The sequence below is a fragment of the Triticum dicoccoides genome, chromosome 4B (genome assembly GCF_002162155.2).
Source record: "Triticum dicoccoides isolate Atlit2015 ecotype Zavitan chromosome 4B, WEW_v2.0, whole genome shotgun sequence".
NCBI classification, from domain to species: Eukaryota; Viridiplantae; Streptophyta; class Magnoliopsida; order Poales; family Poaceae; genus Triticum; species Triticum dicoccoides.
In genome coordinates, this window is record NC_041387.1 from 456,882,649 (window position 1) to 456,951,930 (window position 69,282).

The 69,282-nt window shown below is 49.2% G+C and overlaps 3 protein-coding genes and 1 pseudogene across 3 annotated transcripts; 1 reads left to right on the forward strand and 3 right to left on the reverse strand.

Annotated features, from left to right (window-relative positions):
- Positions 1-27,362: 27,362 nt before the first annotated feature.
- LOC119290842 (E3 ubiquitin-protein ligase RDUF2-like) lies at positions 27,363-28,799 on the reverse strand. The gene has a single exon (XM_037569494.1). The coding sequence runs from the start codon at positions 28,579-28,581 to the stop codon at positions 27,739-27,741; it is 843 nt and encodes a 280-aa protein (XP_037425391.1). The 5' UTR covers positions 28,582-28,799; the 3' UTR covers positions 27,363-27,738.
- A 2,405-nt stretch (positions 28,800-31,204) lies between these two features.
- LOC119290845 lies at positions 31,205-36,248 on the reverse strand. The gene is made up of 3 exons (XM_037569496.1): positions 35,897-36,248; positions 35,564-35,757; positions 31,205-31,585 (listed from the first exon to the last, which is right to left on the reverse strand). The coding sequence occupies exons 1-2, from the start codon at positions 36,185-36,187 to the stop codon at positions 35,623-35,625; spliced, it is 426 nt and encodes a 141-aa protein (XP_037425393.1). The 5' UTR covers positions 36,188-36,248; the 3' UTR covers positions 31,205-31,585; positions 35,564-35,622.
- Positions 36,249-36,416: 168 nt separating this feature from the next.
- On the forward strand, positions 36,417-40,196 carry LOC119290844 (hsp70 nucleotide exchange factor FES1-like). Its single transcript, XM_037569495.1, has 6 exons — positions 36,417-36,704; positions 36,792-36,937; positions 37,579-37,629; positions 38,876-39,097; positions 39,187-39,289; positions 39,372-40,196. The coding sequence occupies exons 1-6, from the start codon at positions 36,619-36,621 to the stop codon at positions 39,907-39,909; spliced, it is 1,146 nt and encodes a 381-aa protein (XP_037425392.1). The 5' UTR covers positions 36,417-36,618; the 3' UTR covers positions 39,910-40,196.
- A 4-nt stretch (positions 40,197-40,200) lies between these two features.
- LOC119290843 lies at positions 40,201-41,789 on the reverse strand (annotated as a pseudogene).
- Positions 41,790-69,282: the final 27,493 nt, after the last annotated feature.

Sequence of the window (69,282 nt, forward strand, 5' to 3'; positions counted from 1 at the left end):
ATCTTCATAGTCCAATAGTCCGGCGTAAACATATAGTCCGGCTTTCCGAGGACCCCCTAATCCAGGACTCCCTCAGTAGCCCCTGAACCAGGCTTCAATGACGATAAGTCCGGCGTGCAGATTGTCTTCGCCATTGCAAGGTGGGTTCCTTCTCTGAATACTCCATAGAAGATCTTGAACACAAGGATCGTGTCCGGCTCTGCAAACAAATTCCACATACCACCGTAGAGAGCACAATATTCCACAAGTCTAATCCGCTGACAACTTTTCATAGCATGACATCATGCTACGGCCCAGTCATTATTCGAACCGTTTTTCCCAACCTGCTACTGCACATCTCACAAGGCGGTTTTACCGGCACGTCTTATCAAAGCAGAGATCATGTCCCCTTATCACGGGACTCTCATTAATATGGGTGTGGGTAACCCAACCGCACCATGAACACGGTGCTTGGGGAATAAGCGAGTTTACAGGGCAAGTGGGGAGACGCATGGTTTCTACCGTCTTTATAAAGAGATAAGGATTCCCTTGTTTCACCCACGCCTTCTTCTTTCTCTACTCATCCATTCTCCCTCGCTCGAGCTCCAGCGCCCAAGTTCTCATCTTCTCCGTAAAACCATTCCAAGCATGTCCGGAGCGGGAGGCAAGTGGATGGCCTCCTCCGTTACGGAGGAGGACATCATGAAGCTTCGGGAGGCCGGATACCTGTCCGCGAACATCGCGCACCGGCTTCCAGCTGAAGGGAAAATCGTCCCTACCCCGAAACCTGAGGAGAGGGTAGTGTTCCTCTCTCACTTCGTCCGCGGACTGGGATTCCCCCTGCACCCATTCGTCCGTGGACTTATGTTTTACTATGGGCTGGACTTCCATGATCTGGCCCCTAACTTCATCCTCAACATCTTGGTGTTCATCGTCGTGTGCGAGGCCTTCCTCCGCATCATGCCCCACTTCGGCCTATGGCCGAAGAACTTCAACGTGAAGCCAAAGGTGGTGGGTGGCCAGCAAGCAGAGTGCGGGGGCGCCATGGTGGGCAAGATGCCCAATGTTACCTGGCCCAAAGGCTCCTATGTGGAGACCGTGAAGGGGTGGCAATCGGGGTGGTTCTACATCACTGAGCCGTGTGACGCCAACTGGGCGACGACCCCCGAATTTCGATCTGGCGTCCCCATGCGGCTCACCTCCTAGAAAGAGAAGGGGTTAGCCTGGGGCTCCTCGGTAGAGATAAGCGGACTTCAGACCTGCGCCAAAAATATGATAGGCAAGAAAATCAAGCTTGTCAACGTGGTCCAGGTCATGCTCATCCGCCGGATCCTTCCGTGTCAGAGACGGGCTTACAATATGTAGGAGTTCGACCTGGCCGAACACCAGCTTCAGACCTGCGCCAAAAATATGATAGGCAAGAAAATCAAGCTTGTCAACGTGGTCCAGGTCATGCTCATCCGCCGGATCCTTCCGTGTCGGAGACGGGCTTACAATATGTAGGAGTTCGACCCGGCCGAACACCATACGCTGCGAGAGCTCTTCGACATGACGCACGAAGACGTCTGGAAGGTGCTATTCAAGGCCACCAAGGTACCACCGCCCATAGCCGAAGATCGCAGACTCAGCATAAAGCGCCCCGCCAATTCAGTAAGTTTTTTATATTTTGCAAGATGTGCCTTTCCCCAGCATATTCTCGGGAGGAATCTAAGCCTCCATGCCAATTTAACAGGACTGGGTAGCGATAGCGGAGCAGATTGATTGTCAGGATCCACTACCTGAAGATCCAGCATCGCCTCTCTTAACAAAGATGTTGTTTCCGGCACCCTATAAGGTGCTGGAGAAGAAGGCCAAGAAGAAGGCCGCGGGGACCAGGAAAGGTCTCCGGCGCAAGGTTGTATTGGACTCATCGTCTGAAGACACCAAGGCGCGCTCCTCCAACAAAGACGAGCAGGAGGAAGAGGAAATCCCTCCCCCCCCCCAACCGGGGGGAGGGGGGAAGAAGAGGAAGGCCATCCCGTTTGGGGAGGCCGAGGCGTCCAAGAAGGGGAAGACCCTCCTTCCTGACCATTCCACCACAGCCACCTGCAGCGGCGAGGAGTGGTTGCCCTAGGACAAGCCCCTGGCTAAGCCGTAAGTATCCGGACACTATAATACTTCTGGTATGTTTTGCTTTATTGCTTCTTATCATGCCGAACATGCATATGCAGTCCGGCCAAGTCCCACATCCATGTATCTTCTTCGGATGGGTCTTTGGGCCTATCAGCGATGAACAACGATTCACTCTCGACAGCCTCCACCCCCAGGCCCGTGGACGACACTGAGGTGTTGTCTCAGAGGATACCGGGCCAGGGGGAGACAGTTCTGGAGACGCTCCCAGGCAAAATCCCAGTCGTCGGGCGCATGGGGGGAAGACCCCTGGGGGCCACAGCAAGTCTGGCCCCCAGCCGAATACTGCTTCAGACCCCCCAGTGGTTCCGAATTTAGGCAGGCAGCCCCTCTCTAAGGGGGGCTAGCCGCCTGTGCCGATGACCTCTTTCCATCCAGAGGCATCCGACAACTTGCTGGAAGCGCTTCGCGACGCTTCTATTGATGAAGAGCACCGTACCATCATGAGTACGGTGATTGAGAGGGTCCGGTCCACCAAAAGCGGATTGACCGAAGCCTGCGCCAGCCTCCTAACAGGCTTTGAGGTAAGTAATAAAATTGTAAGAAAATATCACAGTATAGACAGTAGCCCCTGATGCTCTGTTTGGTGTTCGGAAAGAAAGGCCGAACTGAGGATCAAATAACATCCGTAGGAGTCTAACATAATATGTCTATGTGAATAAGCAGGCGTCGCTGCTGGACGCTGTCGCTCGTACTGTGGAGGTCTCCGGACTGAAGCAGGACCTGGAGCAGACCGAGGGAGAGCTCGGCCTCGTGAAGAGGCAGCTCGAGGAAAACAAAGGTACACAATACCCCGTTTTTATATATATAAAGGAAAAATTGTTGCTGCTAATAGAAGCGTCATGAACTTTAATAGGGGCCACGACTGAAGTGGCGGCCCTTAAGAAGGCGCTGACCGAGGCCGAAGACAAAGCGGCCAAGGAGCGCACCGAGCGCGAGAAGCAAGAGGCTCGGGTCGACGAGGTCCAGCAAGAGCTCCAGGATTTCGTCCAAAAATACGAGTCCTTGGAGCGTGACTCTAAGACGCAAGAGTTCGAGCTTTCTAAGGCCCTCTAGAGCACACGAGATGCCAAGGCCGAAGCCCAAATGGCCCTCCAGGAGATTCAAGCGGCCAAGAAGATTGCGGCGGGTAAGGAATTCATTATGCAAAGCAAGCATGTGAAGGAGACTTTCTTTTTACTTACCCGAATTTGGAGCTCTCCAGGAGCGTTCGCAGATCTACCGCGCAGCATATCTGATGCCGCAGAGTTCTACCGAACTGAGGAAGGGAGCTCCACAGAGAAGTTGTTCTAGTCTCAGTATGTTGGGACCGAACATCCGATGCCCTTGAGCGACCAGCTGAAGCAACTGGTCGAACTGCACAAGGCGGCCGAACTGGCCATGAAGGACCTCATAGTCCGACTATGGCCTGCTGGGCCCATGCCCAGTAGCTACTTTGTCCTAGTAAAGCGGCTTGTAAATGCCTGCCTACGGCTTGAAGTCATAAAGCGGTCAGTTTGCATTGAAGGTGTGTGCATGGCCTTCGTCCGCGCGAAAGTGCACTGGGCGAAGATGGATGCCGAGAAGCTGATGACGGAGGGGCCACCGAAGGGCAAGGAGCACCGCCACCCTGAAAAGTATTATGATAGTGTCCTGAAGGGCTCCCGCCTTATGGCGGAGCAATGTGCTAAGGATGTAATATTTGAGTGAATGTACTCATTTGATGTTGTAATATGAAAACAAGTTCGTCTGTGCAATATAACGCTTGTTGATTTAAAATTTTACCTTCTGTGCGGCCGTTTATAAAATCTGAGAGTTGGCCAGTCGTCGGCTTCTGCCCCCATGTAACTAGTACCGGGGTGTTCGGGATAAATCTAAACATTCTTTATCCAAATGTTTGGTCCTTTAAGGAGGTGTTTAGCGCAACGAACAAGGCAATCGAACTATACAACTTTATCACTCTCACTTAGCCATAGAAGTTCTATAATTTTAAATTCTGGCGTAGCCCCTGGTATTCAGAAGGCCGAACTTGGGGCACTACACACGCCTAACTCGGACAAGGCCGATTCCTCGCCCAAAGCGGAAAAATCTTTAAGGATTTGAGACCTCTCGAACAGCGACCACCTCTCGCCGCATCATGACAGTCAGTTTTCGGCTTTCTCTACTGAGGTGCTTGTCCGGAAGAACCGGGACACAATCGCAGTAGTTCTCCCTATGCCACCTTAGCCGATATAGCGGAACGTAAGGTAGTAAAACACGGGAGCCGGGCAAACCCAACTATTGACCCAAGACATGATTCGGAGCTGACGCATATAATGATATAAGTTTAGGGTGCCACACTGTCGAAAGTTTTCGGACTTTTCTTGCTGTGTTATGGGGTACACTGAAGCCCCTAGCGAATTGAGTGTACCAAAATGTACGGATGCAATTTGTAATAAGTAAACAGTCAAGGAAAAAAGAAAAAGAAATGTAATAATAAGCTAAAGTTGTACATTATTTTCCATTTTTATTTGAATAATACGTCAAGGCGTATGTATACAAGTAGTGCGATAAGAAAAATAGGACTATTTGACATGTCCTAACCAAGAGCGAGCTGCGTGTGGGTATGTAAAACAGGTATAGCGATCATTATCAGAGACCACCTGGGGATTCCCTTGTACGTCAAAGCTTCTTGCCTTCTTGGTGTTTTCGTCCCGTGATGGGTCCAATAATCAGGCTATCGGAAGAGCCTCGAGAAAATAGGGACCTGGAAGAAAGAAAAGGGGTGAAGGTATACGGGTCCTGGGGCGGTTGAGCCGCATTGTGGACCGCATTGTAGCTGTGCCTCCGCCTATGCCCATGGTATTTTAAGTGCGTAATTATGTACGCGTAGTATGAATTTCACGCTTGACTGGGACTAGGATGGAGGCCGAATTTCTAGGCGAGCTTTGGACGTGCTGGACGATCCTGTTGCAGAGTACTTCGGACCCTCTTAACAGTGTCCGGAGGCTTTATAGCCGAATTGGAGGTCTGCCTAAGAAGCCTGCTCTGTACTTCTGCTACGAGGGCTGCAGTGTGCTCCTCCGTACGGAGGGAGCGCTCTGTGTTTCCATTGACTGTTATAACCCCGCGAGGTCCGGGCATCTTGAGCTTGAGGTAAGCATAGTGCGGCACCGCATTAAATCTGGCAAATGCGGTTCGTCCAAGCAGTGCATGGTAGCCACTGCGGAAGGGGACGATATCAAAGATTAATTCCTCGCTTCAGAAGTTGTCCGGAGATCCGAAGACTACTTATAGTGTGATTGAGCCCGTGCAACAGGCCTCTACGCCTGGTATAACACCTTTGAAGGTGGTTTTGCTGGGTTTGATCCTTGAGGGATCGATGCCCATTTTGCACATTGTATCCTGATAGAGCAAGTTCAGGCTGCTGCCACCATCCATGAAGACTCGTGTAAGGTGGAATCCGTCAATGATAGGGTCAAGGACCAATGCGTCAGAACCGCCATGACAGATGCTGGTCGGATGGTCCCTGCGATCAAAGGTGATCGGACAAGAAGACCATGGGTTGAACTTTGGGGCGACTGGCTCTATCGCGTAGATGTCCCTTAGTGAGTGCTTCCCTTCCCGCTTGGGGATATGGGTGGCGTATATCATCTTTACCGTTTTCACGTGGGGAGGAAATTTCTTCTATCCTCCTGTGTTCGGCGGCCGGGGCTCCTCGTCGTCATTGCTATGCAACCCCTTTTCCTTGTTTTCGGCATTCAACTTGCCGGCCTATTGAAATACCCAACATTCTCTGTTGGTGTGGTTGGCTGGTTTATCTGGGGTGCCGTGGATTTGACATGAGTGATCGAGTATGCGGTCCAAACTGGACGGGCCCAGGTTGTTTCTTTTAAATGGCTTTTTCCGTTGACCGGGCTTAGAGCCACCGAATTCGGCATTGACGGTCGTGTCTTCGGCGTTATCGCCATTATGCGACGCTTGTGTCTGTTGCGTCGGGGCTTGCCGTTGCTGTCTCTAGCATCTGAGGTGCCAGGATTTCTTGATGTGCTGTTGCTACAAGCCAGCCAGCTATCCTCACCCGCACAAAAGCGGGTCATGAGTGTCGTGAGGGCTGCCATGGACTTCGGCTTTTCTTGGCCGAGGTGTCGGGTAAGCCACTCATCATGGATGTTATGCTTAAAGGCCGCTAGGGCTTCGGCATCCGGACAGTCGACAATTTGGTTCTTTTTAGTTAGGAACCGAGTCCAGAATTTCCTGGCTGACTCTCCGGGTTGTTGGGTTATGTGACTTAAGTCATCAGCATCCGATGGTCACACATAAGTGCCCTGGAAATTGTCAAGGAATGCGTCTTCCAGGTTCTCCCAATTGCCAATGGAGTTTGCCGGCAGGCTATTCAGCCAATGCCGAGCCGGTCCCTTGAGCTTTAGTGGGAGGTACTTGATGGCATGTAGATCATCGTCGCGGGCCATGTGAATGTGGAGAAGGAAATCTTCAATCCATACCGCAGGGTATGTTGTCCCATCATATGATTCGATGTTCACGGGTTTAAACCCTTCTGGGAACTCATGCTCCATTACTTCGTCGGTGAAGCATAGGGGGTGTGCGGCGCCTCTATGCCGGGCTACATCATGACGCAGTTCGAATGAGTCTGGTCGGTTGTATTCGGCCAAGCCGGATTTGTATTTAGTATATCCAGCATGGCGGTCATCATCGTGCGTTGGGGCGCGCCCCTGTGATCCGTAGATCGATCTTGACTGTCCTGCTTTGTTTTCCAATTCGTCTCGCATGTCATGCATGTAGCCCCGGGCCTTCGTGTTTTTGTTTGATTCGCGACGGGGTGCGGGCTGATACGCTGCTTTGTCTCGGCCACGAGGTGGCCGGTCAGCCGCATCATGCGCTGGTAGTGTGGGCTCTAGTGCCTCCTCCTCAAATTGAGGTAACAACCTGCGCTTCGGGTAACTTTTGCTTGGGCGCTCGAGTCCGTATTCCTTAGCTGCCAGGAGTTCAGTCCATCTATCAGTTAGCAGATCTTGATCAGCTTGAAGCTGCTGCTATTTTTTCTTCAGGCTTTTTGTAGTGGCTATAAGCTGGCGCTTGAAGCGCTCCTGCTTGGCGGGATCCTCAGGCACGATAAATTCTTCGTCGCCGAGGCTCAGTTTGTCTTCAGAGAGGGGCATGTAATTGTCATCCTCCGAGTCTCCATCCATTGCCTGCTCATCAGGGCTAGCTTGCCCATCCTCCCGTCTGGCTTGCTCGAAGCTTGGCTGGGCGGGATTGTTTTCGTCTTCGGCATCATCCGGAGTGCTATTGTCTCTGGTGTCGGTATCGCTATTTTTGCTATGGCGGGGCTTAGAGCGGCGCCGCTGACGCCGGTGCTTAGATTGCTTCTCAAGGGGGTTATCCTCCGTTGCCTCATTGCCATTTGTTTCTTTGGGTGTGTCCACCATATATATATCATATGATGAGGTGGCTGTTCAGCGCCCTGTGGGCAGTGGTTCCTGTTCTTCTCCGGCATCGTCGTCCATACCGTCGATGTCTTCGGAGTCGAAATCAAGCATGTCGGTTAAGTTGTCGACAGTGGCTATGAAGTGGGTGGTGGGTGGGAAATGAGTTTCTTCGTCGTCCGCTTCCCACTCAAGCCGGACATAGTTCAGCCAAGAGTCTCCTGACAGGGATAGGGATTTCAAGGAATTTAGCATGTCACCCAAGGGCGAGTGTTGGAAGATATCCGCAGAGGTAAACTCCATGATCGGTGCCCAATCATGTTTGTTAGGCATGGATTCGCGCGGTTCGGAGCCTATGGCTAGAGACGAGTCCGATGGCCCAATGATGCAGACCTGATTGGAGGCAAAGTCTGTGTTCAGCTCTATCGCCGATGAGTGTGCGGCCTCCATGGCGGGGTCTATCCACCCGTCCTCGGATGGCACGATCTGCTCTGGATCTAAGGCCGAGGCCGCTGCAGGTGTGATCTCTCGAACACCGTCCGATGGCAGATCTAAGTCATGCTCATCGTGACTGTTTGGCGCACCTGTCATGGGCTTGAATCCGTCGAAGATCAAGTCTCCGCGGATGTCAGCGGTGTAGTTCAGGCTTCCAAACCTGACCTGATGGCCAGGGGCGTAGCTATCGATCTGCTCCAGATGGCCAAGCGAGTTGGCCCGCGGTGCGAAGCCGCCGAATACAAAGATCTATCCGGGGAGGAAAACCTCACCCTGGATCGCATCGTTGTAGATGATTGAAGGAGCCATCAAGACTTATGGCGACGACACAATGGAACTCTCAATGAAAGCACCAATGTCGGTGTCAAAACCGACGGATCTCGGGTAGGGGGTCCCGAACTATGCGTCTAAGGCTAATGGTAACAGGAGACGGGGGACACAATGTTTACCCAGGTTCGGGCCCTCTCTATGGAGGTAATACCCTACTTCCTGCTTGATTGATCTTGATGATATGATTATTACAAGAGCTGATCTACCACGAGATCATAGAGGCTAAACCCTAGAAGCTAGCCTATGTTTATGATTGTTCATGTCCTACGGACTAAACCCTCCGGTTTATATAGACACCGGAGGGGGCTAGGGTTACACACAGAGTCGGTTACAGAGAAGGAAATCTACATATCCGAATTGCCAAGCTTGCCTTCCACGCAAAGGAGAGTCCCACCCGGACACGGGACGAAGTCTTCAATCTTGATCTTCATAGTCCAACAGTCCGGCGTAAACATATAGTCCGGCTGTCCGAGGACCCCCTAATCCAGGACTCCCTCAATGACCATAGTGCCATTTTATTTGTAGGAGTGGCGACCAAGGTGGAGTCTCTCAAGAAGGCGCTGGCCGAGGCGGAGGAGAGAGCAGCCAAGGAACAAGCCGCCCGTGAAAAGTACGAGGCCAGGGTCAGTGAAGTCCAGCAGGAGCTCTAGGACGCCGTCAAGAAATGCGAGTCCTTGGAGCACAACATTACGGATCAAGAGTCTGAACTTGCCAAGGCCCTCCAAAGCACACACGATGCCCAGGTTGAAGCCCAGGGCGCCCTCCAGGAAATCCAGGAGGCCAGAAAAATCGCGGCGGGTAAGGCCTTTATTATGCAGAGCAAATATGTGAAGAAAATGTTCCTCTTACTAACCCGGATTTGGAGTTCTCCAGGGGTGTTTGAGGATCTGCCGCGCAGCGTTTTAGACGCTGTGAAGTTCTTCCAAGCCGAAGAGGGGAGCTCTACGGAGAAGTTGTTTTGGTCGCAATACCTTGCGCCAGAACATCTGGTGCTCTTTAGCGATCAGCTAAAACAGTTGGTCGAACTGCATAGGGCGGCCGAACTAGCCATGAAGGATTTAATAATCCGGCTATGGCCTGTCGAAGCCATACACAGTAGCTACTTCGGGCTCGTGAAGCGGCTGGTCAATGCCTGCCCTCGGCTTGATGCCATCAAGCGGTCGGTCTGCATCGAAGGCGCGCGAATGGCCTATGCCCGAGTCAAGATGCACTGGGTGAAGATGGACGCCGTGTTGCGACTGAGGGACCGCCCGCGGGCAAGGAGCACCTCACGCCCGAGTGGTATTTTGACAATGTCTTGGAGGGATCCCACGTTGTGGCGGGGTAGTGTTCAAAAGACGTTATCTTTGAATGAGTACATTCATGTTATCCCTTCCTGTACTATGAAACAAGATCGTGAGGTAATATAATGCTTGTTATTCAAAATTTTACCTCCTGTGCGGCCGTTTTATTAAATCTAAGAGTTGGTCAGTCACCGGCTTCGCCCCCACGTAGATAGTACGGGGGTGTTTGGGATAAATCTAAACACTCTTTATTCCAAAGTTTGGTCCTTAAAGGAGGTGTTTAGCACAAAGAACTAGGCAATCGGACTATGTGGCTTTATCAACCTCACTTAGCCATAGGAGTTTGACAATAGAAATTTAGTCGCAGCCCCTAGTGTTCGAACATTAAAACTTGGGATGCTGTAAACACCTGATCGGATAAAACCGATTAATCGCATAATGCGGAAAAAATTGCAAAAGATTTGTAACCTCTCGAACAGCTGACCGGCTCATGCCGCATCATGACAGTCAGTTTTTGGCTTTCTCTACTGAGGTGCTCATCCAGATGAACCAGGACACAATCGTAGTAGTTCTCCCTTTACTACCCTAGCCGATATAGCGGAACGTAAGGTAGTAAGCACAGGAGCCGGGCAACCCAACTATTGACCAAAGACATGATTCGGAGCCAATGCATATAATGCTACAATTCGGGTTGCCGAACTATACTGTAAAAAAGTGTTCGGACTTTGTTGTCGTATTATGGGGCGTAATGAAGCCCCTGGTGAATTAAGGCGTACCAGATTGTATGGGTGCAATTGATAAGAATATCGGAAAAAATGAAGTAATATGCTAATGCTGCAGAAATTTGGCCGTAAACTATTTTCCATTGTAGTTTGATTAATACGTCAAAGCGTATTTGTACAAGTAGTACAATAAGCAACAGGGCTATTTAACATGCCACGACCAAGGGAGAGCTGTGTGCGGGTCCTTAAAACGGGCATAGCGATCATTTAAAGAGACCACCTGGAAATTCCCTTATACATCAATGCTTCTTGCCGTCTTGGTGTATCCGTCCCTTGATGGGTGCGGCAGTCAGGCCACCAGGAAAGGCCTGGAAAAAAGAAAGAAACCTAAAAAAAGTGAAAGTATGTGGGTCCTGGACAGGTTGAGCCATACTATGGACCCCGATCTAGCTGTGCCTCCGTCTACGCCCATGGTATTTTGAATGTGTAGTTATGTACGCGCGTACGAATGCCGCAGTTTGGTCGGGACTGGGACGGAGGCTGAATTGCTAGTCAAGCTCTTGACAAGATGGACTGTCCTGCTGCAGAGTAGTTCGGACTCGTTTGACAGTGTCCGAGAGCTTGGCCGCCGAATTAAGGTTATTCCTGAAAAGGCCGCTCTGTGCTTCTGCTACGAGGGCCGTGGTGTGCTCCTCGGTACGGAGGGAGTGTTCTGTATTTCCATTGACTGTTATGACACCGTGTGGCACCGCATTGAATTGAGTGAATGCGGTTCATCCAAGCAAGGCGTGATAGCCACTACAGAAGGGGACGATATCGAAGATCAATTCTTTGCTTCGGAAGTTGTCCGGGGATCCGAAGACCACCTCCAGTGTGATTGAGCCCATACAGCGGGCCTCTACTCCTGGTATGACACCTTTAAAGGTGGTTTTTGTGGGCTTGATCCTCGAGGGATCAATACCCATTTTGCGCACTGTATCCTGGTAGAGCAGGTTTAGGCTGCTGCCACCGTCCATGAGGACTGCGTAAGATGGAATCCCTCAATGATTGGATCAAGGACCAGTGCGGCTGAACTGCCATGACGGATACTGGTCGAATGGTCCCTACGATCGAAGGTGATCGGGCAGGACGACCATGGGTTGAACTTTTGGGCGACTGGCTCCATCGCGTAGACATCCCTAAGCGCGCACTTGCGCTCCCTCTTGGGGATATGGGTAGCGTATATCATGTTCACCGTTTTAACCTGGGGGGGGGGGGACTTCTTCTATCCCTTGTGTTCGGTGGCCAGGGCTCCTCGTCATCGTCCTCACTTTGCGACCCCTTCTCCTTGTTCTCGGCATTTAACTTGTCGGCCTGTTTAAAAACCCAACACTCTCTGTTGGTATGATTGGCTGGTTTATCAGGAGTGTCATGGATTTGACATGGTCGATCGAGTATGCGGTCCAAACTGGACAGGCCCAGATTGTTTCTTTTATATGGCTTCTTCTGCTGACCGGACTTAGAGCCACTGAATCCGGCGTTAACCGTCGTGTCTTTGGTGTTGTCACCGTTGCTTCGACGCTTGTGTCTGTTGCGTTGGGGCTTGCCGTTGCTATTTTTGGCTTCAGAAGTGCTAGGTTTGCTTACATTGTTATTGCTACGGGCTAGCCAGCTATCCTCGCTCGCGCAGAAGCGGGTCATAAGCGTCGTGAGGGCTGTCATAGACTTCAGCTTTTCTTGGACGAGGCGTCGGGCGAGCCATTCGTCATGGATGTTGTGTTTAAAGGCCGCTAGGGCTTCAGCATCCGGACAGTCGATGATCTGGTTCCTTTTAGTTAAGAACCTAGTCCAGAATTTCCTGGCTGGCTCTCCGGGCTGTTGAACTATGTGACTTAAGTCGTCGGCATCCAGAGGTTGGACATATGTGCCCTGGAAGTTGTTGAGGAGGGCGTCTTCCAGGTCTTCCCAGCTGCCAATTGGGTTTTCGGGCAAACTTTTCAACCAGTGCCGAGCAGGTCCCTTAAATTCTAGCGGGAGGTATTTGATGGTGTGAAGATCATCACCGCGGGCCATGAAAATATGGAGAAGGAAATCTTTGATCCATACCACGGGGTCTGTTGTCCCATCATATGATTTGATGTTCATGGGTTTAAATCCTTCCGGGAATTCATGTTCCATTACTTCATCAGTGAAGCAAAGGGGGTGTGCGGCGCCTCTATATCGGGCCAAGTCGCGATGCAGCTCAGATGGAGTTCATCTGTGGTCTTCGGCCCGGGTGTGGTTGTACTTGTCACGTCCGGCCGGATGGCCATCGTCGCGCATCGGGGCACACCCCCACAATCCGTAGATCGATCTGGTCTGACCTGCTTTGTTTTCAAGGTCATGCCGCAAGTCATATGTGTATCCCCGAGTTGTTGTGTCTCTGTTTTTATGGCGAGGTAGTGCGGGCTGGTGTTCGGCTTGAGTTACCGCTTTGTCCCAGCCACGTGGTGGTCGGTCAGCCGCATTACACGCTAGTAGGACGGGCTCTAGCGCCTCGTCATCAAATTGGGGTAACAATTTGCGCTTCGGGTAACTTTTGCTTGGGCGCTCGAGGCCGCATTCTTCGGCTGCTAGGACATTAGTCCACCTATCGTTGAGCAGATCTTGATTAGCTTGAAGCTGTTGCTGCTTATTTTTTAGGTTCCTTGCAGTGGCTATTAGCCGGCGCTTAAAGCGCTCCTGATCGATGGGCTCCTCAGGCACGATAAATTCTTCGTCACTAAGGCTCACCTCGTCCTCGAAGAGTGGAAGGTAGTTACTGTCCTCCAAGTCTTCATTCATGGCCTGTTCATCAGGGCTAACTCGCCCATCTTCCCGTTCGTCCTGTTCGGAGGTTGGCTCAACGGGGTCTTCATTGTCTTCAACATCGTCCGGAGTATTATTTTCTCCTGTGCCGGTATTGCTGTTTTTTCCATGGCGTGGTTTAGAGCGGCGCCGCTAACGTCGGCACTTTGGCTGTATCTCAGGAGGTTTATCCTTGACTGTATCCTTTTCATTGTCGTCGTTGTTCTCTTTGGGTGAATCCACCATGTATACGTCATACGAGGAGGTGACTGTCCAGTGCCCTGTAAGCGGTGGTTTTTGTGCCTGCTCCTCTCCGGCATCGTCGTCCATACCATCGATGTCTTCGGAGTCGTAATCGAGCATGTCGGTTAAGTCTTCGACAGTGGCTATGCAGTGGGTGGTGGGTGGGAAACGGAATTCTCCGTCATCAGCCTCCAATCCGAACCGGATATAGTTCGGCTGAGAGTCTCCTGACAAGGAGAGGGCTTTGGCGGTGAGTGCCGGAAGATATCCACGGAGCTGAACTCAACAATCGGCGCGTGATCAGGTTCGATGTGCGCGGATGCACGCGGTTCAAAACCTATGGCCGGAGACGAAACCGAGGTTCCGGTGACACAGGCCCCGCTCGATGTTGGATCTTTGTGCGGCTCTAATGTCGATGAGTCTGCGGCCTCCATGGCGGGGTTGAGCTTCCCATCCTCGGATGGCGCAATCTGCTCCGGATCCAAGGCCAGAGTAGTTACAGGCGCTATCTCCTGGGCACGGTCTGATGAAAGATTTAGGTCATGTTCATCATGGTGGCGAGGAGTAGCTGCCATGGGCTCAAGTCCGTTGAAGATCAAGTCTCCACGGATATCGGCAACATAATTCAAGCTTCCAAACCTGACCTGATGGCCAGGGGCATAGCTGTCGATCTGCTCTAGATGGCCAAACGAGTTCGCACGATGTGCGAAGCCGCCGAATACGAAGATCTGTCTGGGGAGGAAAACCTCCCACTGGACTGCATTGTTGTAGATGATTGACGGAGCCATCAAACCTTTTGGTGACGACGCAGCGGAACTCTCAATGAAAGCACCAATGTCAGTGTCAAAACCGCGTATCTCGGGTAGGGGGTCCCGAAGTGTGTGTCTAAGGTCGATGGTAACAGGAGGCTGGGGACACGATGTTTACCCAGGTTCGGGCCCTCTCTATGGAGGTAATACCCTACTTCCTGCTTGATTGATCTTGATGAATATGAGTATTACAAGAGTTGATCTACCACGAGATCGTAATGGCTAAACCCTAGAAGTCTAGCCTATATGATTATGATTCTGGCCTATGGACTAAATCCTCCGGTTTATAGACACAGGAGGGGACTAGGGTTATACAAAGTCGGTTACAGAGAAAGGAATCTACATATCTGAACGCCAGGCTTGCCATCCACGCAAAGGAGAGTCCCATCCGGACACGGGAAGAAGTCTTCTGTCTTGTATCTTCATAGCTCATCAGTCCGGCCCATGTCACATAGTCCGGCCGTCCGAGGACCCCTTAATCCAGGACTCCCTCAGTGGTCTCTGGAAGCATCGATTAGTCCATTATAAAAGATATCAAGTATTCCATTTTTCTTTAGAGGATGATCAGGCAAAGCATTAAGTAATCGGAGAAGCCTCCCCCAAGCTTGTGGGAGACTCTCTTCTTCAATTTGCGCAAAATTAAATATTTCCCTTAAGGCAGCTTGTTTCTTATGAGCGGGGAAATATTTTGCAGAGAAGTACTAAATCATATCCTGGGGACTACGCACACAACCAGGAGCAAGAGAATTAAACTATGTCTTAGCATCACCCTTTAATGAGAAAGGAAACAATTTAAGGATATAATAATAGCGAATTTTTCCCTCATGAGTAAATAGGGTGGCTATATCATTCAATTTAGTAAGATGTGCCACAACAGTTTCAGATTCATAGCCATAAAAAGGATCAGATTCAACCAGAGTAATTAACTCAAGATCGATGGAGAATTCATAATCCTTATCAGTAACGCAGATAGGTGAAGTAGCAAAAGCAGGGTCATATTTCATTCTAGCATTCAGGGACTTTTCTTTCAGTTTAGCTAATAGTTTCTTAAGATCATATCTATCATTGCAAGCAAAAAGGTCTCTAACAGTTTCTTCATCCATAACATAACCCTCAGGCACAACAGGCACTTCATATCTAGGGGGAGAATCTTCATCATCACTTTCATTAATATCATCAGTTTCAATAACTTCATTCCCTCTAACCCTAGCAAGTTGTTCATCAAGAAATTTACCTAATGGCACATTATTATCAAGCAGAGAAGTAGTATCATCATAAGCATCATCCATAGCAGAAGTGACATCATCAATAACATGCGACATATCAGAATTAGTAGCAGGTGCATATGTAGGTGTCGCAAATTTACTCATAACAGAAGGTGAATCAAGTGCAGAGCTAGATGGCAGTTCCTTACCTCCCCTTGTAGTTGAGGGGAAAATATTGGTTCTTTCATCTTTCAAGTTCCTCATAGTGATCAACGGATATAAATCCCAAGTGACTCAAAGAATAGAGCTATGCTCCCCAGCAACGGCGCCAGAAAAAGATCTTGATAACCCACAAGTATAGGGGATCGCAACAGTTTTTGAGGGTAGAGTATTCAACCCAAATTTATTGATTCGACAGAATGGGAGCCAAAGAATTCTCAAGTATTAGCAGCTGAGTTGTCAATTCAGTCACAGCTGAAAGACTTAATATCTGCAGCAAAGTATTTAGTAGCAAAGTAGTATGGAAGTAACGGTAACGATAGCAAGAGTAACTGTAGCAGTTTTGTAGCAACCGTAACAGTGGAAACGGAGAAGTAACTTAGCAAATATCAATATGTGAAAAGCTCATAGGCAATGGATCAATGATGGATAATTATGTCGGATGCAATTCATCATGCAACAGTTATAACATAGAGTGACACATAACTAGCTCCAGTTCATCAATGTAATGTAGGCATGTCTTCCGAATATAGTCATACATGCTTATGGAAAAGAACTTGCATGACATCTTTTGTCCTACCCTCCCGTGGCAGCGGGGTCCTATTGGAAACTAAGGGATATTAAGGCCTCCTTTTAATAGAGTATCGGACCAAAGCATTAGCACTTAGTGAATACATGAACTCCTCAAACTACGATCATCACCGGGAAGTGTCCCGACTATTGTCACTCCGGGGTTTGCCAGATCATAACATGTAGTAGGTGACTATTGACTTGCAAGATAGGATCAAGAACTCACATATATTCATGAAAACATAATAGGTTCAGATATGAAATCATGGCACTCAGGCCTTAGTGACAAGCATTAAGTATGGCTAAGTCATAGCAACATTAATCTTAGAACATAATGGATACTAGGGATCAAACCTTAACAGAACTAACTCGATTACATGGTAAATCTCATCCAACCCATCACCATCAAGCAAGCCTATGATGGGATTACTCATGCACGGCGGTGAGCATCATGAAATTGATGATGGGGGATGGTTGATGATGACGATGGTGACGGATTCCCCTCTCCGGAGCCCCGAACGGACTCCAGATCAGCCCTCCCGAGGAAGATTAGGGCTTGGCGGCGGCTCCATATCGTAAAACACGATGAATCCTTCTCTTTCATTTTTTTCTCCCCGAACATGAATATATGGAGTTGGAGTTGAGGTCGGTGGAGGTCCAGGGGGGCACGGGGCACGAGGGCACGCCCTGCACCCTCCTGGACAGGGTGCGGGCCCCCTTACATTGATTCTTTCACCAATATTTTTTATTAATTCCAAAACGTGACTCCTTGGAGTTTCAGGTCATTCCGAGAACTTTCATTTCTACACAAAAATGACACCACAGCAGTCCTGCTGAAAATAGCGTCAGCCCGGGTTAGTTCCATTCAAATCATGCAAGTTAGAGTCCAAAACAAGGGCAAAAGTGTTTGGAAAAGTAGATACATTGGAGACGTATCAGTGATACACATGTTCATAACATTGATGCCAAAAGATGTAGAGTTGATAATGATAGTACCACTTTCTTGTGGCACTGCCACTTAGGTCATATTGGTGTAAAGCGCATGAAGAACCTCCATGCCGATGAACTTTTAAAGTCACTTGATTTTGAATCACTTGACACATGTGAACCATGCCTCGTTGGCACGATGACTAAAACCCCGTTCTTGGAACAATAGAACGAGCAAGTGACTTGTTGGAAATCATACATGCTGATGTGTGCGGTCCGATGAGTGTTGACGCGTGCGGTGGATATCGTTATTTTCTCACCTTCACCGATGAATTGAGTAGACATGGGCATGTTTACTTAATGAAGCATAAGTCTGAAACGTTTGAAAAGTTCAAGCGATTTCAGAGTGAAGTTGAAAATCATCATAACAAGAAGATCAAGTTCCTACGATATGATCAAGGGGAGAGTATCTGAGTTATGAGTTTGGCAATCACTTAAGACAAGGTGGAATCGTTTCACAGTTGACGCCACCTGGAACACCATAGCATAATGGTGTGTACGAACGTCGTAATCGCACTCTATTGGATATGGTGCGATCTATGATGTCTCTTATCGATCTACCGCTATTGTTTTGAGGTTATGCATTAGAGACAATTACATTCACTTTAAATAGGGCACCATCTAAGTCCATGGAGACGACACCGTATGAACTATGGTTTGGCAAGAAACCTAAGTTGTCGTTTCTTAAGGTTTGGGGCTGCGATGCTTATGGTGATAGGCTTCAGCCAGAAAAGCTCGAACCCAAAGCGGACAATTGTGTATTCATAGAATACCCAAAGAAGACGATTGGGTATACCTTCTATCTCAGATCTGAGGGCAAAGTGTTTGTCGCTAAGAACATGTCCTTTCTTGAGAAATAGTTTCTCTCGAAATAATTGAGTGGGAGGAAGATAGAACTTGATCAGGGTGTTGAACCTTTACTTCAACCAGAGAGTATCGCAGCACAGAAAGATGTTTTTGTGGCACCTATGTCAGTTGAAGAGAAAGCTAATGATGATGATCATGAAGCTTCAGATCAAGTTACTATTGAACCTCATAGGTCGACAAGGGTGCGTACTACTTCTGAGTGGTAACCCTATCTTAAAAGTCATGTTGTTGGACAACTATGAACCTACGAGCTATGGAGAAGCGATGGTGGACCCGGATTCCAACAAATGGCTAGGAGCCATGAAATCCGAGATAGGATCCATGTATGAGAACAAAGTATGGACTTTGGTGGAATTGCCCGATGATCGGCAAGCCATTGAGAATAAATGGATCTTTAAGAAGAAGACAGACGCTGATGGTAATGTCACAATTTATGAAGCTCGATTTGTCTCAAAGAAGTTTCTAACAAGTTCAAGGAGTTGACTGTGATTAGACTCTCTCAATCATAGTGAAGCTGAAGTCTGTTAGAATTATGTTAGCAGTTGCTGCATTTTCATTTACGAAATATGGCAGATGGATGTCAAAACAAAGTTTCCTTGACGGTTTCCGTGAGGAAAGGCTGTATGTGATACAACCAAAAGGTTTTGTCGATCCTAAGGATGCTAAAAGATATGCAAGCTCCAGCGATCCTTCTATGGACCGGAGCAAGCATCTCGGAGTTGGAACATACGCTTTGATGAGGTGACCAAAGATTTTGGGTTTATACAAAGTTTGCAAGAAACTTGTATTTACAAGAAAGTGAGTGGGAGCACTACAACATTTCTGATAAGTATACGTGGATGACATATTGTTGATCGAAAATGATGTAGAATTTCTAGAAAGCACAAAGGGTTGTTTGAATGGAGTTTTTCAAAGCAAGACCTGGGTAAAACTTCTTACATATTGGGTATCAAGATCTATAGATCAAGACGCCTGATAAGACTTTCACAGAGCACATACCTTGACATGATTTTGAAGGAGCTCAAAATGGATCAGTCAAAGAAGCAGTTCTTGCTTGAGTTGTGAGGTGTGAAGTTAAGACTTAAAGCTCGACCATGGCATAAGAAATAGAAAGGACGAAGGTCATCCCCTATGCCCTAGCCATAGGCTCTATACGATATGACATGTTGTGTACCGCACCTGATATGTGCCTTGCCACGTGTCTGGAAAGGGGGTACAAGAGTGATCCAGGAGTGGATAATTGGACATCAGTCAAAATTGTCCTTAGAGGAATAAGGAAATGTTTCACGGTTATGGAGGTGATAAAAAGTTCGGCGTAAAGGGTTACGTCGATGCAAGCTTTAACACCTATCCGGATGACTCTGAGTAGCAAACCAGATACGTATAGTGAAGCAACCATTTGGGACAGCTCCAAGTGGAGCGTGGAAGTAGCATCTACAATATGACCTAGAGATTTGCAAAGTACATACGGATCTGAATATTGCAGACCCATTGACTAAACCTCTTCCACGAGCAAAACATGATCAGCACCAGAACACTATGGGTGTTTGATTCATCACAATGTAACTAGATTATTGACTCTAGTGCAAGTGGGAGACTGCTGGAAATATGCCCTAGAGGCAATAATAAAATGTTTATTATTATATTTCCTTGTTCATGATAATTGTCAATTGTTCATGTTATAATTGTATTAACCGGAAACCCTAATACATGTGTGAATACATAGACCACAATATGTCCCTAGTGAGCCTCTAGTTGACTAGCTCGTTGATCAATAGATGGTTGTGGTTTCCTGACCATGGACATTGTATGTCGTTGATAACGGAATCACATCATTAGGAGAATGATGTGATGGACAAGACCCAATCCTAAGCATAACACAAGATCGTGTAGTTCGTTTGCTAGAGCTTTTCTAATGTCAAGTATCTTTCCTTAGACCTTGAGATTGTGCAACTCCCGGATACCGTAGTAATGCTTTGGGTGTATCAAACATCACAACATAACTGGGTGGCTATAAAGGTGCACTACAGGTATCTCCGAAAGTGTCTGTTGGGTTGGCACGAATCGAGACTGGGATTTGTCACTCCGTATGATGGAGAGGTATCTCTGGGCCCACTCGGTAATGCATCATCACAATGAGCTCAATGTGACTAATGAGTTAGCCACGGGATCATGCGTTACGTAACGAGTAAAGAGACTTGTCGGTAACGAGATTGAACAAGGTATAGGGATCCCGATGATCGAATCTCGGGCAAGTAACATACCGATGGACAAAGGGAATTGTATATGGGATTGATTGAATCATCAACATCGTGGTTCATCCGATGAGATCATCGTGGAACATGTGGGAGCCAATATGGGTATCCAGATCCCGCTATTGGTTATTGGTCGGAGAGGCATCTCGGTCATGTCTGCATGGTTCTCGAACTCGTAGGGTCTACACACTTAAGGTTCGGTGACGCTAGAGTTGTAATGGGAATTGTATGTGGTTACCGAAAGTCGTTCGGAGTATTGATGAGATCCCGGACGTCACGAGGAGTTCCGGAATGGTCCGGAGATAAAGATTTATATATGGGAAGTCCTATTTTAGCCACAGGAAAATGTTCAGGGTTTTTCGGTATTGTACCGGGAAGGTTCTAGAAGGTTCCGGAGTGGCACATGAACGTGGGTAGTGGGGGAAAGTCCCCACACCCCTGGTCAAGGCGCACCAAGATCCCCCCCTTAGAAGGAATAAGATCATATCCCGAAAGGATAAGATCAAGATCCCTAGAAAGGGGGATAACAATCGGTGGGGAAGGGAAAGGATGGGATTTCTTTCCTCTCACCTTTGCCAATGCCCCAATGGACTTGGAGGGCAAGAAACCAGCCCCCTCCACCCCTATATATAGTGGGGAGGCGCATGGGAGCTAGACCCTAGCCCCTGGCGCGACCCTCCCCCCTGCTACACCTCTTCCTTCTTCCGTAGTGCTTGGCGAAGCCCTGCCGGAGAACCACGAGCTCCATCGCCACCATGCCGTCATGTTGTCGGAGTTCTCCCTCAACTTCTCCTTCCCCTTGCTGGATCAAGAAGGAGCAGACATCATCGGGTTGTACGTGTGTTGAACGCGGAGGCGCCGTCCGTTCGGCGCTTGGATCGGATATTTCGCGATTTGAATCCCCGCGAGTATGACTCCATCAATCGCGTTCTTGTAACGCTTCCGCTTAGCGATCTTCAAGGGTATGAAGATGCACTCCCCCTCTCTCGTTGCTAGCATCTCCTAGATTGATCTTGGTGACACGTAGGAATTTTTTTGAATAATTACTACGTTCCCCAACATATCTAACCATCTTGTGGCATTTTCTAATATACATGTATAACTCAAGCACACGATTATACCGCAAATTGCGTTGTCATCTAGACCAAAATCACTTAGGGAGGAAATGCCCTTTCAGGGTGGTTTTCCTCACTTAGGATTTCTTGACTGGAATGACGCGAGGGGGATGCTCAAGACAACACTTGTCTGAAATTCAACTCGAGCAGCCAACCACAAATGGTTAGAGGTAGGGCCTATTTTTTCTGGCAAAAAAAGAGGTAGGGGCTATTTATAGTTGGTGCACAGACCCACACGGGGCGAAATGACCATTGGAAGGGGCGCATGTTGGAAATGTAGATAACAAAAAAAATCATGCCTACAAATAAAAACCAGGATCACTATGAAGATGAAAATATGTTTGATCAGATCTTTACCAACGACCGCAACAAAGAGAAGACGTTGGTCAAGATTGTTGCACATTCCCGCGGCTAGATTATACCTCCCAGTCGTGGGAATTTTTTTCGATTGTGGATCAAAGCTACGATCCCCTACGGGTATCCATGCGTACGGAGTCACCGATCCATCAGAGCTTCATTGTCCAGAACCGAGAACTACCGGAGACTAGAGGTGGGGTGTAGCAGCCTTGTGACGGAGATAAATTTTTCGTGAGAGAGAGTGAGAGGGGCGCAACCTTCAAGCACGGAGTTGTGTTTGTTTCCGTTGCGCTTGGACGCAGCCAACTCCCTGTGGGCCTTCTCATTGTGTTTCTCTTCATCACCCATAGTCCATGTTAGGGGCACCTGCGTGACAGGATCTCTCCGAGTGGTCACCGCACTTGTTTGCTATACACCGCTTATAATGGACCATAACAATAAATCGCCCATGCCGTGCAGTTAGTGGGTCGGGTAGTACGGAAGTGGCAACACAATAATTTTCTCCACGTTCCTTTCCTACCTTTCGCTTTTTTCGGGTTTTGCTTAGATCTTTTATCTTTTATAGTGCATGTGGTTTTATGTGGCTTCCGGTTCCACTCTCTTGTTTTACAACAAAATTTCATTTTTCTTTCCTTTTATTTTTTCTATTCATATTTTATTTATTGTTGGTTTAATTTCGGGCTTATTAATCTTAATTTGATATTTTCAATAAAAAATATATCAAACACTTTTAAAATTACATGAAAATTAAGTTTGAATCTGTGGACCCTTTTCAAAATTAGATGAGCATCTTCATTAAATATCCTAACACTTCTTAAAAATGGTGTACAGTTACAAAAAATAGATGAATATTTCTAAAATTGCACGAACATCTTTTAAATGTGAGAATACTTACACAAGCAATTTTTATGCCAGAACACATTTTGAAGTTACATGAAGATTGTTTGAAAATGCATGAATACTTCTTTGAAATTACATAAGCATTAGGCGTGAATAATTTCTAAAACTACACAAATATTTTTTAAATGAGTGAATTGTTTTTGAAATTATAACATTTTTTATAAAATGTGCTCACTTTCTCCAAGTACACCAACATTAACCGAAGTCATCTTGCCGAACTCATTCATTCCCCAAAAGCGTTATAAAAATCCTAGACTCGATGAGGCGTGCTTTCTTCTGGGCCGCAGAGGAAACGTGCACCGGTGCTCAATGCTTAGTTGCTTGGAAAGATGTGTGCAAACCAAAAAACTGTGGTGGTCTAGGCCTCAAAAACTTATATAAGCAGAACAACTGTCTGTTAATGAAATTCGCGGTCAAAGCGCTACTCCCGAATACAACACCATGGCTAGATTGGATTGCCTTGCAACACCCCAATGCTCTTATCGCCCCACAAAACAGCCACTCCTTCATTGGACGCACTATAAACCAGCAACTCCCAGCGCTACATGCCATCTCCTTTGTACTAACACACTTCGGCACAAACACTTATTTCTGTCTAGACACATGGATTGATCAGAAACCTCTCGCTACGTTATTCCCCTGCCTTTACTCTCACACCACCCTACCCCTAGCTCGTGTGGCTACTATTTTTAACTACGGTTTAGATTCAATCCTACAGAACCGCCTAACCTCTAATGCTGCTGCCGAGTTGTGTTCTGTGTTGTCCCTCCTGCAGGATTTCCAGGTGTCGCCCGGGCCAGACGAGCGCTACCTAAATGGTTGCCTAGGCTTCTCCACCAGGGCAGCCTATTCACTCACCATGGCCGACGACTCGGCCCATGAAATGCATGCCATCCCAATATGGTCTTCATGCGTTCCCAACCGGGTGAAGATTTTTGCATGGCTGCTGTTCCGAGATCGACTCAACTCCAAAAGCAACCTTCTCCACAAATTCGTGGTCACTGACTCGCTATGTCCACGTTATGGGTTCGATGGTGAGACTCACTCGCACATATTCATCACCTGCCCACTCGCACAGCGGATATGGCAAAGGATTGGCATTTGCCCCTCGGCCACCATTGACGGCCTATGGGACTGCCGTCTCCCCTCTCAGCTAGATGCGGCTATATGGCACTCCATCCTCCTCATTATTCTATGGAAGATCTGGGATTCCAGAAATGCTATGACCTTCAAGCAACAAAACCATTGCAGTACCCTCACCCTTAAGAGAATCATTGATGATCTCATGCTCTGGACGCACAGGATGAAGAAAACAGAGCACAAGCAGGCCGCCTCCTCATGGCGTTCCCACCTCTTATCACGATTACACGTGCCTATGTAATTTCACCTTGTAACCACTCCAACGATGGGTCACAAGCATTGAGAAATATATTCAGGTGGGGAGCTCCCCCTTCGGTGATTTTTCAAAAAAAAATATACTAACACTCTGAGAAACATAAAAAGAAATCCTATCGTTAACCAAATTATATAAACAAATGAAATAAATGTTAGTATTCCGGGACTTAGAGAAAAAGGAAAACGGAAAATGCCTCATATATTATGGGACGGAGGAAGTACCTGCATATCTTCTTTTTAAGGGGAAAGTACCTGCGTAGCTGTGCGTGTTGCCGAGAAAAACAAAAGTTGTGCACATCGCAAGGCAATAGTTGGGCCGCGCCGTGCTGTTGGCGGCAACAGTGATCGGAGGTGAACAAGGATGAACGAAGACGGGGATGCTGCTGCAAAGATGATGGTCGGCACATCGGGAAGCGAGAGAACCAAGCGAACAAAGTGAGGTGGGACTTTCAGAAAACATGGAGCCTCACCAAAGCAGCAGTACAAAGACACCACTACACACGGACAACCCCGCTCCTGAGTCCTGAAGCAGAAAAACCATTAGAATATCGAAAAGTCCGTACTACTCTTTATTACCATCCGCCGATTCCCGCACGACAGCACAAATCGCACTGCACAACAGTACGCGTTGCAAGCCCAGCACCAGCAATGATGTTCCCAGCACCAACAATGATGTTCCTAGAATAGCTGGGGCTTCTGCAGGTCCAGCAACGCATTACGAAACCTGGAGCCATCGTGCCAAACATTTCCCCGATTAGCATCAAGGCCAGACTCGACCTCCACATCTGCCACCTAACGGAAGATGCCCACCTCAATCGAAGAGGATCATTCACGAGTCACAAGGCCAAGAGAGAGCGAGAGAGCGAAAGCGATTTGCTCGCTACAAATGGCCTAGAATGGGTCCAGTCCCGCTTGACCTGACAACTGTTTCCCAGTGTTGGCCAGAGGCTCTCATGTTGCGATCCTCAGGCGGACCCCCAGTTTTTGTCATCCACAGGGAAAATGCAGCACATAGCGGCATGGATGCTCCAAGAAGCTGTCCAGCCAACCGACATTGGTTGATGCTGAGAGTCCAGCCAACCATAGAGCGCGTTTCGTCTCGATGCAGTGCAGGCAATAGGACGGCTGCAGCTGTAACTGAATCTGGCAATAAAAATCCAAGATCCGTCCCATAATGTAAGACGTTTTTTTATGTCAAAAAACGTCTTACATTTTGAGACGGAGTAGTATGTTTTAATATGACCATATCCCTTCCGAGGATGTACTGTCAGAACCTTATGAAACAAATGGACACCACCTTGAACATGTTCCCCACTCCTTCAGAGAGCCTTGTCAAAATCAAACATGGCATCATACTACCAACGGAACATCATACAAACAAGTCTTCCCGGAAGGAGGCGAATGAGGACTCTCATCAAAATGGTATCAGTTTCATCTGGGAGCCATTCTAAAAAAAGGAGACAGTATTATTAGTAACAGAACATAGACGTGCATGTCCGGAATAATTTAACAAGAAGAAAACACCAAGACAAAAGAGGTATGGTGTAAAGGGTAAAGAAAACAACTGAAGAGGAAGAACATGTCGGTCACTAAATGACAACTCAGAGGCAGCAATTGAAAGAGGAGACGTAAACGTGGTAGATAAACTCATTTCAGCAACAGATAATTCCGGACGGAGGAAGTAACTATAGTTAGCACATGTCCTCGGTTACTAGCCAACTGGATAGAGATTAGGAGCAAACAGTTGATGACCATGAGAAGCTATGAAGCACAGGTATATCATGATGGAGCACAAGTAGCAGATAGCAAAACTAGAAAGATTTTTTACTAACTGTGGACTACCATCCAAGTTTTAGCTTCTAAGAATTGAACCCTTCTTTCTTATCATCGGTATGAAGCATGAAAGACATGCAATTGATATTTAGCTCTAGGCTGCAGGCAACACAAATGAGCATAGGATATTTCACTATTCATAAGACAATTAGAAACAAGTCCAAGAACAGACATGTCAAGGAAATGCAAGAAAAATAAGTTAGTGAGCAAAGCAGAGACCATATGTGGTTTGCCAGACAGCCTTCTGCTCTAAGCAGCCGAGAAATTACCAGTAAGTCCAAACAATAACAACTTGAATACATGGTCGGTTTAGAAGCAATGCAATTTACAAACAAATGATGATACAATATAAGGCAAATAAGAGAATGGTCACAAGCAAATCCAAACCATGGGCAAAAATGGATTACAGCTATGTAAAACAGAATGGACAAGGCCCTTTTTCTTGAATAGCATTAAAACATGGACTATTGAACATACAGAGTTGATAGCTTTAGCAAATTATTCATGTGCAATGCCACAACTAACCAGAGAATTACTGTAGATATATTCCTACATGAGCAACAGAACTCACTATGGGTGAGTTTCAAAAGAGAAATAGATAGCAATTCCATTGGTTCTGCTGAAGATCATCCTGCCACTATTTTATACAGAATAAATCTACAGAAGAAATGAGAAGTAGAACATCCAAATTAGGCCAACCACTATGCACTAACTTGTATGACCATCAAACAAGAGAAATGAACTACAATGATGAAAATAGACAAAGAGTGTCATGCCTACTGCAAGATAACTAACATTGTTCAGAATTCAGCCCAACATGAACTTGGAAAAGAATAACATGGCATTCCCAGCAACTTTATACATATATGAAGGAAGGAACAGAGAACTCCATTTGGATTTGCGGTCCAAAAAACTCCACTTCAACATCTCTTATACATGCCACAAACTGCTAATTGCTGTGATAGAAATATAATGACAGAATATCATCTTACAAATATGGTAGACATTTCTTCAGTAATCACTTCACTCATATGGACCCTCACACTAGTTCAATTCACGGAAGAAATCAATCTAGATCGGTATCCCAATGTTACAGACATAACACTTGAATCGGTTGAGCATCAAAACCCTGTAATGGACTTCTTTAGTTTCTCTATTTAGCAGTGCAAATGAAAACATTAAGAGTCCAGCATGTAGAAGGCACATCCAAAAAAAATAAGAAATTCAAAACATCACTTATATTGTGTGCAAGCTATCCCTATTTAGCAGCCCTAGATTTAACCAACTACGAGTAAATCAACGGCCGTTGTTACAACTTATAACAGAACTAAGGATATCTTATGTTGAAACAAAAAAGAGGTTTAGCCAGAGGAATAATACAACAAAAACATAAGTACTCAAGTATATTGAAATTTCATGTATGGGACCAACATAATGCAAAATCGAAATTTATCTTAACGAATCCAGTATATGCACAAACAATACAGAAGTGAGAACACCAATTGTTCTTTTTGCCTAGAATATTGCCAGTGACTGATTTCCCCCATAATTCACTGCTATCCCATTCTTGAAGGCTTGGGCTTGTTCTTCCTGATTTGCTATCAAATTTCATTTCTGAATAGTTTGCTCATGGCCAACTCTAAATTCTTAAAACGAGACAAAAGGGGGGAAATGCAAGCCCTTCATTTACATCAAACTAACCAATAACTCATCACCTGGGGTTTCCTCCTTATACTAACTCCTACTTATTCACCACTATCATCAATTGAAAGTGAGTTACCAGGAAGAACATTGCTCAGCCACTACGGGACTGCGAGGAACTCTCAGGCCGGCCGCCCCGGCCAAAGCACCCAAACAGGTTCCTAAATACACGGCGAATCCGACCTTCACCGCCGTCCACCTGTCCTTCTCCTTCTGGCCATGTCACCCGCCTCGGCCCGACGCCGTTGCTGAAACCACCATCCAGCTCCGTGTAGACAACCGGCAGTTGCTCTCTGGGCCCGCCGGCGAACCTTCCAACCGCAAATCCGCCGCGGGGGAGTCGCCAGATGGTGAGCCCGGCATCCGCCTCCGCCTCAGGCACGGCTGCCGCCGGAAGCTCGCTGCGGCAGATGGGGCAGGAGTTGCGGAGGGAGAGCCATGGGAGGATGCAGTCCTGGTGGTAGACGTGCTTGCACGGCATCTCCCGAGCAGCGGCGCCGGGCTCGAAGGCCTCCTGGCACACCGCGCAGTGGGCCCCACCTCCCCCGGCGACCGTGACGGACGGCATCGACTCGACCGCGGCCTTGGAGGCCGGCGGGCGCGGCGCGGCCGCCTCCAGCCGCGAGAACTGGTCGAGCAGGCGGTGGAAGCCCGACCCCATGAGGAGGTGCGAGACGTCGCCGGGCAGCGGCCGCAGCCCGTCGCCGGAGCCGTCCTCGTAGTAGAGCTCGAAGCCGGAGAGCGAGCCGCCCCGCAGCACGATCACCGGGTTCATCGCCCCGCGCCGGCCGCTGCCGCCGCCGCCGCGCGGCGGCGGAGGCTGCGGGAACTGCTCGAGGAAGCCGCCGTCGCAGTCGGGGCAGACGACGGTGGCCGGGGAGACCCGCACGAAGCGGCTGCAGTGGTAGCACCAGTAGGAGACCGGGGACGACGCCATCGGGAGCGAGCGAGAGCCCCTCGACAAATCCCCCGGACGAATCGAGCCGCGGGCCGGTCAGCTCCGACGGCGGCCGCAGACGCAGATCGGACGGGCGGCGGAGCGAACCAGCCGGAGGCGCGGATCTGGGGGGAGCTCGGGACGCCGAAATCCCCAATCGATTTTCGAATTGGGGGTTTCGGGCAGGCAGTGGGGAGGAGACCTGGAGAGGGGAGGGGAGGGGAATTGCGTGGTGGGTGAGTGGGTGGTTTCGTTTTTATGTGGGACGGCGCAGCGCACTCGCTCGCGGCGGTGACGTCGCTGGTGACGGCGACGCCACGCGGGCTGCCGCGACACGCCAGTGCGTGGTGTCACGGCGTTAGTTAAGCGGCTGCGTTACGTTGACCGGTCAGCTTGGCAGGGAGTCAAAGCCTCAGCCAAGGCAGAGGGGCGGGATGGATGGTTCGGCGCTGCCCGCCGCCCGGATCGGCTCCGCCGCTGGAGAGGCGATTCTATTATGTACTTTCGTTTCTTTTCTTTTCTGCGGGATTCCTTCTGATTATTTTGAAGTGAAAAGCAGCAAGGTCCTCGAATATCCATTTCCAGACCCAAACTCAGAAACACTAAAAAAAGTCAAAATTATGCTTGAATGGAAGATGTTTAGGTGCGTGAGGTCCATACCCATTTTTAGTGTGCTCGGACATCTGAGTAGCTCTCAGAAAAAATAAATTCAATCCATGCAGGAACTAGTAAACTTTTTTTCTTGCGGGAACTAGTAAACTTTTTCACAAACCCTATTACTTTCTGAGAGCTACTCTGATGTACAATCACGCTAAAAATTGACATAGTCATCACACACTCAAACATCTCTTATGTAAAAAAATCAGATTTTATTATTGTTTACTGTTCACAGACAAGGAAGCCATTTAGCTGCTCTCCGAGGTCCTTTCATTTTTCTTTTATTATTTATTGTTCACAGACAAGGAAGCCATTTAGCTGCTCTCCAAGGTCCTTTCCTTTTTCTTTTATTATTTACTATTCACAGACAAGGAAGCCATTTAGCTGCTCTCCAAGGTCCTTTTCTTTTTCTTTTATAAATACTACTCTATCGTTTTTTCCTTTGAATTGCTTGACGGGCTTGCCGCCTGGTGTATACTACTCTCGTTTTTTCTTTTTGCGGTGCCTACTCTATCGTTGACGTGCCCACACGTTATTTCTGTCCGATCATCGAGCAATCCAGCCACATCTTCGTAGGTTTGGCAGCACAAAAGTACGTACGCACGCACTAGTGGCGCCATTCAAAGAATCAAACTAAATTCAGTTTTAAGACGTAGAGAAATAAGACTTTGTCCTGTATGTAAAATTCAAGGAAGGAACGAGCACAACACAGGCTCCCTTTATCGATTCCCCTTTCCGATGCGCTCTTCCTGTCTTTTCTTTTGGTAAACTACAATGCCCACCGTTGCTCGTCTCGTCGTATGGCCCGTGTTACTTGTGTCTCCCGGGCCAGAGACGATTCACGGCCCGGAGCTTTTTCTGCGAGTGGTCACCATTACAGCAACAACTCCCCACTTCCACTCACTTTTGAATCTCATCACAGGAGAAAAAAGATGACACGGCTCATCGGTTGCAGTAGATGCTCCAGGCTCAGTGCTAAGGTCAAAGGTCTCCTGCTGCTGTAGTAACCGCCTCAGTTTCTCAACCACTCACTGAAAAAAGGTACTCCCTCCGTTCAATAATATAAGAACATTTTTTACACTAGTGTAGTGTAAAAAACGTTCTTATATTATGAAACGGGGGAGTACTAGTAGTAACCATACTTAACCGCAGCTGCTTCTAGGGGCTGTAATCAGCATGGCACAACCAGTCCAGGTGTCAAGAAAAGAGGGAGGTTTGACATGCGCTCAAGCCCATGTCAGTAAAGGCGGTAAGATCCGTAGAACCAACAAAGAAACTTCAGATGATGTACGTCATGATCAACACAAGATACGCTACACTACTCCATGTCTGCTACTGCTGGAGAGGAGACTCAGGAGAGGGCTGACAAGAAGCTTCATCCCCATACCTTACGGTCAAGCATATTCATGATCGCTGTTGATGTACTACTACTATATCACAGACAAAAAAGGGATTCCAATTTTCAACTCCCACTACCAGTATATGTATATATACACATGGGTTCGGTTCATGTGCCTATCCTATCCGAGGATGATGTGTTGGCTTAGAAGAGTGGTCGGGATTCACCATCATATTACATCAAATTTACCTATCAAGATGCCTTGTCCAGAAAGAAAAAAATATATTGGTTCAACCCAGCATCCAACATGCACGCATATGATATACTCCATGATGCATCCATCATTGTACAGCTGCTTTCTTTTCCAAGGTTCCGCTGAGGCTACACGAACATCCAGCGGACCACCAGTATCCAGCTGCGGGAGCTTCATCGGGACCTTTTGGCACATGGGCCCTCGGCATCGTACGGCGCATCTCGAAATGGACGGACCAAGTTTCTCTCCGCTGGTCCGCGCTTCCAGAAGGGAAAGCAACTCCCAACGAACATGGATGGATGCGCTGGCTGTCGTTTTCAGGGTTCGCGCGCGCGAGAGAAAGGGCGCTGCCAAACCAGCCCGAATCCAGAAAATATCTGAACAATCATCATGCGGCATGTAGAAATTCAACCAGCAGAAAGGCTGCTTTGATGCGTAGTGCTTCGGCCTTTGTTTTCAATGCAAGTATTTTGGGGTTGTCCAAACTTTTCAGCAAACTGTTGGTTGGCCTCGACAGCAGAAGGGTGCCTCATTTCAGGACCGAAGACCGCATGCATCAGGTTTATTCGGTCGGCGTCGGTTTTGAGATATAATTTACCATGTATTTTGCAGTACATAACACTTTTACTCACGATTCACAGCCTGAATAACTGACAGGAAATGGAACTCATCTGAACTGAACTACGATGAGAAAGGGGCGCCAGAACGTCAGAATGACACGAAACCAGCACAAAAATCATACCCCGGAGAATGATCTGCATTGATACCAAATGGAACACCATAAGTGAATGCATAACTCAAAGTACAGCAGAATGGAATTTAGAACATCAAGAATTACTACAAGGACAAAGTGGATTCTAGCCACAGATACAACACTGACGATTAAACACATGGTCCAAGTTCAACAGGCAAGCAAGACAACCATTGTGAAAGGTCAAAGTAACGCTATTTTCTGTTTATATAGAAAACATATCCATTGCTACCACATTACGGTGCTACCAGCCTACCATGCAGTCCCTCTGAAAAGCGATGTGAATGTTCATTGAAAAAATTCAAGAAAAATCTTTAGATAAATCATTTATATAATCAAGCCTCCTACATAAAGTATAAAGAGAAAAATATATAAATATTAGCTTTATGTTTATCCTTTTGCCCTCATAACAAATTTTCTATTTTGGATCACCGATTCTAGACCAGATTTTTATAAGATAGTATGATATGTTAGATTGATTTTATATCCATGTTATCGGAACTCTCAAAGAACAACTGTATCATTTTCCCAGGGGTGGCAGGCCCTAACATGATCTGATATTTCTACCTTCCTGTTACCAACCAGTCCCAAAGAAAATACAGAGGCCCACATGTGTTTGATGCAAATTTAGCTGCTCTATTAACATCTGCCAGCTGGTATGACCTCGATCCTTCCATTTCTGAAGGATGCTAAGGCCTCCTTTGGTTTAGAGGAATCTTGTAGGAATTTCATAGGATAGGATTTCTATAGGAGTCTTGTAGAAATCCTATCCTATGAAATTCCTACTCCCTCCGTCCGGAAATACTTGTCATCAAAATGGATAAAAAGGGATGTATCTGGATGTATTTTAGTTCTAGATACATCTCTTTTTATCCATTTTGATGACAAGTATTTTCGGACGGAGGGAGTACAAGATTCCTCTAAACCAAAGGAGGCCTAAGAATGTAAGCAGACTGTGGTGAATTTGTCTTTTGTCCGGAAATCTCTATCAGATAAATCTAACAAATTTGACATGATAGATCCATTCCATGTCAATATTGTCTGGAATTTCCAACAAAGAATTGTATAACTTTTTCGAGGGGTGACAGGACCTGATATGTTCTCATGTTTCTACCTTCCTGTTATGTACCAAATAGTCACAAAGAAAAAGGCAGAGGCCCACATGCGTTCGATGCAAATTCAGCTGCTCTGTTAACATCTGCCAGCTGGCATCACCTCCATCCTTCCATTTCTGATTAAGTACGTAAGAAGATTGGGTGGATGAATTTGTCTTTTTTGTTTGGAAATCTATGTCAGATTCAAATAACAAATTATATGACATGATAGATTGATTTCATGTCAATGTTGTTGGAATTTTCAACAAAGAATTGTATCATTTTTCGTGGGGTGGCAGGACCTGAAATGCTCTCTCTACCTTCCTGTTCTATTCCAAAATGTCACAAAGAAAAGATAACAGGCCCACATGTATTCTGTGCATTTTTTCGAGAAACATGTTCTATGCAAAATTAGCTGATGTGTTAACATCAGCCAACTGGTATAGCCATCTGTGAATGATTCTGAGAATGTAAGCGGATTAGGTGGTGAAAATGATGTTGTATAGAGCAGTAATCATATATTGTTGACGCTGAACACATTCCCCTTGTCAACAAAATAATCATCTTGAGCGAAATGCATATGTGACTTTCGACGAGTGTGCATGTAAGCATTTGTCGACGTGGCATGGAAGCACCGTAACAGGAGAAAGCACCAGATCAATTCGCTATGAGGGTGGAACCCAAGTGTAGCAATAAAAAAGTAATTAACATGCTTATGGGCAATTGAGCAGTACTTTATAACCATGATGCTCACTTGCTAATGCACAATCCAGGGTTTAGCTTTCTTGAATTCAGAAAGATAAACAGACTAGGCCATTAATCCTTAACATTAACTGAACAAAATAATTAGCTGTCTGGCAACATAAAAGTGTGTTGCTTATAAAAATATGTTATATGGGGTGAGCTTTGGATAGAGCATCCATCTATTGTCATGTCAATGCTGACAGTGAAGTCTTAGGACAAGCGTTAGTGCATAGCGGATGGTTAAAGCAATTAGATCACTGCACAACATTGTCTGAGATGGTTTGGGCATACACAACGCAGGCCTCCAGAAGCGCCAGTGCACAACGGACGGTTAAAGTTGCTTATAATGTCAAGAGAGGCCGGGGTAGACCGAACTTGACATGGGAGGAGTCCGTAGAAAGAGATCTAAAGGACTGGAATATCACCAAAGAACTAGCCATGGACAGGGGTGCATGAAGTTAGTTATCAACGTGCCAAAACCATGACTTTGTTTTGAGATCTTATGGGTTTCAACTCTAGCCTACGCCAACTTGTTTGGGACTGAAAGGCTTTGTTATTGTTGTTTGTTTGTTTCTTTCTTGTAAAACTGATGAACTCAGTATACTATTTTTTTCAGTTATTTTTATCCTGTTTTGCAACCTTGATGGCCAAACTGGGGCTTTATATCTGTATAAAGTCAGGCGCGCCTCACGCCTTCAATCTAAAAACATGTAGTTTGTCAGATATTTCCAAAAGAGAAACTTTCATATGTGAGTGTGAGATGTTTCTTCCTTTGATCCAATATGCCAATGCATCTAATGGTAAAATACGTAATAAAGTTTTGTTGTGACACCATAAATATTCTTTCTTTTTTAAATAGTTGGTTGAACCATGACTATCTACCCTTTATTCGTGTGGGGATATGAGCTTCAGCATAGGCTACTGTAGCTTATCATATTTTTAATCCCACCTAGCACGCGAACGCAAAGCACAACACATGGTAAAATCATTTAAAATACATTAAAAGAAAAATCTGTATTTTATTTGACATTGTATGTGTTCATGTCTTCTGTATGCGTACAAAATTTTCTGAAAAAATGACTCATTTTGTGCTCTGGGAGATAAAAAAGCACAAAACCGGTGCTCTAAAAATGTAAATTTTGGATACTACGCACTTTAATTAGACTTTGGATACTGCACACTATACACATTGAATTAATAATGCTGTATAGGTCTCGAGATACCGAAATAGGCATTCTACGGCTTAGAGTATGGACCAGCTGAACCATGGGTCAGCAAATCCTCTCCCCATTTTTTTGCTCCCTGGCTGAAGTACAAAATTCTGACAGTAGCATATATGGTGGTTGAATACTTTTTCTTAAGGTGTGAATGAATACTTCCATATGTGAGTGTTTTGGTTCTTTGGTATCCATCGTACAAAATTTGGTGTGTTAGTTTTTTATTTGTCTTTTTTCTAGCACTTTCTTGTAAAATTGATGAACTTATAGAACATTGATGTATCTAACACTAAAACGTTTAGTGTTAGATACATCCGTATCTAGACAAATCTAAGACAAATAATATGGATCGGAGGGAGTATCAGTTTATCCTGTTTTGCTATCTTGATGGCCGGTTTCGGGCTTTATATTAGTAAGTAAAGCTGGGTGCACCTTCTGTCTAAAAACATGTTCAAAACTTCCATATGTGAGCGTGAGATGTTTCTTTGAACCAATATGACAATGCATCTAATGGTAAAACATGTAATAAAGTTTTGTTGTCACACCGTAAACATTTTACCCCATGGCCAAAGTACAAAATTCTGCTTGTAGCATATACGGAGGCTGAATAAGTTTATTTGGAAGGTCTGGTTGAATACTTCTGCTAGTCATATTCTAGTTAAGGGCAGCCCAGTGCATGTAGCTCCCGCTTGGGCAGGTCCAGGGAAAGGTCTGACCACTTTGGGTCTACTGTACGCAGTCTTTCCCTACATTTCTGTAAGAGGCTGTTTCCAGGACTTGACCACTGCACCAAGGCTCCCCTTCGCTAGTCATATTCTAGTTCTTGGTACAAAATGGGACAAACTCACTCATACTAAATATGTAATCTTGGATCTAATATTACTGCTATTCCAAGAAGCAAAGGCAGAAAAGCTAAGAATTACTCACCGAGGTTACAGAAGAACCAGCCATGAGTTCTCACACTGAGGTTACTGAAGAAGCAGTCATCATCGATTTCTTTTCTTTCCCCTCGCTTTGGCCCTCTTCTGCCTCGCCTCCTCTTTCTGTCTCTCAGCTTCCTCCCTCTCAAACTTCTCGCTCTCCCTCTTCTGCAAGAAGTCCTGCACCGCCAGATAGATCACCTGCATTTCGAGAGAAGACCAGCAAGGTCAGCACCGAGCCACCGACCATCCGAAAACAACACTGTCCATCAATGCAATTCGCCATTCATTATACAGGCGGGGCGAAATGATTCGGACAGATAACAAACGCGTCACGCACCCCGATGGTGAGGAGGGAGAGGCCGACGAACGAGACCGTGAGCAGCACCGACACCACGGTGGCGGTGATGCTATCGTCGTCCGCAGCCACCCTCATCATGGCCTCGGTCTGCTCCACCTCTTCGATGGCGGCGGCAGGCGGGCGCAGCCTCCTGGCGAGGCGCAAGCGCCCGGTGCCTCCCCCGGCATTCCTACCACGGCGCGGAGCAGCGACGCACCTCGAGAAGAGCGCTGGCCTGGGTGCCACAGGCGGCGCGAGAGGGAGGGGGGAGAGGGAGCACGCTGCCGCCATTATCCCGTCCCTCGCGCCAGCGGAAGGAAAGGGGATGCAAATGAACGGTCGGAACGAACGGGGAAATGGATGGGCCAATCCGGCGCGCAATGGGCCCGTACCGGGCAGCATGGATGGGCCGAGGCCTGCCGTGTCGCCGTGCCGCGGGTCCGCGCCGAGCGGCCGAGAGAATTCCAGAGAAATCCATCCCCATCGAGACGAAGGAAACCGACGAGGACGCCACCGCTGTGCCGCGCGGCCGGACCCGTCCGCATTCGCCAGTTTGTCTGTGACACGCACTCGAAGAAGAGAAAGCGAACGAACGAGCGCTCACCGCACCGCACTCGAGACCCGAGCACAGGCTAACCGCGACACCGCAACCCGGTGGTGGTTCCGCCTCGCTTCGCCGGCGGCGTCGTGTGATTGTGATTCGGGAGCGGGAGAGGTCCGGGATGGCCGGGGATCGGATGAGCTGGGCGAGGCTGCTCAAATGGAGCCTCTCCTACATGGACGGCGCGCGGCCTTCTCGCGACATCAGGTGGGGCGAAGGGAAATGGAGGCTTATCTCTTCTGCTGTTTTCGTTTGGGCTGCGGCTGAGGCAAGGGTGTGGCGTTCTGTGTGCAGTGAGGAGGAGCAGAGGTGGCTGGCGGAGGCGGTGGAGCGGCACATGGCGGAGGACGTGGTGGGCCGCCTGAGGGAGATCGCGCTGCTGATGAGAACCCCGCTCTCCGTCCTGGAGGCGCAGGGCATCACACCCGAGGACATCGAAGGTACGGATCAGTCGTCGACGATAAACGGTGGTCGATTGGTAGTATTAGCGTGGATTTTAGAGTTTTGATGATAGTAAGGATGATGGATGTGTGGAGTTGTGGTACTAACAATTTGCCCACCCTTGAACAGACTGGAATATGGATGGTTCTGAACAATTTAGGTGAAACATATGCGATTCTGAATATTCCCAGCATTCTGAATATTCTGTAATTCGTAACATTGCGATTGGTATTCGTAATCCACACTTGCCCGTTGGCGACAGTGGATTTGTAGTATTAGAGTGGATTTGAGAATTTGGATAAACTGAGGATGCTGGATGCGTGGAATAGTGGTAACAATTTGCCCGCCCTTAGAAAGATTGGAATAGGGTTGTTTTGAACAATTTAGGTGAAACATATGCGGCAGTTAGGAATGTTCCAGCATTCTGAATATTCTGTAATCCGTAACATTGCGATTGGTATTCGTAATTCACCCAAGCTTTTCAGGTCAACGGGAATAAAACCCTTTGTCTCGTCCTTCAAAATGTTAGGCATCTTTTGAAGATTGTCATTTGTTATAGGCTTATCTTAGCCCAATAACACTAGTATTTTGTTTGCTCAACTCACAGTTGGTACTGATTAATTACTTGTGACCGTTGCAGATTTACTCGCAGAGCTGCAAGTACATGTCGAGTCTATCGACATAGCAAATGGTATGTCTGATCATTGTTATGTTTTGACATTCCTCCTGGAATGCCATGGTCCAACTATGGTTTATGGGTTGGCTTAGCATGGGAAACATAAGTCATATCCTTTTGACGACCTCTTGGGATGCTCACGCAGCCACGCAGAGATCTCAGTCGAGCAATGTCCTTGCACAACATTTTTACTATTCTAAACAATTGAAGTCCCAGTGTCCACTGAACTTTCTGATTTCTGCAACTCATCCTTAGTACTCCACTGCTATGGGTTAGTAATCGATGAAAGCACTAAAGTTCTGCAGATGTATTGTTATCATAACTAGCAATGTGCCCATGCGTTGCAACGGATCCAAAGTAGAATAATACTTATTCACAAATTTGAAAGAAAACACTCTTAGTTTTGATATACATATATCACTAAAAATATACTATTATGTTTCACTAAAAATATATTACTCGGGCTGTTTTGATGAGGTGAGGGAGGGATGTGGTTGGTTCCAAGATACTAAGGGGTTTTTTGCAAATTGGAGCAGAGAAGTGGGCTATTGTTGCAAAAAGGCCACAACTTACCTCACAGTCGTTAGATGCAGATCTAATGGTCAAAAATGATGGCTAGGGGACACACCATCATCACCAACTGAGTCTTTTATAGGAGTATAGATATAGATATAGAAGTGTCCACTGAACTTTCTGATTTCTGCAACTCATCTTTAGTACTCCACTGCTATGGTTTAGTAATCGATGAAAGCACTAAAGTTCTCCAGATGTATCGTTATTATTATTATTGCATTTCTGTGACGTGAACTCGGATTTATTACCTCGAGTTGAACCTACAGTTCCATCTGTAGGAAACAAAGGTAGCACTTGGAAGGCATACTTTACTGGTGTCAAAATGAAAACGTTCACGTCACTGGATGCTTCAAAGGCATATGTAGTTTCTCTTGAGGTGGCTAAACAAATGGATGGAGGCAACTGTAGTGGGTTTTGCCAATAAAAACACTGCTCTTCAGGTGAATTCTCAGCTTCTTCTTCCACTATGCTAGTATTACAACTTCCAAGGGGAGCTGATCTGCTAGGGTCCAAAAGATTGTTGCGTGCCCAGAATTGTTTGATGAATGAATAGATCGATGACAAACTTCCAACCGAGAAACAAGGGGCATACAGACACCAAAACATTGTACATGTATTGTTTGTGAGCATTTTATTATGAATACATTGTTGTGTATTAATCTCCCCGTTTGTTCCTCTGGTGTGCTAGATCTGCATTCTGTTGGTGGCTTGGTTCCAGTTATTAGGTACCTCAGAAATACTAATGCACGCATCCGAGCCAAAGCAGCTGATGTGGTAACAACGGTTGTTCAAAACAATCCGACTAGCCAGCAGCTGGTCATGGAAGCTAGTGGTTTTGAGCCACTTGTATCAAATTTTACATCAGATCCTGATCTCACTGCACGCATAAAGGCTCTTGGTGCACTATCCTGTAAGTTCTTTCCTCTTTCTGTTTAGATGCTGTAACTAATATGTTTTTGTTAAGTTTCCAATTTGACAATTCCCTCACATCATGTTCAGCCTTGATTCGGAACAACAAACCAGGAGTTGCTGCATTTCGTCTAGCCAATGGATACGCAGGACTGAGAGACGCTTTAAATACAGAGAGTGCAAGGTTTCAGAGGTAACATAATTGATCTAGCCTGAGTATATTCGCCAAATGTCCCACTAGCATGCCTGTGACAGACACGTGTCTTCTCTGACAGGAAAGCACTAAGCCTGACTCATTATCTACTCAGCGAAAGCCATTCCGATTGCTCGGTGTTTGCACAGCTTGGGTTTCCTCGCCTTATGATGCGTTTGGTATCCAGTGATGACTCTGGTGTTCGAGAAGCAGCATTAGGAGGCCTGCTTGAGCTTGCAAAGGACACAACACTGGGGAATAGGAGTTTACTAGCAGAGCAGGACAGGCTACGGCGGCTTCTCTGGGGGCGTATACAGAGCATAAGGATGATGGCTCCTGAAGATCTTGATGCTGCACGAGAGGAAAGGCAACTCGTCGACTCATTGTGGATTACATGTTACCACGAGCCATCCACACTTCACCGGGAAGGACTTGTGGTTCTGCCTGGAGAGGAATCTTTTGAACAACCTCCTGATGTGGCTGGTAGATTCTTCGAGCCACTGCGCCGAGCTCCATTGCAGAGGGCACCTCCTAGTCCTGATGAGAGATCAGATCCAGGAAATGGAACTGTGGGAGGAATTATGCTGCTTCTAGGTCCAGCACCAGGTAACTCGGAGTAATTGATCATCCTGAACTGGGCACCTACGCGTGAAGAGGAGAGACTAGGAGTTTGATGTCCTTTATGTATAGCTAGAAATATCAGGGCTAGTTCTATGAAGTGTGTAATTCGAGTCAATAATCCGAGTCTGAAGTGGTATGTTGTTGTTGAGTGCTGTGTATAATTTGCAGTCTGCAATAATGTCGCCCTATGCTCGAGTATGTGTATGTAATTGTAATGTGTTGTCTAAATATTAACTGTCATATGTACTATATGAACCATAATTACCAATAAATCTTGCAGAAGTCATTATGTAGGTTTTGTGGAAAGGAGGTGACGGGGCAAATGAACTAACCAGAGCTCGACAGTGCACATCTTCCCACGCCATGATCACACAATTGTGCTACTGCTCGACAGTGCACATGATGTTAGCCTGCTTATCGTCACCATAGCTAGGACGTCTCTAGCCAGCTGCAACCGTCAAGCCTCTTCAGCCGCCGTCTCTTCATCAACCTTTTGATCTTGAAAACGTCGTTCTGCTTGCCGGCATCTGCCAGCGCTCCCGAGAGCAGCACGTAGCTCGCGGCGTTTTCTGGCTCGACGGTGCGCACGCGGGACGCCGCCAGCTCCGCGAGCTCGACGTTCCCGTGGCTCCGGCAGGCACCGAGCAGCGCCCCCCAGACGAAGCAGTCGGGCTCGATGGGCATCGCCCTGATGAAATCGTGAGCCTCGACGAGCCTCCCGGCTCGGCCAAGCAAATGCACCATGCAGGCGTAGTGCTCCAGCCTCGCCACGATGCCGTGCTCCTCTTGCATGCGCTGGTACAGGGCCTTCCCGGTCTCGACCATGCCACCGTAGCCACAAGCTGTCAGAACGGCCGTGAACGTCAGGTGGTCCGGCGTCGCTTCTTCGTCCAGCATCCGGTCGAAGAGGCTGACTGCTTCCCGGCAGTGGCCGGAATTCGCCAGCCCGAAGATCATGGAATTCCATGTCACGGTGCTCCTTTCTGACATTTTGTCGAACAAGCGGCACGCCTCGTGCACAAGCCCGGACTTGGCGTACATGTCGACGAGCGCGCTGCTCACCGTGAGCTCCTGCTCGACACCGGTCACGACAGCGTAGCCGTGGACCTCCTTCCCATGCTTTGTGTCACCGACTCCGGCAAATGCTGGCAAGATGCTACTAATCGTGGCCGAGCTTGGCAGGACACGGGCGCCACCGGCCACCATTTCCCGGAACAGGGTTCGCGCTCTCCCATACTGGAAGTTCAGCACCGAGCCAGAGACGAGCGATGTCCATGTCACCACATCTGGCTGGAACCCCTCCTCTTGCATGGCGCAGGACCAAATCGCTGGCCATTCTGCCATCGCCGGCCATGGCAAAGCCCGACACGGCAGCATTCCAGGTGACCAGATCGGGGCTCAGGCCGAGGCCCCGCATCTTGACAGCCAGCGCCAGCGCGTGCTCTGGAAGCCCGTGCCGCGCGTAGCCCGCGAGCAGCGCATTCCAGACGACGAGGTCCCTCGCCGGCGTTTCGTCGAACACCTTGCGGGCGCTTGGAATGAGGCCGCACTTGGCGTACATGTCGAGCAGCGCGGTCGCGATGACTTTGTCCGAGGCGAGGGCGGGGCGTGTGAGCACGAGCGCGTGGATGAGGCGGCCGGAGGCAGCATCGGCGAGGTGTGCGCAGGCGCGTAGAGCGGTGGGCACGGAAGCAGGGTAGGGATCAACCGTGCCGCCGATGCTGGCTTGGAGGCTCAGGCGGGTGAAAAAGAGGTGGAGGGCGTGGCCGTGGCGACCTTGCCGGGAAGAGCTCGCGAGCTGCTTCATCCATGAGCTAGTTTCGGCTCCGCGCATTTGCTGCCGACTCGAAGTACACACACGTACTTTCAGGGCGTTCCAGTTTGGAACAGTAGTCGCATCCTGGGTGTCGTGTTTGAAAGCACAGTCTTTATCATAAACCGATTGCCTCCCCTCCAAATGGCTCTACCAAGGACCCCATAAAGTTCCCGAAACCAAGTTTCTCAGAAAAGGCTTGCATAGTTTTTTCAATCCAGCCTGGTTGAGGAAAAACAGGCCCTAATACGCCATACACAAGTTGTTTGGTTGCCTGCATCCCTAGTCCTTGCATTAGGTATATACCCAAGTGCACTTTGTTTGGTTGGCTGCATTTGCCCTAGCGGCACATGAACACGGCGTTTGGTTGCATACGGCGTACATGTTGTGCTTATCTTGTACCCTAGTTGGTGAGCTTACCCACAATGATCATAGCTAGAACACCAACGCCACAACACAGCAATGGTGACGAACTGGGCGAAGATGATGAAGTTCTTCAGCTTCAGGCCGAACTGACGATCCACCTTAGCAGCTTTCACTTTGACAGCTCCAACCTTGCCACTGTCGACACTGCTGCCTCCGTGTTTTCGCACCCAGGCGGAGTAAGCTTGTTCTGCTGCCTGTCTAGTCTTGAATCCTCTATAGTTGCAGTTGTTATACGATGCCACTTGTGCATTGGCTTCTTCCCATGAACTATAAACACCTGGAACCTCACCAATGAACACGGCATACCACTTGCCCTAGCAATGCACAAGAGGAAGAGTTGAAGCAGCAAATCAATGAAGCACAAGTAGCAAGCAAAGTAGCACAGAAACAACAATGGAGCAGAACAGAAGTAAAGCATGCATGATCATACGGCATAGCAAGTTCAACCTAGCACTACCTTGGTGTTAACCTACCACCACATCCAAAAGAGGATGTCGTCCTACCACCGCAAGTTCACCATCAGCGTGAGGGGTTAGTATATACCACCTCACCAAAATATACAGACCATCAAATAGTTTTTGAGCCCTAGCTACACAAAATGTACGTCGTCATCGTCGTCGTCGTCGCCACCGCCATTGCCATCGGGGATCATGCACGCTCACATGCAACACTACTCTAGTAGTAGTGCTTGCCCAGCCAGCTCCTGAGCCACAACACCCTGTGAGTGTCGGCCATGACAACGAACCCAACACCCTGGGCCTTGTTGTCAAGCAGGTGGCTGAGAGCTACCATGAGAGCCTCGTCGCTGAATCCACCCTGGGTCATGATAGCGCCATACAGGTCAGGGTGGACGTCGAGGGGCTTGCACTCCCTGATGGTTGTTGCCACCTCCTTCACCGCCTCAGTCATGCTGCAAAAGACATTGATCTCCTCCTCCATTGGGCCTCCTCTCTTCCTCTTCCTATCATGGTTGGGGTCAAATGGCTTGTCGAAGGGCTTCACAGCGGGCTTGTCAGGGCCATCAAGGACCTCGACGTCCGGTGTCCCAGGGAAGTCTGGCATGGGAGAACCAAGAAGCTCACCCGAGCCCATGGCATGCTTCCCAGTTGCCAGCCCGAAGGAGAAGATGTGCTGCATTTGGCTGTAGTTCTGGATGGGTGTGTTGAGGAACTCAACGTCCCTTCAGTGGTCCTAAGAATGAAACACATGTGTTGTTAGTTCCGATTAGGAGTAGGCAATGGTGGACAGTATGAAAAGGAAGAGGGCTGTGAGCTAACCGCGACATGGCCGGCGTAGTGCTCTGCCTTCAGAACTATGGAGCAAGTGTTCTCATCCCATGAGGCGCCGCTAAGGTCTCTCAGCTTGGACACTTGGATCCATCGACTTCTCCACTTCCTCAGGTGGTTGTACACCTGGTTGACAGACACCTCTTGCCCACAGAACTCGAACACCTGCTTCGCAACAGTGTTCAAGTGCACCTCCTTGAAGCCCTTGTCAGTCCTAACTCCACTAGAGATGAGCTCACACATCTTGTTCAGCATGAACGTGGACATGAACGGCTGCCACTTCATGTTGTTCGACCTACCATCCTTCTTTGCCTTTGCTGCTGCTAGCTTGATTGCAGCGGCAGCAGTAGCAGCAACAGGAGTTGGCTCAACGAGCACTACTGGCACATAGAGGGAATCAGACTCGAACACCTCTGAATCAGGTGCCATCTCAGACATAGGCTGCGAGTCCTCGACAAACGATGGGGCAAACTGGCTGTCGGACACGACAATGGCCTGACTAAGATCCTGCGTCTGCGTGGTCATGTCCTACAATCATAGCACGCATTGACAGTGAGCATAGCACACAACATACCAGACAATCCATGAAAGCAGGAGCATACATGTACATGGTTCATCACTATCATAGCAAGCACATGCTTCATCACTATCATACTAAGCATAGCAGACAATCTATGAGCAGAAACATACATCTACAACAAACATCATGCCACAAATGGACCACCAATAGCTACAAATCACAGATCTAAACATGATTCAACACAAGCACAAGGTTCAACTTCAAACTCTACTACTAATCTAGCCTACCACATGCTTGAACATCTAGCCCTACCACAAATTACAACCGCAGCATAGCAATCAACCATATCAGCTCACAGATCAGACCACTAATCAACCATGCATCTAGATCAAACCCTAGCTGCAGCTCAGATCTAGCTAGAAGGAACAGAGAGAAAGGGGGGTTGAACTCACAGAGGCCATGGCTGCAGCTTGAGGACGAGGAGGGACGGTGGTGGAAGATGAACACCGGCCGATGAAGGAGCTCCGGCGCCGTGGACCGCCGATCGATGAAGATGCGCCGCTTACCTGCTCGTTGGTGCCGATGCGCGTCGGCGGGAAGGTGCAAACTGAGGAAGAATGGTGGCGGAAGTTGGGGCCGCGAGGGAGGGGCTAAATAAGGGGTGGAGCGGCGGGAGGTGAGCCAAAATCCTCCCGCCGATTTTTCGGCGACGTGGCCGAGCTCGCGCCATCTCCCCTGCCCGCACGAGGGGAGAAGCGCGTCGCCCTCCCCTGCCTCGCTCGAACCAGGCTCGCGAGCTACTGCCCAATCCTACGTTTCCCCTGGGCCTGGCCTGCACGTGCTTTAAGTTTCGTGCAATGCGGGCCGCACAGTGAATGCAGAATACCAAACGGGCCAAATTCTTCCCGCTCGGGTCAGGCTGGGCCTAATGCTGGCAACCAAACACGCCCTCAGAGCCTAGTAGAAGTATACCTTTGGGAGCTGGTAACGTTAATTAGAGCATCTCAAAGGCCATCTTGCCGCCGCCATGAGTCTACCTCGTCGCCACCCTCCTCTTTTTCGGGGGAAAAAGGAGATTCTCATTACTCAGGGTGGCTTCTCAGCCATTGCCAAGTTCACAACAAAGTCTAACCCCGAATGTAGCCAGACAGCAGTACGGGAAGTTCTACGGCCGTAGGCGGCAAGTTTGAGGCTAACTTTATTCTGTGCACGACTACAAAGAGTAAAAAATATCTCTCTGGCCTCATAAGCGACCAGCCTCCTAATCTCCTCAATGAGAGTACAGTGAGCTGATCTATCCTCTGATTGTGCTTTGAGCATGGTCACCGCCTCAGCACAATCCATCTCGACCGTGATGGTCATATCCGTCATGTAGAGGGCCAGCTCCAGACCCTCTCTACACTAGCTCCGCAACTAGCGCATTATGGCATGTACGAATTTGTCGACACGCACTATAGATGATCTCTCCCCGTGCATCCCGAAGTATCATGCCGCCTCTTGCCGACCCAGTCGTAGCGATGAAGCTTCCATCCATGTTGAGCTTTGCCTGGACCAGCTCCGAGGGGCGGAGACAAGGGGGGCGAGCAGGGGTCTAATCGCTCGCCCCCTCAACAAATTTTAGCAGGTTGTGGTAATCGCTAATGGCTGTAGCTAATCGCATCGTTAGCCCATGTATACCATTTATCCATTGAACTAGCTACGCCAAATATTGATGACCAGAGCCCAATAACCCATAGATATGTACGTGTCGGCTATTGTTTGCCCTATGGACAATCTAATCGATCCGATTGATTGATCTACGTTCGTATTCTCCTGGACCGCTTAGGGAATTTGCCGCTGTCACCGGCCGCCGCTAGTGCCATCCGCCGCGGCATCCATCATGGTCGCTGAGGGAGTCCCGGATTAGGGGGTGTCCGGATGGCCGGACTATGACCTTTGGCCGGACTCCCGGACTATGAAGATACAAGATTGAAGACTCCGTCCCGTGTCCGGATAGGGACTTTCCTTGGCGTGGAAGGCAAGCTTGGCAATACGATATGAAGATCTCCTCCCATTGTAACCGACTCTGTGTAACCCTAGCCCTCTCCGGTGTCTATATAAACCGGAGAGTTTTAGTCCGTAGGACGAACAACAATCATACCATAGGCTAGCTTCTAGGTTTTAGCCTCTCTGATCTCGTGGTAGATCAACTCTTGTAATACCCATACCATCAATATCAATCAAGCAGGAGTAGGGTTTTACCTCCACCGAGAGGGCCCGAACCTGGGTAAAAACATCGTGTCCCTTGTCTCCTATTACCATCCGCCTAGACGCACAGTTTGGGACCCCCTACCCGAGATCCGCCGGTTTTGACACCGACATTGGTGCTTTCATTGAGAGTTCCTCTATGTCGTCGCCTTTAGGCCCGATGGCTTCTTCGATCATCAACCACGACGCGGTCCAGGGTGAGACTTTTCTCCCCTGATAGATCTTCGTATTCGGCGGCTTTTGCACTACGGGCCAACTCGTTTGGCCATCTGGATTAGATCGAAAGCTACGCCCCTGGCCACCAGGTCAGATTCGGAAGTTTAAACTACACGACCGACATTCGCGGGGACTTGATCTTCGACGGATTCGAGCCACGACCGAGCGCGCCGCACTGTCTCGATGGGCATGACCTAGCTCTGCCACCGGATAGCGCCCAGAGTGCCGCTCAGGAGTCTGCTCTGACCATCAGTTCGGAGCCGACTGCGCTAACCAGGGATGGACGGTTGGACGCCGCCCCGGGAGCCGCAATCCCTACAGCGATAGAGCCGAATACCAGCCTAGTCCTTTGCAAGGCCCGTGACTCCAAGGTGCCGGACTCCGTTCCGGACTCCGAATCTTCCGCACCCCTTCCGATCGAACCTGATTGGGCTCCGATCATGGAGTTCACCGCCGCGGATGTCTTTAAGTACTCGCCCTTTGGCGATATCCTGAACTCCCTAAAGTCTCTCTCTTTGTCAGGAGAGCCCTGGCCGGACTATGGCCAGCACGGTTGGGATACGGACGACGAAGAAATTCAAAACCCACCCACCACCCACTTGGTAGCCACTATCGATGATTTAACTGACATGCTCGACTTTGACTCCGAAAACATCGACGGTATGGACGCCGATGAAGGAGACGACCAAGAACCAGCACCTATAGGGAACTGGAAAGCCACCTCGTCATATGACATATACATGGTGGACACCCCAAAGCAGGGGATGGCGAGGAACAAACGGAGGATGACCCCTCCAAGAAGCAACCCAAGCGCCGACGTCAGCGGCGCCGCTCTAAATCCCGCCAAAGCAAGAACGGCGAATCCAGCACCGAAGATAACAACACGCCGGACAGTGCCGAAGATAACCCCTTCCAGCAAGATTCAGTGTAGGAGGACGAAGGAGCCAGCCCTCAGGAGAGAGCGGCCGACAGATAGGTTGAGGACGACAACTATATGCCTCCCTCTGAAGACGAGGCAAGCCTCGACGACGACGAATTCATCATGCCAGAGGATCCCGTCGAACAAGAGCGTTTCAAACGCAGGCTTATGGCCACGGCACGCAGCCTCAAGAAAAAACAGCAGCAACTTAGAGCTAACCAAGACTTGCTAGCAGACAGATGGACCAAAGTCCTGGCGGCCGAAGAGTATAAACTCGAGCGCCCCTTCAAGAGCTACTCAAAGCGCAGGCTGCTACCCCAACTTGAGGAGGAAGCAACTAGACCTACATTACCAGCATATGATGCGCCCGATCGGCCACCCCGTGGCCGCGACAGAGAGACCTTCGGGCCCTCGACCGAAGCCGCACCCCGACACCGCTCAAAACATAACATAGTACGGGGAGACGCAACAGACTTATGAGACATACTGGAGGACAAGGCAAGGCAAACAAGATCGATCTACGGATCGCGTGGGCGACCCACATCATGTGATGATAAGCGTCACACTGGATATGATAAATATGGCCAGGCCGAATACAACAGACCGAGCTCATCCGAGCTGCGCCGCGATATAGCCCAGTACAGGGGCGCCGCACACCCACTATGCTTCACAGACGAAGTAATGGATCATCAAATCCCCGAGGGTTTCAAGCCCGTAAACATTGAATCATATGACGGCACAACTGATCCCGCGGTATGGATCAAGGACTACCTCCTTCATATCCACATGCCCGCGGTGATGATCTACACGCCATCAAATACCTCCCGCTCAAGCTTAAAGGACCAGCTCGACATTGTCTTAACAGCCTGCCAGCGGAGTCAATTAGTTTCTGGGAGGACCTGGAATCCGCATTCCTCGACAACTTCCAGGGTACTTACGTGCGACCACCAGACGCCGATGACCTAAGCCACATAATCCAGCAGCCAGAGGAATCGGCCAGGCAATTCTGGACACGGTTCCTCACCAAGAAAAATCAAATAGTCGACTGTCCGGATGCCGAGGCCCTTGCTGCCTTCAGGCACAACATCCGAGACGAATGGCTTGCCCGGCACCTAGGACAGGAAAAGTCAAAATCTATGGCAGCCCTCACGACACTCATGACCCGCTTCTGCGCGGGCAAAGACAGTTGGCTAGCTCGTAGCAATAACATAACCAAAAGCCCTGGTAATTCGGATACCAAGGACAACAATGGTAGGTCACGTCGCAACAAGCACAAGCGCCGCATTAACGGCGACACTACTGAGGATACGACAGTCAATGCCGGATTCAGAGGCTCTAAACCCGGTCAGCGGAAGAAGCCATTCAAAAGAAACCCTCCGGGCCCATCCAACTTAGACCGGATACTCGATCGCTTGTGCCAGATACACGGCACCCCCGAACAACCAGCCAACCACACCAACAGGGACTGTTGGGTGTTCAAGCAGGCAGGCAAGTTAAGTGCCGAAACCAGAGACAAGGGGCTGCGTAGCGATGACGAGGAGGAGCCCCGGCCGCCGAACAACAGAGGACAGAAGGGCTTCCCTCCGCAAGTGCGGACGGTGAACATGATATACGCGACCCACATCCCCAAAAGGGAGCGGAAGCATGCCCTCAAGGACATCTATGCATTGGAGCCAGTCGCCCCAAAGTTCAACCCATGGTCCTCCTGCCCGATCACCTTTGATCGACGGGACCACCCCACTAGCATCCGTCATGGCGGATTTGCCGCATTGGTCCTAGACCCAATCATTGATGGATTTCACCTCACTAGAGTCCTCATGGACGGCGACAGCAGCCTGAACCTGCTTTATCAGGATACAGTGTGAAAAATGGGTATAGATCACTCACGGATTAAACCCACAAAGACAACCTTTAAAGGCGTCATACCAGGTGTAGAAGCCAGCTGTACAGGCTCGGTTACACTCGAAGTGGTCTTCGGATCCCCGAATAATTTCCGAAGCGAAGAGTTAATCTTCGACATAGTCCCATTCCGCAGTGGCTATCACGCCCTGCTCGGACGAATCGCATTTGCAAAATTCAATGCGGTGCCGCACTACGCATATCTCAAGCTCAAGATGCCAGGTCCTCGCGGAGTCATCACGATAAATGGAAACACTAAACATTCTCTCCGAACGGAGGAGCACACAGTGGCCCTGGCGGCGGAAGTACAGAGCAGCCTCTCAAGGCATCTCCCCAATCCGGGTGTTAAACATCCGGACAACGTCAAGCGCGCCCGAAGCAACCTCCAACAAAGCCGGCTGGCATGTTCCGAGCAAGCATAGCAGTGCGGCACCAACCCCAGCCCTCGACAGACAGTGATATCGGTACCACGCGTACATAATTACGCTTTGAAAATACCATGGGCATAAGGGAAGGGGCACAACTACGACACGCCCAGAATGCGGCTCAACCGCACTTAGGGGTTCCCTATCCCGCCGTTTTCTTTTCTTTTCGTATACTTTCAGGACCCAACTATTCGGAAAGGCCTGCCCGGCAATAAACTCGCCAAACACACGATGCAACAGCCATGGCGCGAACAAGCTGCGTCATACGTCCAGGTGGTCTCTATAACGAGCTAAATACCCCTTTTGCTTACATTTACGCAGCTTGCCCCTGGAGGGGAACATGTCAAATAATCCTATCCCTTGCTTATCACACTATTTGTGTCGTTCTGCTTTCATAACAGCTCTTTTTTAATAAACAATACTCTTATCTACTATTGTATTCATCTATCTTTATACAAATATGTTCAGTCATGACATTATGCAACCGTACACTTTGGTACGGCCAATACACCAGGGGCTTAAGCACCCCATGACATGGTGTGAGAAGACCGAACACTCTCACGAGTGCGGCACCTCGAACCTATAGCACTATATGCATCGGCTCCGAATCATGTCTTGTTGGAAATATGCCCTAGAGGCAATAATAAAAGCATTATTATTATATTTCTTTGTTCATGATAATTGTCTTTATTCATGCTATAACTGTATTATCCAGAAATCGTAATACACGTGTGAATACATAGACCATAATATGTCCCTAGTAAGCCTCTAGTTGACTAGCTCGTTGATCAACAGATAGTCATGATTTCCTGGCTATGGACATTGGATGTCATTGATAACGGGATCACATCATTAGGAGAATGATGTGATGGACAAGACCCAATCCTAAGCATAGTATAAAGATCGTGTAGTTCGTTTGCTAGAGCTTTGCCAATGTCAAGTATCTCTTCCTTTGACCATGAGAGCGTGTAACTCCTGGATACCGTAGGAGTGCTTTGGGTGTATCAAACGTCACAACGTAACTAGGTGACTATAAAGGTGCACTACAGGTATCTCTGAAAGTATCTATTGTTTTATGCGGATCGAGACTGGGATTTGTCACTCCGGATAACGGAGAGGTATCACTGGGCCCACTCGGTAATGCATCATCATTATGAGCTCAAAGTGACCAAGTGTCTGGTCACGGGATCATGCATTACGGTACGAGTAAAGTGACTTGCCGGTAACGAGATTGAACGAGGTATTGGGATACCGACGATCGGATCTCGGGCAAGTAACATATCGATTGACAAAGGGAATTGTATACGGGGTTGATTAAATCCTCGACATCGTGGTTCATCCAATGAGATCATCGTGAAGCATGTGGGAGCTAACATGGGTATCCAGATCCCGCTGTTGGTTATTGACCGGAGAGCGATCTCGGTCATGTCTACATGTCTCCCGAACCCGTAGGGTCTACACACTTAAGGTTCAGTGACGCTAGGGTTGTAGGGATATGTATATGCAGTAACCCGAATGTTGTTCGGAGTCCCGGATGAGATCTCGGACGTCACGAGGAGTTCCGGAATGGTCCGGAGGTAAAGATTTATATATGGGAAGTCCTGTTTCGGGCATCGGGACAAGTTTCGGGGTTATCGGTATTGTACCGGGACCACCGGAAGGGTCCCGGGGGTCCACCGGGTGGGTCCACCTGTCCCGGGGGGCCACATGGGCTGTAAGGGGGTGCGCCTTGGCCTGCATGGGCCAAGGTCACCAGCCCCACTAGGCCCATGCGCCTAGGGTTTCCACCAAGGAAGAGTCCAAGTGGTGGAAGGCACTCCTAGGTGCCTTGGGGGGGAGGGAAACCTCCCCTTGGCCGCCGCCCCCCTAGGAGATTGGATCTCCTAGGGCCGGCCACCCCCCCTTGGCCCTCCTATATATAGTGGGGGAGAGGAGGGACTTCATACGGGAACACCTTGGCCTTTGGTTGCCTCCTTCTCCCTCTCCAACACCTCCTCCTCCTCCATAGTGCTTGGCGTAGCCCTGCCGGAGTACTGCAGCTCCATCAACACCACGCCGTCGTGCTGCTGCTGGTGCCATCTCCCTCAACCTCTCCTCCCCCCTTGCTGGATCAAGAAGGAGGAGACGTGGCTGTTCCGTACGTGTGTTGAACGCGGAGGCACCGTCCGTTTGGTGCTAAGATCATCGGTGATTTGGATCACGTCGTGTTCGACTACATCATCCCCGTTCTTTGAACGCTTCCGCTCGCGATCTACAAGGATGTAGATGCATCTAATCACTCGTTGCTAGATGAACTCATAGATGGATCTTGGTGAAACCGTAGGAAAATTTTTGTTTTCTGCAACGTTCCCCAACAGTGGCATCATGAGCTAGGTCTATGCGTAGTTCTCTTGCACGAGTAGAACACAAAGTAGTTGTGGGCGTTGATTTTGTTCAATATGCTTGCCGTTACTAGTCTTATCTTGATTCAGCGGCATCGTGGGATGAAGCGGCCCGGACCGACCTTACACGTACTCTTACGTGAGACAGGTTCCACCGACTGACATGCACTAGTTGCATAAGGTGGCCAGCGGGTGTCTGTCTCTCCTACTTTAGTCGGATCGGATTCGATGAAAAGGGTCCTTATGAAGGGTAAATAGCAATTGGCAAATCACGTTGTGGCTTTCACGTAGGTAAGAAAACGTTCTTGCTAGAACCCAAATTCAGCCACGTAAAACTTGCAACAACAATTAGAGGACGTCTAACTTGTTTTTGCAGCAAGTGCTTTGTGATATGATATGGCCAAAGTTGTGATGAATGATGAATGATCTATATGTCATGTATGAGATGTTCATGCTATTGTAATAGGAATCACGACTTGCATGTCGATGAGTATGACAACCGGCAGGAGCCATAGGAGTTGTCTTTATTTTTTGTATGACCTGCGTGTCATTGAAGAATGCCATGTAAACTACTTTACTTTATTACTAAACGCGTTAGTCATAGAAGTAGAAGTAGTCGTTGGTGTGACAACTTCATGAAGACACGATGATGGAGATCATGATGATGGAGATCATGGTGTCATGCCGGTGACAAGATGATCATGGAGCCCCGAAGATGATGATCAAAGGAGCTATATGATATTGGCCATATCATGTCACTACTTTATATAATTGCATGTGATGTTTATTATGTTTTATGCATCTTGTTTACTTAGGATGACGGTAGTAAATAAGATGATCCCTTACAAAATTTCAAGAAGTGTTCTCCCCTAACTGTGCACCGTTGCTACAGTTCGTCGTTTCGAAGCACCACGTGATGATCGGGTGTGATAGATTCTTACGTTCACATACAACGGGTGTAAGACAGTTTTACACAGCGAAAACACTTAGGGTTAACTTGACGAGCCTAGCATGTACAGACATGGCCTCGGAACACGGAGACCGAAAGGTCGAACACGAGTCGTATGGAAGATGCGATCAACATGAGAATGTTCACCGATGATGACTAGTCCGTCTCACGTGATGATCGGACACGGCCTAGTCGACTCGGATCGTGTAACACTTAGATGACCAAAAGGGATGTCAAATCTGAGTGGGAGTTCATTATAATTTGATTAGATGAACTTAATTATCATGAACTTAGTCTAAATATTTTACAATATGTCTTGTAGATCAAATGGCCAACGTAGTCCTCAACTTCAACGCGTTCCTAGAGAAAACCAAGCTGAAAGACGATGGCAGCAACTATACGGACTGGGTCTGGAACCTGAGGATCATCCTCATAGCTGTCAAGAAAGATTATGTCCTACAAGCACCGCTGGGTGACGCACCTGTTCTCCCTGCAGAACAAGATGTTATGAACGCTTGGCAGGCACGTTCCGATGACTACTCCCTCGTTCAGTGCGGCATGCTTTACAGCCTAGAGCCGGGGCTCCAAAAGCGTTTTGAGAGACATGTAGCATATGAGATGTTCGAAGAGCTGAAAATGGTTTTCCAAGCTCATGCCCGGGTCGAGAGATATGAAGTCTTCGACAAATTCTTCAGCTGTAAGATGGAGGAAAATAGTTCTGTCAGTGAGCACATACTCACTATGTCTGGGTTACATAACCGCTTGACTCAGCTGGGAGTTACTCTCCCGGATGATGCGGTCATTGACAGAATCCTCCAGTCACTTCCACCAAGCTACAAGAGCTTTGTGATGAACTTCAATATGCAGGGGATGGAAAAGACCATTCCTGAAGTATTTGCTATGCTGAAATCAGCAGAGGTAGAAGTCAAGAAGGAACATCAAGTGTTGATGGTCAATAAAACCACTAAGTTCAAGAAGGGCAAGGGTAAAAAGAACTTCAAGAAGGACGGCAAGGTGGTTGCCGCGCCCAGCAAGCAAACTGCCGGGAAGAAGCGAAAGAATGGACCCAAGCCCGAGACTGAGTGCTTTTATTGCAAGGAAAGTGGTCACTGGAAGCGGAACTGCCCCAAATACTTAGCGGACAAGAAGGCCGGCAAAACCAAAGGTATATTTGATATACATGTAATTGATGTGTACCTTACCAGTACTCGTAGTAACTCCTGGGTATTTGATACCGGTGCCGTTGCTCATATTTGTAACTCACCGCAGGAGCTGCGGAATAAACGAAAACTGGAGAGGGACGAGGTGACGATGTGCGTCGGGAATGGTTCCAAGGTCGATGTGATCGCCGTCGGCACGCTACCTCTACATTTACCTACGGGATTAGTTATAAACCTCAATAATTGTTATTTAATGCCAAGTTTGAGCATGAACATTGTATCAGGATCTCGTTTAATACGAGATGGCTACTCATTTAAATCTGAGAATAATGGTTGTTCTATTTATATGAGAGATATGTTTTATGGTCATGCTCCGATGGTGAATGGTTTATTCTTTATGAATCTCGAGCGTAATGCTACACATATTCATAGTGTAAGTACCAAAAGATGTAAGATTGATAGTGATAGTCCCACATACTTGTGGCACTGCCGCCTTGGTCACATAGGTGTCAAACGCATGAAGAAGCTCCATGCTGATGGACTTTTAGAGTCTCTTGATTACGAATCATTTGACACATGCGAACCATGCCTCATGGGAAAAATGACCAAGACTCCGTTCTCAGGAACAATGGAGCGAGCAACCAACTTATTGGAAATCATACATACTGATGTGTGCGGTCCAATGAGTGTTGAGGCTCGCGGTGGCTATCGTTATGTTCTCACCCTCACTGATGACTTGAGTAGATATGGGTATGTCTACTTAATGAAACACAAGTCTGAGACCTTTGAAAAGTTCAAGGAATTTCAGAGTGAAGTTGAGAATCAACGTGACAGGAAAATCAAGTTTCTACGATCAGATCATGGAGGAGAATACTTGAGTCACGAGTTTGGTACACACTTAAGAAAATGTGGAATAGTTTCACAACTCACGCCGCCTGGAACACCTCAGCGTAATGGTGTGTCCGAACGTCGTAATCGCACTCTATTAGATATGGTACGATCTATGATGTCTCTTGCCGATTTACCACTATCTTTTTGGGGCTATGCTTTAGAGACTGCCGCATTCACTTTAAATAGGGCACCGTCGAAATCCGTTGAGACGACACCGTATGAATTGTGGTTTGGGAAGAAACCTAAGCTGTCGTTTCTAAAAGTTTGGGGATGCGATGCTTATGTCAAGAAACTTCAACCTGAAAAGCTCGAACCCAAGTCGGAAAAATGCGTCTTCATAGGATACCCTAAAGAAACTTATGGGTATACCTTCTACCTCAGATCCGAATGCAAGATCTTTGTTGCCAGGAATGGATCCTTTCTAGAGAAAGAGTTTCTCTCGAAAGAAGTAAGTGGGAGGAAAGTAGAGCTTGATGAAGTATTACCTCCTGAACCGGAAAATGGCGCAACTCAAGAAAATGTTCCTGAGGTGCCTGCACCGGCTAGAGAGGAAGTTAATGATAATGATCAAGATACTTCTGATCAAGCTCCTACTGAAATTCGAAGGTCCACAAGGACACGTTCCACACCAGAGTGGTACGGCAACCCTGTCTTAGAAATCATGTTGTTAGACAACAGTGAACCTTCGAACTATGAAGAAGCGATGGCGGGCCCGGATTCCGACAAATGGCTAGAAGCCATGAAATCCGAGATAGGATCCATGTATGAAAACGAAGTATGGACTTTGACTGACTTGCCCGTAGAACGGCGAGCCATAAAAATAAATGGATCTTTAAGAAGAAGACAGACGCGGATGGTAATGTGACCATCTATAAAGCTCGGCTTGTCGCTAAGGGTTATCGACAAGTTCAAGGGGTTGACTACGATGAGACTTTCTCACCGGTAGCGAAGCTGAAGTCTGTCCGAATCATGTTAGCAATTGCCGCATTTTATGATTATGAAATTTGGCAAATGGACGTCAAAACGGCATTCCTTAATGGTTTCCTTAAGGAAGAATTGTATATGATGCAGCCGGAAGGTTTTGTCGATCCTAAAAATGCTGACAAGGTGTGCAAGCTCCAACGCTCGATTTATTGGCTGGTGCAAGCATCTCGGAGTTGGAACATTCGTTTTGATGAGATGATCAAAGTGTTTGGGTTCACACAGACTTATGGAGAAGCCTGTGTTTACAAGAAAGTGAGTGGGAGCTCTATAGCATTTCTCATACTATATGTAGATGACATACTTTTGATGAGAAATGATATAGAACTTTTGGATAGCATTAAGGCCTACTTGAATAAGAGTTTTTCAATGAAGGACCTTGGAGAAGCTGCTTATATATTAGGCATCAAAATCTATAGGGATAGATCGAGACGCCTCATAGGTCTTTCACAAAGCACATACCTTGATAAGATTTTGAAGAAGTTCAAAATGGATCAGTCCAAGAAAGGATTCTTGCCTGTTTTGCAAGGTGTGAAATTGAGCTCAGCTCAATGTCCGACCACGACAAAAGATATAGAAGAGATGAGTGTCATCCCCTATGCCTCAGCCATAGGTTCTATTATGTATGCCATGCTGTGTACCAGACCTGATGTAAACCCTGCCGTAAGTTTGGTAGGAAGGTACCAAAGTAATCCCGGCAAGGAACACTGGACAGCGGTCAAGAATATCCTGAAGTACCTGAAAAGGACTAGGGAAATGTTTCTCGTTTATGGAGGTGACGAAGAGCTCGTCGTAAAGGGTTACGTCGATGCTAGCTTCGACACAGATCTGGATGACTCTAAGTCACAAACCGGATACGTGTATATTTTGAATGGTGGGGCAGTAAGCTGGTGCAGTTGCAAGCAGAGCGTCGTGGCGGGATCTACATGTGAAGCGGAGTACATGGCAGCCTCGGAGGCAGCACATGAAGCAATTTGGATGAAGGAATTCATCACCGACCTAGGAGTCATACCCAATGCGTCGGGGCCGATCAAGGTCTTCTGTGACAACACTGGAGCTATTGCACTTGCCAAGGAGCCCAGGTTTCACAAGAAGACAAGGCACATCAAGCGTCGCTTCAACTCCATTCGTGAAAATGTTCAAGATGGAGACATAGAGATTTGTAAAGTACATACGGACCTGAATGTAGCGGATCCATTGACTAAACCTCTCCCTAGAGCAAAACATGATCAACACCAGAATTCCATGGGTGTTCGATTCATCACAATGTAACTAGATTATTGACTCTAGTGCAAGTGGGAGACTGTTGGAAATATGCCCTAGAGGCAATAATAAAAGCATTATTATTATATTTCTTTGTTCATGATAATTGTCTTTATTCATGCTATAACTGTATTATCCAGAAATCGTAATACACGTGTGAATACATAGACCATAATATGTCCCTAGTAAGCCTCTAGTTGACTAGCTCGTTGATCAACAGATAGTCATGATTTCCTGGCTATGGACATTGGATGTCATTGATAACGGGATCACATCATTAGGAGAATGATGTGATGGACAAGACCCAATCCTAAGCATAGTACAAAGATCGTGTAGTTCGTTTGCTAGAGCTTTGCCAATGTCAAGTATCTCTTCCTTTGACCATGAGAGCGTGTAACTCCTGGATACCGTAGGAGTGCTTTGGGTGTATCAAACGTCACAACGTAACTGGGTGACTATAAAGGTGCACTACAGGTATCTCCGAAAGTATCTATTGTTTTATGCGGATCGAGACTGGGATTTGTCACTCCGGATAACGGAGAGGTATCACTGGGCCCACTCGGTAATGCATCATCATTATGAGCTCAAAGTGACCAAGTGTCTGGTCACGGGATCATGCATTACGGTACGAGTAAAGTGACTTGCCGGTAACGAGATTGAACGAGGTATTGGGATACCGACAATCGGATCTCGGGCAAGTAACATATCGATTGACAAAGGGAATTGTATACGGGGTTGATTAAATCCTCGACATCGTGGTTCATCCGATGAGATCATCGTGGAGCATGTGGGAGCCAACATGGGTATCCAGATCCCGCTGTTGGTTATTGACCGGAGAGCGATCTCGGTCATGTCTACATGTCTCCCGAACCCGTAGGGTCTACACACTTAAGGTTCAGTGACGCTAGGGTTGTAGGGATATGTATATGCAGTAACCCGAATGTTGTTCGGAGTCCCGGATGAGATCCCAGACGTCACGAGGAGTTCCGGAATGGTCCGGAGGTAAAGATTTATATATGGGAAGTCCTGTTTCGGGCATCGGGACAAGTTTCGGGGTTATCGGTATTGTACCGGGACCACCGGAAGGGTCCCGGGGGTCCACCGGGTGGGTCCACCTGTCCCGGGGGGCCACATGGGCTGTAAGGGGGTGCGTCTTGGCCTGCATGGGCCAAGGGCACCAGCCCCACTAGGCCCATGCGCCTAGGGTTTCCACCAAGGAAGAGTCCAAGTGGTGGAAGGCACTCCTAGGTGCCTTGGGGGGGAGGGAAACCTCCCCTTGGCCGCCGCCCCCTAGGAGATTGGATCTGCTAGGGACGGCCACCCCCCTTGGCCCTCCTATATATAGTGGGGGAGAGGAGGGACTTCATACGGGAACACCTTGGCCTTTGGTTGCCTCCTTCTCCCTCTCCAACACCTCCTATGGTTCAGCCTCGCGAGGGTCTGTTCTTATGGTGGTGTTGGCTAAAGTTCTACTCTCCGGCTGATTTCTAGACCAGATGCTGATGATCCCCCCTACCTCGGGGGTGGCTATTCCTATTTATAGGCGAAGGCCCCAGGCCTCTTCCCAAATATTAAGCGGGAAGGGCGCCAACAATTGGCCATTTTGAAGGGGAACATCTAGTACACTTAACCTGACTAAAGTTGGTCCTCGCCTGCCAAAGACTCTGGTTGTGATGCTGGCTTGGGCTCCACAATGACCTCCGCTTTACTATCCTGCTGGTCTTGGTCTTGTTGCACCGAAATGGTTGCCTTTTCTTGATACCCTTGCCTGCGCTAGCCCCCTTTGCACCAAAGGGGAAACAAGGACTCTGCGCAGGCCGGCGCCCGCCTGGCGCCCGTCTGGCCTTGGTCGTCATGGCTTGCATCACGGGCACCTCGTGAGTACCCCGCCTTGATCTCTCCGCCTCCTCGCGAGCCATCCTGATGAGGTCGTGCCTGAGGAAGCCTCCTGTTGTCCTTCCCCGCGAGGCTTGGCCCCTCGCGAGGGTCGTGAGCACGTGTTAATGAAGATGGGCCGTACTAGGCCACTCCTTGAGCCACGCCGCAGGCCGCAGGCAGGCAAGTCTGGGTACCCCCATTTCCAGAACGCCGACAGTAGCCCCCGGGCCCAAGGCGCGCTTGGACTTGGCTTAGTAGAGAAGCGAAGAGGCAAGTGCGAAGCGCCGCGGGCCCCAAGAGCATGCGGCCTTGGGCACCGCGTGGCGGTTGATTGGACGTGGGCGTCCTGGCTCCCCCACAGCACCTTGGCAACTGCACAAACTGATAAGGGAGCGGTACCCGTCTAGGCTTACCTTCTTTGCCTTCTCCTTCACTGCCCTGATCCCCTTTCTTGCTCCTGCCCTTCTTGCTTCCGAAATCCCCAGATCTACTCCAACCCTGCATCCTAGCAAGGCATGGCGCCTCGCCAGACCCCAGCTGGAGCATGGTACTCGCCCGCCTTGGATTCTCCGAATGTGTCGGAGAAGAATCTTGCTCGGACGCGCCAGATGATGGCGGCGGAAGGCAACGACGGGGCGGCCGCACTCAAGGTCGGCTCCGCCCTTCCTGAGGACAGAGGAAGCACCTTCTACCCGCTCTTCGTGAGCGCCATTGCCGCCGGTCTGGTGCCCCCTTTTTCCGAGTTCTTCCTTTCTGTTCTCCACCATTACAATCTGCAAGCCCTGCACCTCCATCCCAACTCCGTTCTTCTCCTGGAGATTTTCGCCTATTACTGCGAGGCTCATGTCGGGGTGAGGCCTTCGGTGGCCTTGCTACGCCATTACTTCTACCTCCGGGTCTTCCGCGGCCCCATCACCGCGTGCGCGAGCTTTGTCGCGCACGGCAGCTCTAACGCCATCTCGAAGCCCGGGAAGAGAATTGAGGGCTTCAGGAGCAAGTGGGTCATGGTGGATGCTGGGCGCACCCACTCCCGGCTGATTCTGCCCACGGGGCAGCCCATGTCTGTTGACGCTTGGTCCCGCGTGGAGCTTGTTGATCCCCGCGCGAGGCTGGTGTTGGAGAAGATGGACGCGAACCTGTGGCCGGACAACATGGCGACGGCGAAACTGACCGGGGCATCGCTCCTGAGGGAGTTCCTGGAGCATCGTGTGGCTCCACTCCGGGAACACTCGCTTCCGCTGTGGAAGCTTGGGAGGGCCGATGCCGCCCTTCGCTCGAACCCCGAGGTCGTGGCCGACGAGGATCTGGCCACGGTCCTCCAATCCTTGGTTGGGGGAAACGTGGCGAGGTTGGAGGATGCTCCCGTGCCCTTGTTCCTTCGGGATGATTGGGAACAGGTGGTGAACTTGATGTCCGCTTTCAACGAGGGCGGGCCTGTACCCGCGGAGGTTCCTGAGGACCCGGCGGCCCTGGCGACGGTGAATGTATCCTCCAGCGACTCCAGCGGGGAGGAGGAAGAAGAGGGGGAGGAGGACAAGGAGCCCGATTCTGAGGCGACCGACGGGGAGTCGAGAACGCCCCTCCCTCGGCGTAGGTCCCGCACTCTTTGCCTCATGCCGAATGACGACGAGGACGACGATGAGCGGGGTGGCAAGAGCTTGCCCCTGATCCCGAAGAAGGACAGGACGGGGCTGGTTCCCCGTGGGTCCGCTCCGACTCCGAGGCGATCCGCAGACGCGCCTCCTGCTCCCGAGCCTCTTGAAGTTGACCCCAGCATCCGGCTCTCGGGCTTCAAGTTCGACCGGAGGTTGCTTGAGATCCGCGAGCGACGACAAGTAAGTGCTCGATTCTCGATTTGCTTCTTGCTTTGTTGCTGAGGCCTGACATCCATATTCCTTGGCTAGGCTGGTGCCTGCGGCGAAGAAGTTGAAGGAGGCTCCTGAGGCTTCGTCCGGGGCAGCACCCCCATCCGCGGGAGAAGGGGGCGACAAGACGCGGGCCTCTCTTGCTCGGTCATCCTCGCGAGGCCTGGCGGGGCCAGCTGGAGCGAGCTCAACCCCCATGGCCCAAGCGACTCCCGCGGTGTCTTTGCCTGATGCCACTACCGCAGTCGTCGGGGCGTAGAAGGTCCTGACTCATGGCGATGTGATTACGCCGTCGTCTTCGCCTCCTACTCCGCCAACCGCTGTCTCTCCGGCTCCTCCTACTGTTTTGGATCGTGCTACTGCTGAGTCGGACGGACTGTGGAAAGATCTTCTGGGCGCCGACCCTCGCTTGGTGGCCGGGCGCCTGGAGTTTGTCTCTGGCTGGGTCGCTCTGATGCTTCAGTCCAAGCAGCGCTAGCTCAGGCCGCAACAGCCTGCAACGAGGAGAAGCAGGCCGTCCTTGAGGCGAAGGCCGCTCGCGACACCGCCTTGGGTGAGGTTGCGGATGTCCAGGGTCGCTACAAGGTGCTGGAGAGCGAACTGCAAGGCCTGCACGACCAACTTGTCGAGGAGGCCCGTGTCCGCCAGGAGAAGGAGGAAGACCTGAAGGCTCGCGAGGCTGCCACCAAGGACCGGGATGCCAAACTTGAGGAACGCCAGGGCCGCTTGGGTGCGCTAGAGCAGGCGTTGGAGGCGAAGAAGATCGAGCTGGATGGCAAGGCGCGGGTCCTGGCCGAGGACCGCGTGGCCTTTGCGAAGCTGGAGGTGAAGGCTCGCACCCTGCTGAAGTCGCTCTATGACAGTGGCCTAGAAAGCCCGCTGGCCGGCGCCGAGGAGGGCCCCGCCAAGCTGCTTCCCTTCCTGGTCCGCCCCCTCGAAGATGTCGCCCTCGGCCTTGGCCCCACGGCTGAGGCTGAGGCGCGCGTCCTTTCTTCTGCGGTGCTAACGCGCGTCTTCACCCACGTCTACCTCCGTGACCCCAGCGTTGACTTCGACAGCCTGCTGGAGCCTGTGAGCGGCGAGCTTGCCGCCGTCGCTGCTGAGGCCGTGAAGGGTCACGCGGAGGCTCTGCTGGCGAAGTTCCGGGCCTTCAGCACCAGGCCGAAGCGAGGCGCTGCCGGTCTTGAGGCTCCACAAGGCGAAGCTGCCCAGCGTAGCACCGTCACCAGCGATGGCGCCGCCCAAAAGTGACCCCTTCGCGGCTCCCGTCCTCCCTGTAACATGCATTCTACCTCGTGGAGGCGTTTAAACTTGTGTTTGGCGTTGTCAAAGTACTCTAAGGACTGTAATATTTGCTTTTGAATTTCTTGAGATTTGCGTTTTTCCTTCCTACTTGCTTGTGTTCTACGTCGGTAGAGCCCGGCCCCACGCATACCTCAGCCGCCGTTAGCCCCGACCAGAAACCAGGACGGGACCAAGGAGTGAGGGGCTACGTTACAAGTTAGGCTCCTAAGTCACGATGCTCAGAAGTCCCCCTTGACGCATGAATAGCAAGTAGGGAGGTGAGATGCATGGGTGAATTTACCGTTCTACGTCGGCAGAGCCCGGCCCCGCGCATACCTCAACCGCCATTAGCCTTTTGGAACTAAGGGGTGAGGGGCTACATGACCAGTTAGGCTCCTGAGTCGCGATGCTGAGGAGTCCCCCTTGACGTTCAAACGGCCTTCGTACCTTGGCTCCACTCGGGGAGAGGCGTGCGACGAACCAGGCCCGAGGGGGCCTGGCTGGGTGGCGTGCGCCTGGGCGTGACCCGGGTGCAGCCCCCGTGCCCAGCCCCCTCGCGTGGCACTCCCGAGGGGAGGCGTTACGATGAGGATGGACATTGAGCTCTGGGCTCCCTGAGGTTGATGCAGCCGGGGGCCACACCCAGTTGTTTATCACCAGCGCGAAGCATAGCACTTCCGTATGTGTACGGGCATAGCCGCTCCTCGGTAGTGTCATCAGCCAGCGCGGAGCATGGTGCTTCCACTGGTGCGTGGGAGGGGGCTCCCCTCCGGGAGGAACCCCTGGGGCGTGTACAGCCCCGCCCTGACGCGTGGCTGGCATGGTAGGGCCTGGCGAGGTGTATCTGGGCACCCGTGAGCCAGCACGGGACTCACGGGGCCCTACCTCAAGGCGGGTTGCGCCTGGCTCTGGGCCTTTTCTTGTAATGTGTCCCTGTAGATTTGGTTAGATGTCGGTGCTCTACGTCCTCGGGTCCCGGCCCTCGAGCAGGGCTCAACCGTCGCTGGTATGCCAGGTCGCGATGCCGTGGACAAGGCCAGAGGGTGAGGGCTGGAGAGCCAGTAAGAGCCCATGAGTCGCGATGCTCAGGTACCCCCCTTTAACGTGCAAGCAGCCGACATGAAGAAAGAAGGGTGCCATAGGCAAGCATCACACAATGATAATGATGGTTCAAATGCACGACCGGAATAAACGCGAGAGGGACACATGCCACCGGGTCTAGCCCGTGTAGCTTGGGGATAATGTAGCCCGAGGGGCGCCCCTGATAAAGTAAGCTGAAAACATGAACTAAAGGGGATACATGCCGCAAGGACGGACCCACGCGGCCTGGGAATGATGCAGCCCTGGGGGGCGCTCACAGCTGAAAATGAGACTCGAAGGATGTCACTTGATGATGCTGAAGATGGAGGGATGCTAAAGTATCGGACGACGTGCGCTGCGAGAGACGATCTTCACGAGCCCCCAGGCCCCGGGGCCTCGGGAGGCTCTGGAGGCACTGGCGGCTCCTCGCGGACCATCTCCATCTCTGCCAGGACTGCGGAATGCCTGACCGCCTGAGCCTCCAAGATGCTCCTCATGAGGCGCTGATGCACAGCAGCCGCGTTCGACAGGCCGTAAGGCATGCGAACATAGCTGTGGAGTGGGCCTTCGCAGCGCCCTACGCGTGAGGGCCAGAGGCGCTCCTGAGAGGCAGCTCAGTTGAGTCCTGGTATGTCGATGCAGACGGGCAGCCCACCATCCTCACCTGGATGGGGAGCTATGGCGGGCAAGCGGCGGCTGCCACTCATGACTCTTGACTCCTGCAGCTCCTGAAAATGACCTCGCTGATGAATTCCTGAGGGTTTGGCCCTCCTTGCCTTGCTTCCTCCTGAGGGAAACATGCGTTGAAGCACGCCTCCAAGTGGTGCCCGAGCGCCTCCCTTGTAATCTTAGCAAAGTCGATGGCCCTCCAGAAGAGAGCCCCTGAGCCCTGCTCGAGGAGGGCGCCAGACGCGCCTTCCTATGCGACAGAAGGAGGTACCCCCTGAACGGGCGCGGACCCTGAGGGGCCTGCCTCCCGAGGGGTCGGACCAGGCGATGTCTTCTTCTTCTTAGGGGCTGCCTCGGGAGGCCTCCCGTTCTTGTGATCTGGGTCTTCAATTGATGCGGCTTGGAAGGCACGTTCCAGAGAACACACAACGTCTCTCTCTTCACAAGGCATAGTGATGACTCCACCGCTTCCTGGCATCTTGAGGACATTGTAGCCGTGATGGGTCACGGCCATGAACTTGGCCAGGGCTGGGTACCCGAGGATGTAGTTGTACGGCAGGCGGATGTGAGCGACATCGAAGTCAATGAGCTCAGTGCGGTAGTTGTCGCGCTTCCCGAATGTGACAGGAAGGCGGACCTGCCCTATCGGAACTGTGGAACCATCAGTGACTCCTGAGAAAGGCTTGGTTGGCTGTAGCTGATTGTATGGCACTTGGAGATTGTTGAACGTCTCAACGGATAGTACATTGAGCCCTGCTCCGCCGTCGATGAGGGTCCTGGTGACTTGCACATTGCTGATGATTGGGGAACAAAGCATCGGGAGGACTCCTGCTGTGGCCGCGCATTTGAGCTGATCCGCTGAACTGAACGTGATAGCGCACAATGACCACCTGAGAGGGCGTGTGGCCTCAAGCTTGGGGAGGACTGCATTCACTTCGTGAGCAAATTGCTTGAAGATGCGCTGAGAGGTCGGGACTTTTGCGCCGCCCAAGATGCAAGCGATTGCGCGTGGCTCCTGGAAGCCCCCCATCCCCCTCATCCTGGTGATGGTCTTCATTCCTTCTTGGCTGCGGTGGCAGAGGAGGGAGGCCCGCATTGCCTTGTGGGCAATCCTCGCGAGGCTGATCTCTCCAACCCCCCTCGCAAGGTGGGTCCCTCCAACCTCCCTCACGAGGCTGGTCCTGCCAGCGGTCCTCGCGAGGTCGGTCACGCCACCCTTGGCGAGGGCCACGGTCTTCCCATCGTCCTCCACCTCTTCCTACTCCTCGGCCATAGCCCCTGTCGCTGCGCTCAGGGCGTCGGCCGGCACGCACGTCTCGCACAGCTCTGAGCTCTTGGCATTCGTTGGTGTTCTGGGTGTGGAGGTCATGGTACACACAGTACCGGCTGACCTTGGATGACTCAGGCTGATCCTTGCCTCGCTTGGTGTCTGGCTCTGCTGCAAGCACGGCAGTGTCACGCCCAATATGCGACCCTATCCAAAAGGAACTCGAAGGTCCCACCAAGGATAGACCCGCATATTGAAACGCTTTGCAAGGTGGATATCATTACATCAACATTACATAATAGATGGGGATACATACATAAGGCATACAATGCCACACGAATACAACATCATCTTACAAGAGATCAACATCCGACTACGGATGGAACACAAACAGAAACTCAAACGACATCCACCCTGCTAGCCCAGGCTGCCGACCTGGAACCTATCCCCTGATCGAAGAAGAAGCAGAAGCAGAACTCCAAAACAAGCAAACATCACTCTCGCGTCATGATCATCGCATAAACCTGCACCTGCAACTGTTGTTGACATCCACCCTGCTAGCCCAGGCTGCCGACCTGGAACCTATCCCCTGATCGAAGAAGAAGCAGAAGCAGAACTCCAAAACAAGCAAACATCACTCTCGCGTCATGATCATCGCATAAACCTGCACCTGCAACTGTTGTTGTAGTAATCTGTGAGCCACGGGGACTCAGCAATCCCATTACCATGGGTATCAAGACTAGCAAAGCTTAATGGGAAAGGAAGGGGTAAAGTGGTGAGGTTGCAGCAGCGACTAAGCATATATGGTGGCTAACATACACAAATAAGAGCGAGGGGAGAGCAAGCGGAACGGTTGCGAAGCTAGCAATGATCAAGAAGTGATCCTGAACTCCTACTTACGTCAAACATAACCCAGAAATCGTGTTCACTTCCCGGACCCCGCCGAGAAGAGACCATCACGGCTACACACGCGGTTGATGCGTTTTAATTCGGATCTGGTGTCAAGTTATCTACAACTGGACATTAACAAATTCCCATCTGCCACATAACCGCAGGCACGGCTTTCAAAAGTTTATACCCTGCAGGGGTGTCCCAACTGAGCCCATGATAAGCTCTCGCGATCAACGAAGGATATACCTTCTCCCAGGAAGACCCGATCAGTCTCGGAATCCCGGTTTACAAGACATTTCGACAATGGTAAAACAAGACCAGCAAAGCCGCCCGATGTGCCGACAAATCCCGATAGGAGCTGCACATATCTCATTCTCAGGGCACACCAGATGAGCAAGATGTCGGGTTGGCATAGACCCTGGTTGCCCAGGGGGCGCCGGACATCGCTCAGGTTGGACCAACACTCGAAGGAGCACTGGCCCGGGGGGTAAAATAAAGGTGACCCTCGGGCTCCGGAAACCCGAGGGAAAAAGGGCTAGGTGAGGCAAATGGTAAAACCAAGGTTGGGCCTTGCTGGAGGAGTTTTATTCAAAGCGAACTGTCAAGGGGGTCCCATAAATCACCCAACCACTTAAGGAACGCAAAATCCGGGGACATAACACCGGTATGACGGAAACTAGGGCGGCAAGAGTGGAACAAAACACCAGGCATAAGGTCGAGTCTTCCACCCTTTACCAAATATATAGATGCATTAATAATATAAGAGATATTGTGATATCCCAATCATAATCCTGTCCACCATGGAGAAATCTTCAACTTCACCTGCAACTAGCAACGCTATAAGAGGGCTGAGCAAAGCGGTAACATAGCCAATCAATGGTTTGCTAGGAAGGGTGCAAAAGGTTAGAGGCTGACATGGCAAATTGGGAGGCTTGAAGAGCAAATGATAGGTAACGCAGCATAGCGATAGAACAAAGCAACTAGCATAGCAATGATAGTAGTGAGATCCAGGGTAGCGGTCATCTTGCCTGAAATCCCGCTAGGAAGAAGAACGAGTCCATGAAGAAGATGAAGCCACGAAGACAAACCAAGCGTAGACGAACGAATCCTCACGATCGCAACGGAACGGAAACTATCGAGAAGAAGCACACAACATGGTAAACACACCACACATAGACAAGACATGATGCACAACAAGCATGAGGCATGACAAAGCTACATGAGGCTACTCATGGCAAGAGATGATGCATACAAGAGCAACACATCAAGGCAAGTTTAAATGAGGCCGGGAACAACATATAACAATTCTGATAAGTCCTCATATGCAAATTTCAAAATTGGTCCAGATCTGAATAAACCTTATGTTCAAGTTGTTAAACAGCAAGTTAAGATGCACCAAGATGATCTACACAAGATTCTAGTCAAGTTACATATAAAGTTCATTTAATTCGGAGCTACGGCCTAGAAGATATGAGCAAAACAAGTTAAACATGGCATTGATGCTAAATGCACCCAAACATCAAGCAAACACCTCAAAACAAGGATGCAACATGATAATATAAAACTACATGTAAAATCAAGCAAGTTTCATATAGAGCACACTCAAAACGGAGCAACGGTTCAACACATACACTCTATACAAGATATGACAACAATCTGTCCAAAACAGCAACTAGGCATCTAGCAAACATCAAATCAACATGCTACAGCACCCCAACATAAGAACAAAAGGCATGGGCATGAAGTACAGGCAAAGCATGACAAAACATGAACACTGAGCTATCTCCAGAAATCACTAGAAAATGCTCAAAAACACATGGCAAGATTGCATACAATAACAGTTTCAGACTTTAGCAGAAATAACACCAGGTTGCAATGTTTAGAGCTATCAAACAACATGCTACAGGAACTTATCATGGCCAACCAAGGCATGACATGAACCTACAAATTGCATAGAACAAAAGTCCTTTACTGACCATGAGCCAAAAGGGCACAGAAAATATGATGGCACCCATGTAAACATGACAAGTTATATGACAGATTCATACATGGCAGGAACAACAATAAGTAGGCATGTTGGTGAGCTTGAACCACTCACCACAGAGCAATACATGGCATGACAAGGCAACCAACAGCAAGAAGACATGTTTATGAAGCTATCCATGGCAAGAACAAGTTCATAGCATGCAATGATCAACTACAACAACCTTGGCAAAATTGAATATGTAAACAATCTGCCAGGAAACATTTTGTAGCAAAAGTAGAGCACGAAAATGACATGCTAGGGTACTCCATAATTGCAAACACGGACACTGATGGATAGATAATTACCATATGTTAAAATCATCCTTACTGAAGTATCTCATAATAAGCATGGATCTCTCTGTAGCATCATGTTTACACGGCATCAAAATAACAGCAGAACAGGGACTGAAATCAGCAACATCACGAGGCCTAGTTTACATGCTTGTGATAGTCACCACATTGATCACAAAAATACATGGCATACACTCCTGTAAAGATGGCATGGCGTAGTTCAAAACATAAGTAGGGCTCAAGTTCATAAGATGCACACATCAATCATGGCAAAAATGACAAAAGTGCATGTTATAACCGTTTCAGCAGTTTAACAGCAACATGCACTCTTGCAATGATGATTCAGGCATCAAGTTGAACTCAAATGAACATGATGCAATGGAATGAAATCAAGTACTCGTTGAGGCGAACAATTTGACATATTACACGCTCGAAATGGAGCAGTATGCAGAGAGTTATGGCATGTCAAACATGGCACCAGAATGCAGAAATTTAAGGGACTTGGCAGAAATATACCCTCGCGAAAAGTCAACCCGGGACGAGGAGATCCCGGGACGGAGCGGATCCGGGCACGGGGGAGCGTTTGGTTGGTGGAGTGGGTGGATCTGGTCCCACTCCCAGATCTGGCCGGAGGAGAGCTCCGGCGAGCTCTCCGGCGAGGCACGTGCATATTCCGGCGAGAACGGGGCCGGGGACGGGCGCGGTCGGGGCTGTGGAGGCCGGATCCGGCAAAGGAGCGGCCGGAC

What these genes read in the sequence shown, in the direction of transcription:
- LOC119290842 (XM_037569494.1), bottom strand. Translation starts at nt 28,581, where the DNA reads ATGGCGTCGTCCCCGGTCTCCTACTGGTGCTACCACTGCAGCCGCTTC.
- LOC119290845 (XM_037569496.1), bottom strand. Translation starts at nt 36,187, where the DNA reads ATGGCGGCAGCGTGCTCCCTCTCCCCCCTCCCTCTCGCGCCGCCTGTG. An exon ending in TCTCCCTCCTCACCATCGGG is followed by an intron (nt 35,758 to 35,896) that starts GTGCGTGACGCG and finishes CTCGAAATGCAG; the next exon opens with GTGATCTATCTGGCGGTGCA.
- LOC119290844 (XM_037569495.1), top strand. Translation starts at nt 36,619, where the DNA reads ATGGCCGGGGATCGGATGAGCTGGGCGAGGCTGCTCAAATGGAGCCTC. An exon ending in GTCTATCGACATAGCAAATG is followed by an intron (nt 37,630 to 38,875) that starts GTATGTCTGATC and finishes CTGGTGTGCTAG; the next exon opens with ATCTGCATTCTGTTGGTGGC. An exon ending in GGCTCTTGGTGCACTATCCT is followed by an intron (nt 39,098 to 39,186) that starts GTAAGTTCTTTC and finishes CATCATGTTCAG; the next exon opens with CCTTGATTCGGAACAACAAA.